General features: G+C 45.1%; 4 protein-coding genes across 4 annotated transcripts; all 4 read left to right on the forward strand.

Annotated features, from left to right (window-relative positions):
• Positions 1-19,316: 19,316 nt before the first annotated feature.
• prok2 (prokineticin 2) lies at positions 19,317-22,056 on the forward strand (the record flags this gene model as incomplete). The annotated part of the gene is made up of 3 exons (XM_080551009.1): positions 19,317-19,394; positions 21,360-21,485; positions 21,931-22,056. 3 exons carry the CDS (start codon positions 19,317-19,319, stop codon positions 22,054-22,056), a joined length of 330 nt encoding a protein of 109 aa, XP_080407135.1.
• A 3,785-nt stretch (positions 22,057-25,841) lies between these two features.
• Positions 25,842-27,317, forward strand: LOC308175330 (E3 ubiquitin-protein ligase TRIM35-like; the record flags this gene model as incomplete). Its single annotated transcript, XM_080551010.1, has 1 exon — positions 25,842-27,317. The coding sequence occupies one exon, from the start codon at positions 25,842-25,844 to the stop codon at positions 27,315-27,317; it is 1,476 nt and encodes a 491-aa protein (XP_080407136.1).
• Positions 27,318-47,030: 19,713 nt separating this feature from the next.
• Positions 47,031-54,880, forward strand: LOC308175331 (uncharacterized protein; the record flags this gene model as incomplete). Its single annotated transcript, XM_080551011.1, has 2 exons — positions 47,031-48,388; positions 53,383-54,880. 2 exons carry the CDS (start codon positions 47,031-47,033, stop codon positions 54,878-54,880), a joined length of 2,856 nt encoding a protein of 951 aa, XP_080407137.1.
• Positions 54,881-56,948: 2,068 nt separating this feature from the next.
• LOC308175332 (E3 ubiquitin-protein ligase TRIM35-like) lies at positions 56,949-65,071 on the forward strand (the record flags this gene model as incomplete). The annotated part of the gene is made up of 4 exons (XM_080551012.1): positions 56,949-56,981; positions 58,622-59,896; positions 63,583-63,907; positions 65,003-65,071. Coding segments are annotated over 4 exons (1,702 nt in total), but the record flags the coding sequence as incomplete, so codon positions are not given.
• Between the last annotated feature and the right edge of the window lie 6,521 nt (positions 65,072-71,592).

Consider the following 71,592-nt stretch of genomic DNA (forward strand, 5'->3'; position numbering starts at 1 on the left):
ACTCCCAGGCTCAGAGAGACACAGATGGAAATCCGGTGAGAGTTTGAAAACATCTGAGCTCCAAGTCCCCCCGCCTGAGCCCCCCCCCCCATCTGAGCCCCCAGGTCTCCCTGCTATTGTGTTGGGTCCCTCTGTCATGTGACCCCTGTGAACTTGAACAAGGGGAGGTCGGAGGTCAGGTAAGCAGCATTCCTGCTGCCGGGAGCATTGTGTACAACACCAACCTCCATTCTTATTATTCTCAGTCAAAAGCATTGCAAGTGGACGACCCTCAGCTCCCCCTTAGCTTGTGCTGTTATAATGACTCACATTAATGAAACCCTTGTTGTGTTATGGGACAGAATACGCTGTTAGAAACATGAGATTCTGTCACTGGCTGATAGATTAAATTATCATTTCCCTTTGTGTGATCCAACTGTGCCATCTGGTGGTTAACCAGAGTACAGGGATCCCTCCATCCTCTCTCCTCTCCCCTCTCCTCTATCCTCTCTCCTCTCTCCTCTCTCCTCTCTCCCCTCCTCTCTCCTCTCTCCTCTCCCCTCTCCTCTATCCTTTATCCTCTCTCCTCTCTCCTCTCTCCTCCATCCTCTCTCCTCTCTCCTCTCTCCTCCATCCTCTCCCCTCCATCCTCTCCCCTCTCTCCTCTCTCCTCTCTCCTCTCTCCTCTCTCCTCCCCTCTCTCCTCTCTCCTCTCTCCTCTCTCCTCTCCTCTCTCCTCTCTCCTCTCCCCTCTCCTCTATCCTCTATCCTCTCTCCTCTCCCCTCTCTCCTCTATCTCCTCCATCCTCTCTCCTCTCTCCCCTCTCCCCTCTCCTCTATCCTCTCTCCTCTCTCCTCCATCCTCTCTCCTCTCCCCTCTCCCCTCTCCCCTCTCCTCTCCCCTCTCCCCTCTCCTCTCTCCTCTCTCCTCTCTCCTCTCTCCTCCCTCCTCTCTCCTCTCTCCTCTCTCCTCTCTCCTCTCTCCTCTCTCCTCTCTCCTCTATCCTCTCTCCTCTCTCCTCTCTCCTCCTCTCTCCTCCTCTATCCTCCTCTATCCTCTCTCCTATCATTAATCATTTTAAATTTTGCAGACGCTTTTAATCCAAAGCGATTTACAATTACGAATTACAGGGACATTCCCCCTGGAGTATCTGAGGGCTAAGTGCCTTACTCAAGGGCACACTAGTAGTGGTGTGGTTTCAGGCGGGATTTGAACTCACAACCTTCCGATCACAAGTCCAACTCACTATCCACTAGACCACCACTACCCCTCTCTATCCTCTCTCCTCTCTCCTCTATCCTCTCTCCTCTCTTCTCTCCTCTCTCCTCTCTCCTCTCTCCTCTCTCCTCTCTCCTCCCTTCTCCCTGAACTCTAACTGTTTAATCTCAGTATAAATCACCCCCCCCTGCCCAAGCCCCCTCTCACAACCCCATCTCCATTCCCTCCCCACTGCGGCACTTTAAAGCCCATCGGCCTGTAGATGGCGGGGCTGTTAAGAGACGCTGTGTGTTCCTCTGCTCCTTCTCAGCTTAATGGTAAACACTTTACTATCAGGCAGGTTGGGAGACACAGCAGATGTCTAATTGGCGTGTTAATTATGATGATGGAGCCCAGGTGAGTCAGGCTTGGCAGCCTGGAACAGAGCAGGAACAGAGCTGGAACAGAGCTGGCTGACAGGAGAGCGTCTTCATTGAGATTGAGATTGAGATTGAGATTGAGATAATCTCCCCCAAACCATCACCGCCTGTCAGCTCAGATCCAAGACACAGAAACTACCAGGACATGTTGAATGTTGTTGAAGATCTCAGCAACTTTAGAAAAGTTTCTATTCATGTTGTAGATGAGAAACCCTGACTTGTACCGACTGCTGATGAAACCAGCGCCGGCCCGCTCACTGGGAGCAATGTGGGGTTCAGTGTCTTGCCCAAGGACACCTCGACATGTGGCCAGCCGGGGCTCGAACCGTCGATCTGCCGACCTTGCGATCATTAGACGCCGGCTCTACCCCCTGAGACACAGCCTCTACCTCCTGAGACACAGCCTCTACCTCCTGAGACACAGCCTCTACCTCCTGAGACACAGCCTCTACCTCCTGAGACACAGCCTCTACCTCCTGAGACACAGCCGCCCCTGATCTGAGCTGGTCACCTCAGAATGACGATGTTCTGGTTAGCTGGAATGGACTCAGATGGATCTGTGGTAGTGGTAAGTGTCTCTTCACAGAGCCCCCCCCCGCTCCCCCTCCCCCCCCCGCCCCCCCCATCAGCTGAGCGGACCGTTCTGTTGTCTCAGCCCCTCCCTTATCAAAGCCCTGAGACATGATGGATCATTTACTATAACTGTGGGGCGTTAACTTTGACACTTACTGTTTGTTTTACAGCTAGCTACTTAAGGGCTCGAGGAGATGTTTGAATCCACAGTCTCTATGGGGGTGTGGTGGAAAGTACACAGTATGTCCCATCTGATGTTTAAAATAGTGAAAATACCACCGCTCATCTGTGATCAGACTTAGGGTTAGGGCTGAGGTGCTGGAACTGAAAAGTATCAATAGAGTGCAAAATAACAGCATCCGCACACTCAAATCTGTGCAAAACACTAGGAAAAGGTCTATGACCGAAAGCTCAGGCAATAAAGTAGGTTCTTTGCACAGATCTGAGTGTGCGGATGCTGTTATGTTGCATCTGATGTTTAAACCTGTGTGTGTGTGTGTGTGTGTGTGTGTGTGTCTCGTTCACTGTAAACTGTAATAACCTGGGAAGCTACTCTGCAAATGTGGACATCATGGAAACACAACGCTGGACAAAGCTGCCAGGTTAGGATGTGTGTCAACATGTGGTTAGGTGCAAAAGGGCTCCAGCATAGAACATGTGAACATAGAACATGAGATCTCACTGTAACATTCAGGGACTCTGCCAGGACTAGAGGCTGGGGGGGGCAGACACAAGATCCACATAACCCTCAACTTCTGAGTGAAGAGTCCTGTGTGTGTGTGTGTGTGTGTGTGTGTGTGTGTGTGTGTGTGTGTGTGTGTGTGTGTGTGTGTGTGTGTGTGTGTGTGTAGAGTCAGAATCTGTTCACTTGTGCTGGTTCCTCTCCTCCTCCTCCTCTCTCTGATCCTCTCCTCCTCCTTCTCCTCCTCCTCCTCTCTCTGTTACTGAGACACACTGAACCAATACAACATGTGTCTTGGCAACGACACACACACATCTACATACAGGCAGTCATCCATTATTCATCGGAATCGCGTCGTGAATTCCAGTGCACTGCGACACGCACGTTATTATGAACCCAGTCGACATCCACAGTTGTCAGAATGCCAACAGTATGAAACAGTATGAACGTGTGAGTCCTCGTCTGGAACACAAACATAAACACTTGTCCTTCCCTCGCTGTTACACGGGTCAAACTTACCCTGGCGTTCATCTGTAATGAGCAGACACGTCAAGGTCATGTAATTGGTTAGTGAGGGACATTGTGATGAGCACCAAGCAATAGAGAAGTCATCAAATGTCACATGAATATTCAGCTGTCCCCCCCCCTGCCACCCCGCCCCCCCCAGACCACCACAGCTGGGCCCTCAGCTCTCCCTGTCTGTCCACCACATCAGTATAAATTATGGGGATATGTTAATTGGGCATCTGTTGGCTGGAGTCAGAATAGACTTAGGCTGACAGCTGGGACTGTCCCTGTGTCTCCCTGTCCCTGTGTCTCCCTGTCCCTGTCCCTTTGACAGCTCTGTGTCTGTCCCTGTGTCTCCCTGTCCCTTTGACAGCTCTGTGTCTGTCCCTGTGTCTGTCCCTGTGTCTGTCCCTGTGTCTGTCCCTGGTCATCTAACAGCTCTGTGTCTGTCCCTGTGTCTTTCCCTGTGTCTGTCCCTGGTCATCTAACAGCTCTGTGTCTATCCCTGGTTCTCTGACAGCTCTGTGTCTGTGTCTGACAGACAGGAAGGCAGACGGACAGAAAGGCAGACAGGAAGGCAGACAGGAAGGCAGACAGGCAGGCAGGCAGGCAGGCAGGCAGGCAGGCAGGCAGGCAGGCAGACAGACAGACAGGAAGGCAGACAGACAGACAGACAGACAGACAGACAGGCAGGCAGGCAGGCAGGCAGGCAGACAGGCAGACAGGCAGACAGGAAGGCAGACAGACAGGCAGGCAGACAGGCAGACAGGCAGGCAGACAGACAGACAGACAGGCAGACAGACAGACAGAGTACTGGGGGTCCTGAGTGACTCATGAACACCTCCTGGCCCACGCAGGTGAGGAGGATCATGGGAGAGAGAGGCGTCTTCCTGTGGCACCTTCAGCGCAGAGTCCTTGAGAACTACGGTACCGTCACTCAACCTCCAGGATTCCAACCTCCAGGATTCCAACCTCCAGGATTCCAACCTCAAGGATTCCAACCACAGTATTTCTACATCTTTTTCTTAAAACATATTTTCATCAAGGTCGTCCCTGAATTAGGGGTGAGTAAACCGTAGAGAAAAGAGAGTGACTATAATGTTTGATGAGGTAGACCATAGAAAACCATAGAAAACCATAGAAAACGCGATTTATAGAGCCATGATGGTTCTGTGCCTGTCCTGTGATGGTAATGTGTGTAGTGTATTCACTCACTCTTATGGCTGAATCTCATGTGTGTGTGTGTGTGTGTGTGTGTGTGTGTGTGTTTACATTCATCCTTGTTGTTGCACTTAAGATAATAATATTTTCTGTTTTGTGAAGTCACATGTTTCCAGGCGTGTGTGTGTGTGTGTGTGTGTGTGTGTGTGTGTGTGTGTGTGTGTGTGTGTGTGTGTGCGTGTGTGTGTGTGTGCGTGTGTGTGTGTGTGTGTTCTATCCCCCAGAGTCCTCAGCTGGGCTCTATTTATAGAGGAGCGCTCTGACAGCTTAGCTGAACTATGCTAGAGAGACATGCACGCCTCTATATTGTGTGTGTGTGTGTGTGTGTGTGTGTGTGTGTGTGTGTGTGTGTGTGTGTGTGTGTCTGTGTGTGTGTGGGTGTGGCTAGTACAACTTATAACACACTAACCATTCTCATGCATTACACTGAGCCTGTCCCCCCCCCCCCCATACACACACACACACACACAGACACACACACACACACACACACACACACAGACACACAGACACACACACACACACACACACACACACATCCCCTCTTCCTCTGTTGTTCATCAGCAGCATGGAAGGTTAATTAAAGGAAAGTCTTGTCGTCATGATAACTCGTTACACGCCAGGGTAATTAACCACTTCATTACCAGCAGACCACAAATCAGGCCTGCCGCCTTACGCTTGAAACTATTAATCGAAAGTCACATCAAATGAATGAATGAGTAGATTGTAAAACAGATAAGTATATTGATCCGTAGTTCCGCTACTGTAATAATGAACAGATACTGTCTGCTGGGCTTGTAGTTGTTGTTGAGACGGGGGTGTTTTAATTGTATTATTGTCGTTAGCTGGAGGAGAAATCCAAACAGTTCAATAAATACACTCCACTGTCCTCGACACCCTGCCTTTTCATTGTCATTTAGATTTATAGCACTAAAGGGTGTACACACACACACACACACACACACACACACAATGCAAAACAGCTCTCATACATTCCAGTCTGTTGTTGCTCGCGCTGCCTGTAAAACAGCCCCCCAGAGTATGAAAGCTACTCCTCAACAGTACTTAGAGGAAGAGGCTCTCCTCTGCTGGAAGTGACTGTTGACCCTAACCCTGTCACAGTGAGCCAGCCAGAGAGGATGCTGGGAGATATTTAAGCTGAGCCAGTGTCCCCGCGCGGCCGGGATAGAGCTGTCTGTCTGTCTCACCTTTACTGAGCTGTCTGTCAAACTACCTTTACTGAGCTGTCTGTCAAACTGAGCTCTACTGAGCTGTCTGTCAAACTGACCTGGCCTAGTGAGTTGGACTGGTGATCAGAAGGTCATAAGGTCAAATCCCCCCTGGGAACACCACCACTAAGTGTGCCCTTGATTGAGGCACTTAGCCCTAAGTTACTCCAGGGAGACTGTAGTCGCTAAATGGCTGAGGTGGAAGTGGAAGTGTATTTCCATACATGCTAAAGACGCCCAAGTGGCTATTAGGCAGAGGAGGCAGGCGTGAATGTGAGGTGTCTTTAGAGAGGTGTCTTTAGAGAGGTGTCTTTAGAGAGGTGTCTTTGTGGAGGAAACAGGGAGCAAGGACGTCTCTCTGAGTGATGAGCTGTATTTAGTGACCTTGCAGACTGTTGGACCATTTGCAGAAGAGAACACGTGTGTCACGACTCAAGGTCACATTTTCTGAAGGACCGGATCTAACTGTGATTGTGGGGGATACTTTGTGTAATGAATGAATGATCGCAATCTGGCAGAAAATAGAATTGTTTTGTCCCTGCTAGCATGGTGGTGTGAGGAGGGTGGGGCGGCTGTGTCTTAGGAGGTAGAGCCGGCGTCTAATGATCGCAAGGTTGGCAGATCGACGGTTTGAACCCCGGCTGACCACATGTCGAGGTGTCCTTGGGCAAGACACTAAATCCCAAATTGTTCCGAATGGACGGGCCGGCGCCTTGCATGGTAGCTTGCCGCCATTGGTGTGTGAATGTGTGAATGTGTGAATGAGAGGCCGTTGTAAAGCGCTTTGGAATAAGGAGCTGTATAAGTCAGTCTATATAAGTCAGTCTATATAAGTCAGTCCATTTACCATTTGTGGTGCACTGCATTTCATAATTCAAACAATTGACTGCCTCTAAAAATACGGTTGGAATAAAAGCTAATATTGTGGTACGGCTAACCTTCTGGTTTACATATACATTTTTTCAACAAAATGTCTTATTTCAGACCAGAATGGTTGTATATTTATATTCTTATAATTAAAATGATCAATTAATTAGACCTAAAATGATCCTGTCTATTTTCATTTCATTTCGAATTTGACTGGGGGGTGGGGGGTGGGCTTTAATAATAGCCGTATAATAATAGCTGTATAATACAGCATATGATCATCACATACTTTGTTTGTTAATGATGCAAAAAATCTCTCTTCCCTCTCCCTCTCTTCTCTCTCTCTTCTCTCTCTTCCCTCTCTTCTCTCTCTCTTCCCTCTCTCTCTCTTCCCTCTCTCTTCCCTCCCTCTCTCTCTTCTCTCTCTTCCCTCTCTCTCTCTCTTCCCTCTCCTTTCTCTCTCTCTCTTCTCTCTCCTCTCTCTTCTCTCTCTCTCTTCTCTCTCTTCTCTCTCTCTTCTCTCTCTCTTCTCTCTCTCTTCTCTCTCTCTTCTCTCTCTCTTCCTCTCTCTCTTCCCTCTCTCTGCTCTCTCTCTCTCTCTTCCCTCTCTTCCCTCTCTCTTCCCTCCCTCTCTCTTCTCTCTCTCTTCCTCTCTCTCTTCCTCTCTCTCTTCCCTCTCTCTGCTCTCTCTCTTCTCTCTCTCTCTTCTCTTCTCTCTCTTGGCTCTCTCTTCTCTCTCTCTTCTCTCTCTCTTCCCTCTCTCTCTTCTCTTCTCTCTCTTCTCTCTCTTCTCTCTCTCTTCCTCTCTCTCTTCCCTCTCTCTGCTCTCTCTCTCTCTCTCTTCCCTCCCTCTCTCTCTTCCTCTCTCTCTTCCTCTCTCTCTTCCCTCTCTCTGCTCTCTCTCTTCTCTCTTCTCTCTTTCTCTCTTCTCTTCTCTGTCACGGCCAGGCTCATGACCATGACAAAAACGGGAGACACACACACGATCTTAGTAAGTAATGATAAGAAAATGTTTATTGTAAACTAAATGAGGCCTATATAACAATAATAAGATGAGGTGTGGTAGTCAGTAAATCAGTGGTGTAATGTGAGTGTAGTGGAAAGTGGTGAGGTGAGTGTTGCATGGTGTGAAACAAGGAACAAACTAAATATAATAAAGAATAATGGTGCCTAGAAGGGGGCCTCAATACTGAGGCCTGCATAGATCTTTTATGCCCTGGATCCTGGAACCAGGTGGGGCACAATCAGCTGTCCACCAGCTGACCTGCATTCTGCTGATTAGTAACCCTGTCCAGCAGGAGTACTCTCTGCAGACAGGGAAACAGATGTTTATTACAGGCCAGGACACAATATGGGGCCAGGGCCGTCACACCCCCTCCCATAGAAACAGGGTCCCCAAGGGAACACTGAACAACAGGGAAACACACCACAGTAAAATAATATATAAACGAACAAACCCAGATCACCTGTATTCAGGACCAACCACCATTACTCCAACCTCGGCAACAGGTACCTATGAAGCCATAATTAAGAGGAGCAGGAACAGTAGAAGGGTAAAAACAGGAAATTAGTTAACACAAAAACAATTTTAACAAGGGGCCCTGGACAATGCATCTGCCACTACATTGTCCTTCCCTTTTATGTGACGTATGTCCAGAGTATACGATTGTAAAAATAATGACCAGCGAATCAGTCTCTGGTTAGGGCACTTTAAAGAATTGAGAAAGATCAACGGATTGTGATCCGTGAAGACTACCAATGGAGCGAGACCGGACATAATGTACACATCAAAATGATGGAGAGCCCAGACCAAGGCAAGGGCTTCCTTTTCAATTACTGAATAATTGAGCTGACAAGAGTTGAACTTTTTTGAAAAAAAACTAACAGGTCTGTCAATGCCAAATTCATCGGTCTGTAGAAGCACCGCCCCTGCTCCCACGTGACTGGCATCGACCTGTAACTTGAAGGGTTCATCCATAAGAGGAGCAGCCAACACTGGAGCAGCACAAAGAAGAGCTCTAACATTAACAAAGGCCTGTTGACATTCTGTACTCCAAACATACATTGCGTCACCTCTCAGGAGGTTAGTAAGTGGAGTGACTACCGTTGAAAAATTGCGACAGAAGCTGCGATAATAGCCTACTAGCCCTAAGAAACGCTGCAGCTCTTTCTTAGTGGTAGGTCTGGGGTACTGCTCTATAGCCTGCACCTTAGCCTGGACCAGAGAGACTTTACCATGACCAACCACTCGACCGAGGTACCTCACCGATGCCCTGGCAAACTCACACTTTGCCAGGTTGACGGTGAGGCACGCACCAGCCAAGCGGTCGAACAAGGCACGCACACGCTGAAGATGGGTGGACCACGAGTCAGAATAGATGACGACGTCGTCTAGATATACAGCGCACCCCTCCAAACCACCTACAACCATGTTCATCAGCCGTTGGAATGTGGCTGGAGCATTTCTAAGACCGAAGGGCATGACAGTATACTCATAAAGACCAGAGGGGGTTATAAACGCCGATATTTCACGAGCCCTCTTGGATAAAGGCACCTGCCAAAATCCTTTGAGCAAGTCAAATTTGCTAATAAACTTAGCAGAGGCTACTTGGTCAATACAATCTTCCATCCTGGGAAGAGGATACGAATCTGGCTTTGTCACACTATTCACTTTGCGGAAGTCTGTACAAAACCGCAGTGTGTGATCAGGCTTTGGAACTGTGAGACACGGGGACGCCCAGCTGGACGAGGTAGGCACTGCAATACCAGTCTCAAGCATATACCTGATCTCGGAGTCCACGTGTTTACGTTTGTCAGGACTAACTCTATAAAAACGCTGTCTGATAGGTGAAGCATCCCCTACATCTATATCGTGTTCGATTAAGGGAGTCTGCGTGGGAGTGTCACCAAAAATGGATGGATAATCCTTAACAAGATGCAGCAGTTGGGTACGTTCAACCTCTGTTAAATGCCCCAACGAGCTCCCAAGATCACGAAGGGACTCTGAATTTTTCAATCTTCCAGTCAACAACTCCTGGCCGGGACTGGATAGGCCATCCTCCTCAGGCTCTGCCACCACCTGAGGGGAATCCCCTACTGTACTGGCTACACACGCCGGACGAACAGGAACTGACGCCTGCTCCACAGAATCAGACACACGGTCATAATACGGTTTCAATAAATTAATGTGGCAGAGCTGATTAGGCTTCCTACGCAAAGGTGTAGCAATCAGGTAATTAAGATCAGACACTTGCTTTACTACAGTATGTGGACCAGTAAATTTAGCACAAAAGGGGGAATCAACCATGGGCAAGAGTGCCAGAACCTGATCACCCGGGCTAAACTTCCGTGGCTCAGTTCGGCGGTCATAAAGGCGTTTCATTTTCTTTTGTGCACTAGCTAGTTTTTCTTTTGCCAGCTCACCGGCTTCATAAAGCCTATGCTTAAAGCCGAGTACGTAACTAAGCAAGTTTTTTGGTGGTTCGGACTCTTTCCAATCATCTTGGATAACGGCCAAGGGGCCACGTACTGTGTGTCCGAACACCAGATCATTGGGACTAAAACCCGTACTTTCCTGGCTCACCTCCCTGGCGGCTAACATCATCCAAGGAAGCCCCTCCTCCCAATCTCCGTCCAGCTCAGTACAGTAGGCGCGCAACAAAGATTTCAAAGTTGCATGGAATCGCTCCAATGCGCCCTGGCTCTGCGCGTGATAGGCTGACGCCCTGTTGTGCTTAACGCGCAGCTGTTTCAGGACCTGAGCGAACAGATGGGAAGAGAAATTAGAACCCTGGTCAGACTGGATGATTTTTGGTATGCCAAAGATTGAAATGAACTGAGTCAAGGCACGGACTACAGACTTGGTGGTGATATTGCGTAAGGGATAAGCTGCAGGATACCTGGTAGCCTGGCACATAACTGTCAGCAAATACTTAGCCCCAGTACGAGACGGAGGGAGGGGACCTACACAATCAATAATGAGATGGTCAAACGGTTGACTGGTTGCCTGAATCGGACTCAATGGAGCCGGTGTAATGCTCTGATTCGGCTTTCCTGTCAACTGACATGTATGACATGTTTTTACATAGGCTGCCACATCCCTCTTAAGGCGAGGCCAAACGAAGTAACGGAGGATGCGATCATAGGTCTTAGAAACTCCTAGGTGTCCACCCTCATCATGTGACACCTGCAGAACCAAGCTGCGATACTTAGAGGGCACAACAATTTGGTAAATGGGGTCTCCCACAAACTCAACGCCATGGGGAACCCACTTCCTCACCAATACCTCATTGTGAATGAAATAGGCATGGGCGCTGTTCCTCACCCCCCCAGCAGGGAGAGCTCCCTCAAACAGCTCTTTCAGACTTGGATCTGCCCGCTGCTCTCTCACCAGTTCACTGTGAGGGACAGACAGGGGAAAATCAGACAGTGATATCACATGCTCCACATCATCCACCATTTTGTCAGGGTCAGGCGTGGCACGGCTCATGGCACGAGTTACGGCACACGCAGTGAACACCTCAGGAAACTCCCGTTCACTTTCATCAGGCTTGCTTTTAAATACTGGCACAGACGTAACCACCACAGGTGGCGCCACATCTGCCCACACTCGTGCACCAACCAAGCCATTACCCATGATCATGGTCACCCCCTCACAGGGCAACGCTGGGCGCACACCCACAGTCATCTCACCCTGAAACAAATCAGATGAAAGAATTATTCTGTGCAGAGGAACATGCAATACAGCCAAACCCATACCACGAATGGGAATGGAGTCACCTGTGTCAGAGGCATCAGAAAATGGCAAAGCAGAAGCTAAAATAAACGAATCAAATGCCCCAGTATCCCGTAAAATGTTTACTGGGACCTTCTCATCCCCACCGACGAGGGACACCAAACCATCTGTAAGGAATGGCAAGTAAGATTCAAGGTCAGAGGATTGTGGAGACTCAACATGTGTAGAGCGCACCTGGGACAGCGAATCACAGGCTTGGGCAGCAGACTTAACCCGCTGCACCACCGGCGCCGCGCAACCAGCCCCTTTAGCCCCATCCCCATGAGACACTGGAGCCCAAGGCTTACCTCTAGACTTTAAAGCATAGCATTCAGATTTAACATGCCCCTTTTTATGGCAGTGACTGCACACTTTCTCATAACTCCTTGAACTATTCTGATTCTCATAACTCCTTGAACTATTCTGATTCTCATAACTCCTTGAACTATTCTGACCTCTACGACCAAAATCAGTTGCAACTGACTGACCAGCAGGTGGCATATCAAAACCAAAGGTACTCCTCTGAAACCCAGACTCTGGCACATAAGCGCGAGACTCACCAAACATGCGCGGCTCTCCAAACTTACCCCTGCTATGAGTCAATGTAAAATCATCTGCCAACGCAGCAGCTTCAGCAGGAGTAGTCACCTGCTTTTCACTAATATAAGTGGCTATATTCTGGGGAATAGCATTTTTAAATTGCTCCAGTACAATCAGATCACACAAATCATCAAAATCATCTACATCAGACGCCTTGCACCAGCGATTGAAATGCAAAACTAATTCTCTTGCAAACTCAAGATGTGTCTGACTCTTGTTTCTCCTCCAATTCCTAAATTTCTGTCTGTAGGCCTCCGGAACCTGTTCATAAGATTTAAGCACTGCAGACTTCACTTTCTCATAAATCAGAGAATCCTCACGGCTCAGGGACGAATATGCCAACTGTGCTCGACCTGTAAAAACACATTGTAACATGAGGGTGCGTTCAGCATCTGGCCAACCACGAGTGTCAGCGACGCGCTCAAACAACGAAAAAAACAAGTCAGGATCCCTTTCATTAAATTTAGGTAAAAGTTTCAAGTTTCCTGCTATATCAAATAAGCCTCTATTTGCTCCCCTGGAAGCAAAAGAACCCCCACTACTTAAGACTTCACTACTGATTTTACCGTCTTCAATCAAATTCAACCTATGTCTCTCTAACTCCACAGTTTGCATTTGGATTTCACATTTCATTTTCTCAAGTGCAAATTCCTGGTCTAATCTCAGTTTGAGCAATTCTTTTTCCTGGTCAAATGTAAAAGGGTGCTTAGCAACAGGCGAAGATGAACCCTTGACAGGCTGTGGCAAAATTGCCATCTCGACCAGTTTCGACTCTAAACATGCCCTAAGCTCATGTTTCTTTTGTTCTACCACCGCTACATCATAATGTTTTGCAACCAATAACAATTGAGCTTTAGTAAAACGGTACAATAAGTCATAGGATGGAGCTGCTATAAACCCCTCTACTCCAGACATTTTTATTTAATTAAATCACAATATTAAGTACAGGACAATGTAGGCCTATGGACCCAAGATGACGTATACACTGACAACTCAGCGCGCATCAGAGGAAATTGACAACCTCGCAACGGAGCATGCCCCTATCTGACTGCCTACCCCAGGACCTGACTGAGTAAGCTCAACCCTAGTCTTCATGCGTTAGCGGGAGGATCTTTAAACACTAACTCGTCAGCCCGGTTAGACCCCCAGCAAGCTGGTCGCCCACCTGACAGCTAAGAATGTGTCCCCGAGACAATTGCTCTAGCCGCCGTACCGCAACACTACAGAAAAACGCTCAGCCAGACTCAAAGGAGAGAGACCGTAAGCCTACCAGGGCAGCCCCGTAGCCTACATGTGCGCAACTGACAGCCAATTGTATACACCCTCTTGCCCCAATAGAAAAAAAAACTATCTAAGCACCATTACAAACAAAACGATCGCGCAGATCAATTAACAATAGGCTATTATATACAAAAATGCGATAAGTGTGTCTCCAAAATGCTTAATATGCCACTCAAGGCTTTCAAAAAAAACACCCGCAGGCGATAATTTTGAACTGGTGGGGAATCGACTACGACACCAGTTTGCAGTTCATTCACCAAAATCTCTGCCTAGGCTACTAACAGAGACACGCGCCTATTAACTTAACAAGGCACCCCCTGCCAATCAAGGCAACAAGCCATGGGAGTCGCACCACAAGTAATGAACCACAATGTTTTAACCATCAATTAAGCAAAAAAGTACCGGGTAGAATTCAATAGAAAAAAACAATATTTACTTACCAAAAGGTGATCAAAAATAATGCTAGAAAAACGAAAACGGACGAGCCCCCAATTTGTCACGGCCAGGCTCATGACCATGACAAAAACGGGAGACACACACACGATCTTAGTAAGTAATGATAAGAAAATGTTTATTGTAAACTAAATGAGGCCTATATAACAATAATAAGATGAGGTGTGGTAGTCAGTAAATCAGTGGTGTAATGTGAGTGTAGTGGAAAGTGGTGAGGTGAGTGTTGCATGGTGTGAAACAAGGAACAAACTAAATATAATAAAGAATAATGGTGCCTAGAAGGGGGCCTCAATACTGAGGCCTGCATAGATCTTTTATGCCCTGGATCCTGGAACCAGGTGGGGCACAATCAGCTGTCCACCAGCTGACCTGCATTCTGCTGATTAGTAACCCTGTCCAGCAGGAGTACTCTCTGCAGACAGGGAAACAGATGTTTATTACAGGCCAGGACACAATATGGGGCCAGGGCCGTCACATCTCTCTCTTGGCTCTCTCTTCTCTCTCTCTTCTCTCTCTCTTCCCTCTCTCTTCTCTCTCTCTCTCTCTCTCTTCTCTCTCTCTCTTCCCTCTCTCTTCCCTCTCTCTCTTCTCTCTCTCTTCTCTCCTCGCTCTCTCTCTCTTCCCTCTCTCTCTTCCCTCCCTCTCTCTCTCTTCTCTCTCTCTCTCTCTTCTCTCTCTCTTCTTCTAACCCTAAGCCTTCATTCTTCATCTTCACGGCTGTTTCTGCAGCCTTGAGTGTGTTCGTTGTGTCCATGTTCAAGGCTCCATGTCACAGTGGACCCGCAGGCTGCATCTCTGAGAGGACCAGGAACTGATTCATCTGTGGATAGAAGGTGAAAGGTCACAATAACAAACAGTTATTACTGATGAGGATCAGCCAGGTGAGACTACACTACACACTACAATACACACACTACAATACACGCACTACACTACACACACTACAATACACACACTACACACTACAATACACACACTACAATACACACACTACACACACTACAATACACACACTACACACACTACAATACACACACTACAATACACGCACTACACACACTACAATACACACACTACAATACACACACTACGCACACTACACACACTACACTACACACACTACACACACTACAATACACTATGCGATGCAGACACATCTCCTGTCTCTCGGCCTTCGTCACATGAGAGCCTTTAGCGACTCTCACAGCCCAGCGCAAGGTTGCCAGATTTTGATCCACACACTGGGCCGGATAACGTTGTTTCCAGACAATATAGTTTGTTGGATTTCGCTGTTTTTTAGACTAGGCGGTTAGGCTGGATATTGTCAATCCCATCTGGCAACCCTTTCAGCCGACGGAGTGTCCAGCTGCATCTGTCAGGTGACAGGAAGCTCATTCAGATTATGTTCCATTCAAAGATTCTCTCTTCCCTCTCTCTTCTCTCTCTCTCCTCTCTCTTCTCTCTCTCTTCTCTCTCTCTTCTCTCTCTCTTCTCTCTCTCTTCTCTCTCTCTTCTCTCTCTCTTCTCTCTCTCTTCTCTCTCTCTCTTCTCTCTCTTCTCTCTCTCTTCTCTCTCTCTCTCTTCTCTCTATCTTCTCTCTCTTCCCTCTCTCTCTCTTCCCTCCCTCTCTCTTCTCTCTCTTCTCTTCCCTCTCTCTTCTCTCTCTTCCCTCTCTCTTCTCTCTCTTCTCTCTCTCTTCTCTCTCTCTTCTCTCTCTCTCTTCTCTCTCTTCTCTCTCTCTTCTCTCTCTCTCTCTTCTCTCTATCTTCTCTCTCTTCCCTCTCTCTCTCTTCCCTCCCTCTCTCTTCTCTCTCTTCTCTTCCCTCTCTCTTCTCTCTCTTCCCTCTCTCTTCTCTCTCTTCTCTCTCTCTTCTCTCTCTCTTCTCTCTCTCTTCTCTCTCTCTTCCCTCTCTCTTCTCTCTCACTTCCCTCTCTCTTCTCTCTCTCTTCTCTCTCTCTTCTCTCTCTCTTCCCTCTCTCTTCCCTCTCTCTTCCCTCTCTCTTCTCTCTCTCTTCTCTCTCTCTTCTCTCTCACTTCTCTCTCTTCTCTCTCTCTTCTCTCTCTTCTCTCTCTCTTCCCTCTCTCTCTCTCTTCTCTCTCTCTTCTCTCTCTCTCCCCTCTCTTCTCTCTCTCTTCCCTCTCTCTCCTCTCTCTTCTCTCTCTCTTCTCTCTCTCCTCTCTCTTCTCTCTCTCTTCTCTCTCTCTTCTCGCTCTCTTCCTTCTCTCTCTTCTCTCTCTCTTCTCTCTCTCTTCTCTCTCTCTTCCCTCCCTCTCTCTTCTCTCTCTCTTCTCTCTCTCTCTCTCTCTCTCTCTCTTCCCTCTCTCTCTCTCTCTTCCCTCTCTCTTCGCTCTCTCTTCCCTCTCTCTCTCTTCTCAAGAAGCTCATTCAGATTCTGTTCCATTCAGAGTGCCTCTGCGTCTCATGACTCTCCATCTAGTTAGCTGTCGTTCCCTCCAGACCTCGACACCTCTGCCCTGGAGCAGGGATCCGTCTTTTAGCTTCCTGTGTGATTCAGTTACCAGGGTCACCGTGGCAACAGTGTCCCACCACATAGGTGATGTAGTTGGGGGTAGGTGATGTAGCTGACACCCAACTCCTCTAGGAGTCAAGCAGGCGGGGGGTCCAAATGCTGCAGATACAGAACATCACTGGGGGAGGGGGAGGCTGTGTCTCAGGAGGTAGAGGCTGTGTCTCAGGAGGTAGAGGCTGGTGGAAGTAGAGGCTGTGTCTCAGGAGGTAGAGGTAGTGTCTCAGGAGGTAGAGGCTGTGTCTCAGGAGGTAGAGGCTGTGTCTCAGGAGGTAGAGGCTGTGTCTCAGGAGGTAGAGGCTGTGTCTCAGGAGGTAGAGCCGCCGTCTAATGATCGCAAGGTTGGCAGATCCGCGGTTCGAGTCCCGGCTGGCCACATGTCGAGGTGTCCTTGGGCAAGACACTGAACCCCAAATTGCTCCCAATGAGCGGGCAGGCGCCTTGCATGGCAGCTTGCTGCCATTGGTGTGTGAATGTATGTGTGAACGGGTGAATGAGAGGCCGTTGTAAAGAGCTTTGGAATAAGGAGCTATATACTGTAAGTGCAGTCCATAAGCTGTTAAAACGTTCAGATGATCTGGCGTCACTAGGAAAGGAAGATGGAGTAAAGGTCTTTGTCAAGGTTTTTAAAAAGAACGTAACTTAACTTTGAAAGAATTTTCTATTTTCTTGTTTCTCAGAGTTTGGCACCTCTAGGTCAAGGTTGGTTGAAGCGTGTCGTCCTCCTTTTGCGTCACAGGAATATGAAAATAATGTTTTTCTGACCTCCTGACCTCCAAGCTCAAGGACTCTTTCTTTTCTCTCTCCGCTCCCGCCTCTGAACATTGCACACTTGACGTGGTATACTATTGGTGTATTATTGCTTCTTTGTAAAATATTTTTCTATGTCGAATCCTCCTGTTTTTATTCTCATACTTTCAGTGTTAGAAAGTAGAAAGGTACAATGGTTTTTTTGTCCGATGCCTTGAGATGCTAACCCTGTCATCACAAATTCATATTTGAAGCTGTACGCACAGGACCGGCCTTGGTGCTTTAGAGAGGACAGGAACAGGAACATCATTGGATGTAAGACTCTACCATCAAATTCAAAAACATCTGTCTCATCCATAAAATTCTACACAACAAAGCTCCTCCCCCGCATAACTCTTTCATAAACCAGCGTGACCACAGCTTACGGCCCACCAGAAGCACCTCGTGGCGACCTTATAGTTCCATTCAGGAAAAGCACCTTCAGTAAGCAATCCTTCTCAGTGATAGCAATAGAAAACTGGAACTCACTACCCAACCAACTCAAAGACGTCCATACTTACTCCACCTTCACAACACACATGAAAGCCTGGCTGACACAGAACTATACTTGTCCTCATTAATCCCTCTCTGTGCTGCCTCCCCATAATGCCTTTTTTGTATGTTTTGGTTTGTTTAATGTATTGCTGTTTGTAAGTGCTTAATGTTGTGTGGCCTGTAATTGTCCTGTGGCTTCTATGTGCTTGAAATGTCGCTGCTCCCATAAGTGTGTATGTGGTGTTTGTTGTAGCCGCTTGCAATCACCTCAGCTTGCTTAATTGTGCTTTTTGTCAAGTGTGATGTTGGGGTACCTTGTCTCAGCCACGTGTGCTTAGAATATTGAAATGTTTTATTTTAACTAATGACGTTACTTTTCAGGATGCCATGTTGCAACTGGCCGGGGACTTCAGCTGAAAATTAGCCGACTAGGCTAACGCTGCCTTTTTTACTGTATTTTATATGGTTCATGTATTTGGATTGTCCTCGATATAATAAACTAATAAACTAAACTAAACTACTGCTCTCTACTGTTCTTAACATTTTAACATGTTCAAATTCAGTTGGCATTTATTTATTTATTTATTGGAAGGATCCCCATTAGCCATACCCATAGGCATGAGCTACTTTTAGTGGGGTCCACATTTAAAACATACATTACAAATAACATTTAACATATAAAACATACTTAAATCACAAATATCAAACATTAAAATATATCATACATCATACAATTTTACATTTGGCATAATATAAAACACATCTAGTTGGAGTCCACATTTAAAACATATATATTACAAATAACATTTAGCATATAAAACATACTTTAAATTACAATATCAAACATTAAAATATATCATACATTATACAATTTGACATTTGGCATAATATTAAACACTTAGATCTCTAGTTACATAAAAATACAACAAGTTACAACCATGTTAGAGAGGACTACACATTTCCATCTACGGTGCGTCACCATCTAGTGTCACAGGTTTGCTGTACCCAGGTGTGTCCTTATCTGCTTTTTGAACATACGTTTACTTGTGTTTATAATTTAGTTTATCATTTCTGTTGGTAGTAGGTTCCATGACTTCATGGCTCTTCATGGCAATAGTCATTTTCACTGAGGTAGCATCAAAGGAAGTATGGATCCTATTGATGCAAACATACATTTGATATGTGATTGCTTATTAGAAGAATAGTAATTGACATATTGGCATAGCAAACATGCTTTAATGATCACTCTGCATTAAGAGAGAGAGACAGAGTCAAAGAGTCAAGCATCACTCTGAGAAGGAGGGCAAAGGGTAATGGTGGAGGAGAAAGGCGTGGAGTGTGTGTGTGGAGTGTGTGTGTGGAGTGTGTGTGGAGTGTGTGTGTGGAGTGTGTGCGTACATGAAGCCTTTCTTCCACCGTGATCACCGTGATCTCGTCTTGTTCAGGTTTACCTTGGGATTTTCTTTTCTCTCCTGAAGCATCACTAGAGAGAGAGTGACTCATTGAGAGTCTCACACACCCGCCCTCTGCCCCTCAACACTACATTTGAGAAGCCCTTTCTCTCTCCAAGCCAACACCATCGCACACACACACACACACACTGTACACACACACTGTACACACACACACACACACACACCTCCCAGCAGAGAGTCTCTGTCAGCGTAGAGGACGGAGGTTAGGAGGATAATTCATCACCATGAGGTCCTGCGTGTTCCTGCTGTCCTGCCTGGCGCTCGGTGCCTGGTCCCTGGGGTCCGCAGCCGTCATCACCGGGGTGAGTGGAGCCCGCTGGGCAGGGGATAGACACCGGGGTCAGTGGAGCCTGATGGGCAGGGGGATAGACACCAGGGGTGAGTGGAGGCAGCAGGGGATAGACACCAGGGGGATAGACACCGGGGAGAGAGGGACCCAGCAGGGCAGGGGGATATAGACACCTGGGAGAGCCGGCAGGGCAGGGGGATAGACACTAGGGGGATAGACACTAGGGGGATAGACACTAGGGGGATAGACACCAGGGGGATAGACACTAGGGGGATAGACACCAGGGGGATAGACACCGGGGGGATAGACACCGGGGAGAGAGGGACCCAGCAGGGCAGGGGGATATAGACACCTGGGAGAGCCGGCAGGGCAGGGGGATAGACACTAGGGGGATAGACACTAGGGGGATAGACACTAGGGGGATAGACACCAGGGGGATAGACACTAGGGGGATAGACACTAGGGGGATAGACACCAGGGGGATAGACACTAGGGGGATAGACACTAGGGGGATAGACACCAGGGGGATAGACATCAGTGTGAGTACTACCAGGGTACCAACGGCAGGGGGATACTTAGTTATGGCAAGACAAGACAAGTTTGTTTGTACAGCACATTTCATACAACAACAGGGGCAATTCAAAGTGCTTTACATACATTATTAAAAATACAGCAAGAGGAGCATATGGGAAAATCAAAATGACAATGAATAAAAGCAAATATAAGAAGTAAATAGATAAACCTATCGATAAGACAATAGTTAATGGATAAAAGACATTGATAGGAGTGTTTGTGTTTAATCATAACTGCTGCAAAACATGAAGGTTTTTAGCTTAGATTTAAATGTGTGTTGGGTTTGGGCCTGTTTGATTTCTTCAGGGAGTTATGAGGGGGGGAAGATACTTATGAAAACATACTAATACTGGTAAGACTGATATGAAGCTGAAAGGTAATTAAAACATATCACAATAGAGCCACAATCAGAGGTGATAATGGAGGGAAGGTGTGGACCAGAGTCTTCTATGTGTCACGAGGAACAACTTATTTTGTTTCAACTGTTGATTTATTTCCAGGTGATATCAGTCCTGCTCCCTCTAGTGGAGATGTTAATATTGCTCTTTCTACCAGATGTATTTATTAATGAACATGCAGACAGTAGGTGGAGATGATGTGTTCCTTGATGTGTTTCCTCCTCCTCTCTCCTCCTCCTCCTCTCTCCTCTCTCCTCCTCCTCCTCCTCCTCTCCTCCTCCTCCTCCTCTCCTCCTCCTCCTCCTCCTCCTCTCTTCTCTCTCCTCCTCCTCATCCTCCTCCTCCTCCTCCTCCCTCATCCTCCTCCTCCTCTCTCCTCCTTCTCCTCCTCTCTCCTCCTCCTTCTCCTCCTCTCTCCTCCTCCTCTCTCCTCTCTCCTCCTTCTCTTCTCTCCTCCTCCTCCTCCTCCCCCTCCTCCTCCTCTCTCCTCCTCCTCCTCTCTCCTCCTCCTCCTCCTCCTTCTCCTCTCTCCTCTCTCCTCCTTCTCTTCTCTCCTCTCTCCTCCTCCTCCCCCTCCTCCTCCTCCTCCTCCTCCTCCTCTCTCCTCCTCCTCCTCTCTCCTCCTCCTCTCCTCCTCCTCCTCCTCCTCCTCTCTCCTCCTCCTCCTCATCCCCCTCCTCATCCTCCTCCTCCTCCTCCTCCTCTCTCCAGTCTAATCCAGTGTGTCTCAGTGTCTCAGGTCATACAGGACAGGAGTGTTTCTGAGATACAGAAATATAAAAATACAAAACTACTTTCATCTCTCTGGCATCTTTCAGCTTTTTTTTATTCTTTCAATACCTCAACACCAATATTGAACAAAGTAATTATGTAAAGAACAACTACTGCACTTTGCCTGAATGTGTGTATATCTCTCTCTCTCTCTCTGTATGTGTGTGTGTGTGTGTGTGTGTGTGTGTGTGTGTGTGTGTGTGTGTGTGTGTGTGTGTGTGTGTGTGTGTGTGCAGGCCTGTCTCAGGGACTCTCAGTGTGGAGGAGGGATGTGCTGCGCCGTCAGCCTGTGGATCCGCAGCCTGAACATGTGTGCCATGATGGGCCTGGAGGGGGAGGCCTGCCACCCGCTCAGCCACAAGGTGGGTCAGAACCAGAACCAGAGCCTGGGTCAGGGTCAGTGTGGGGTCAGTGTGGGGTAGTGGTGGTCTATAGTGGATAGTGAGTTGGACTGGTGATTGGAAGGTTGTGAGTTCGAATCCTGCCTTAAACAATAGTGTGTCCTTGAGTAAGACCTGGGAACACCACAGAACAGAGAGAGACTGGGAGAGAGACTGAGAGAGAGAGACTGAGAGAGAGAGACTGAGAGAGAGAGACTGAGAGAGAGAGAGAGAGAGAGAGAGAGAGAGACAGAGAGAGAGAGAGACTGAGAGAGAGAGAGAGAGAGAGACTGGAAGAGAGAGACAGACAGAGAGAGACAGAGAGAGAGAGACACTGGGAGACACTGGGAGGGACTGAGAGAGACTGGGACAGACTGGGAGACACTGGGAGGGTCTGGACAGAAAACCAGCCTGTTTGTGTTTGCAGGTCCCGTTCTTCGGCCGTAGACAGCACCACACCTGCCCCTGCCTGCCCAACCTGGCCTGCGTCCCCACGGCGGACGGGAGAGCCAAATGTCTGTCCCCGTACAAGTACCAAGACTACTACCTCTGAAGGACGCTTATACTGGTTCAATACGTCTGAAGTTACTGAACAGTTTGGTATACTGTACATGTATACCAGTCCTGTTTTTAAGTCCTGTTTCCATTCTATTCATTTATATTTAAGATGAATTATGTCATAATATGTGACAGCTGCTGGTGAAATGTGCAACCAGTAGCTAAAGTAATTTTTCAGTATAATTTGTAATACTTTATTTTAAAATACAGATTGTAAGCTTTCAAATGATGTGTCAACCATTGAAATCGGAGAAGAATTGAACACGACAGGTGTATTTGAATGTTGGTGCACCTCAAACACTGAATGGGAGAAAAGTGACTATGTACTATTCACGATGAATTTAGCTACATTTGAAAAGCCCAATGTTTCTCTCCTGTTTAGAATTCAGAATAAACCCAATGAAACAACCCATGACCGTGTGACAGCAGATATTGCCATCCTTGTAGAGCACTGACATTCTATTAATTACAACAATTAAATTAATGTTTGGATCTGTATATCATTTTAATGTTCAAGCATTAATACGTTAGTGTATCAAAATAACAGCCACCCAAGTCATTTTCAAGAGATGATCTGCAGAATTTTGTGACTTTGTACGTTGTTTATACATATAAGATCCTGGATGTTATTTTCCACAGACTATTTTGAACATAGCTGTTTTGCTTAAAGACAAAGAAGACCATATAACTGCTTGGACATTATTTGCACACAACAGATTTATCACTGGTGCCATTCAAGCACTGGACCTGTTTTTTTACATCAAAATAAAACAAGACAGTGTAAAATAAAAACGTATTTTACTGCTCCTGTGCAGTGACTATACTTCGATATTAAGAAAGATTGATTATTCAATTTGACTTTCACCTTACTTTGTTGAACAGCTGTTTGGCTTCTGGGTTTTTTGATTCCGTCTTAACTATCATGGTATATTGTACTATACAAATAAAGGTTATTATTATTATTATTATTATTATTATTATTATTATTATTATTATTATTATTATTGTTATTATTGGTGGTTCAGTGTCCCAGGGGGATGATACAGTCAGAGTGTGCTGCCCTCTAGGGACACCAGGGAGAACTGCAGCGATGATGGTCATCTTACTCAAACTGAGCCACATAGAAATGTCTTCTCTGTACGAGGCTGTATGGTTATGTCAGCGCAGTCCGTCTGGAACACACATCCACCAACTGTGGTTCTCTAGTGCCCCCTGCTGGCAAAATATAGTGCTGCAGAGAGAGAGAGAGCGAGAGAGAGAGAGAGAGAGAGAGAGAGAGAGAGAGAGAGAGAGAGAGAGAGAGGCTCTTCTCAGTTTGTCTATCTCATGTTTTAACAAGCAACGAAGCACCTTCACATAATATTTATATAATACGGCAAATCTTAAGTTCTGACAGAAATGAAAAAGAAAAAAAAAGACTTGTCCTTGCATGTTGCACCCCGTAGGGAGGAGAGTTTCTGTGCTTCAGAGAGAGAGAGAGAGAGAGAGAGAGAGAGAGAGAGACAGAGAGAGAGAGAGAGACAGAGAGACAGAGAGACAGAGAGACACAGAGAGAGAGAGAGAGAGAGAGAGAGAGAGAGAGAGAGAGAGAGAGAGAGAGAGAGTACATCCTATGTTCCTCAGAGGAGTCTAATTATAGGCCTCCTGCACCTATGGGCTGCACACAGAGGACATGAGATGTATTTAAGGACATGTGTTTACATATCACTGCATTGTTATTTTTTTGCAATTAGTCCAAAATGCAGCGGCGAGAAGTAGAAGAGCTCATATAACTCCTATTTTAGAGACTCTACACTGGCTTCCTGTTGAGTTCAGAATATATTTCAAGATCCTTCTGCTTGTTTATAAAGCTGCTGCCGTTCACTAGCAACAACATTACATATGTGTGACTCTCTGAAGGACTTTACACTCGTTTACTGTTAGAAAGGTTCCAATATTCTAAGTTCATGATTATTATATTTGGTTATCATTTCCACCTTAAGAGCTAAGCTGTGCGTAATATCACCGGCCACCTTAAGTGCGCAGTGCATTCTGGGCCGCATTGATTCGTTGCAAGCTTCCGGTCAAGTTTCTCATGTTCCAACTCCAACCAGTGAGCATCGTCGTGCAGCATTACAGCGTCAATGTGCGTCTCTGAACTACTGTAAGTACAATGTGTAATAATACGACTCATTATATGAGTTTTGGATGGATAGGGAATACAATAGCATTTAATTTATGTAATATATAGTATGGATATCACTGTTTGCTTTGTTTGGGTTCCTGCTCATGTAGGGGTAGAAGGAAATGAAGATGCAGATATATTAGCTAAGCAATCAATTAAGTCACAAACAATAGAAATGGATATTCCACTTAGTAAAGCTTGAGGTAAAATCAATCATTAAAATACACATGCAGGAACTATGGCAAGAAAACGGGAACAGAAATGAAACAGGAAGGCATTTGTTTAACATTCAAAAGAAAGTCGGAATAGGAAGTAGGATGGGCAGGAACCGGAAAGAAGAGACAGTGATATCCCGGCTCAGGATAGGTCATACTGGGTTGAATGACACACTTTACAGAATAGGAAAAACACCCAAACGGCATTTGTGCACACTGCAATAACCCGGAATCTGTTCAGCATGTGCTGCTGGAATGTGGAAAATATGAAGAACAGAGAAAGCTCCTGAAAACAGCAATTCAGAAGGTTAAGTTAAGGTTTACTGTAGGGAACTTACTTGGAAACACAGTTAAAGTAAATAACCAGTTAATTAAATATTTGAAAGAAACAGGATTGATAGGTAGGATTTAACTCTACCCCTCCCCACCATTTTGTTTATTTCTTTCATTTACATTTCCCCCCCTGTCAAGCTAACGTTCCACACAGTCCGGTAGGGGGTGGTAATGCGCCACACAGTCCAGTAGGTGGCGGTAATGCACCTTAAGCTGGTTGCCAACCGCCAATCAAATAAAAAGAAGAAGAAGAAGGATACTGCCGTTTTCTGCACTCTATATTAGCACTAGCAATGAGTCTGGCCATGTGCTTTCTATGGGCGCCGCCATTGCTGCTCTTCAATGAAGCTCGTCTGGCGCAGTTCACCTGCAGAGATTGTTATTTGAGTACTGTCTTAAGTTGGTGTTATAATTCAGATTGTATGGCAAAGTGTACTGTTACGTAGCCTAATGCAGTGTTTCCCAACCCTCTCCTCGGGAAACCATAAACCATATTAATTGCTTTGTACTTGATTAGTTGAATCAGGTGTGCTGGTGGTGGAACAGATCAAATATGTGGTGCGGCTGGGGTGCCCCGAGGAGAGGGTTGGGAAACACTGAATGTGTATGGTTAAGTTACATGTACTTTTGTATTGTAGAATGCATTTTGATATTGTAGATCAGTACTGTATTATTAGTAACAACATGTGTACTGTAATACCTCTTTCTGTTTATTGCAGAACCACACATACACCCATTGTAGTGTTTGCAATCATCCTACCCATGCCTGAACTGTACCCTGCCTGAACCCACGAAAGACACCTGAACACAAAGTCAATCTCCTGTCATGTGTGTCCTGATCGACGCCCCAGGGGCGAATGGAGCATACTCTCATTGAACTATTCACCTTATACAGTCCTTTCCCATAACCTCACTAACATTTACCATCAACATTCAAAACAACCACAAAGGAAGAAGCAACACCGTCAAAATCTGGATTTTACTTCCTACTGACGTCAACGCGGTGAGTTTTCAGAAGTGAACTTTCACCTCAGAAGCCATTACAGGGGAGACGGAGGTGGTGAGAGAATGGCGTCTAAACCCTCTCTCTTTGAGGAGAATCTCTCCTGTCCTGTGTGCTGTGACATCTTCAAGGATCCTGTCGTCCTCCATTGTAGCCACAGCTTCTGTAAAACCTGTCTGCAGGAATTCTGGAAACATAAAGACACTCAGGAATGTCCAATGTGCAGGAGGAAATCATCCCTGGATATTCCTCCTCGTAACCTGGCGTTAAAGAACCTGTGTGAGGACTTCTTACAGGAGAGAAGTCAGAGAGCTGCAGCAGGGTCTGAGGTGCTCTGCAGTCTGCACAGTAAGAAACTTAAGCTCTTCTGTCTGGAGCATAAACAGCCCATCTGTGTGATTTGTCAGACTTCAAAACAGCATAAAAAACATGACTGTTGCCCAGTAGATGAAGCTGTACTGGATCATAAGAGTGAACTCCAGACTGCACTGGAACCCTTAAAGGAGAAGCTGAATACCTTCCTAGAGGTTAAACTGACTTGTGATAAAACAGCTAAACATATTGAGAGTCAGGCCCAGCACACAGAGAGGCAGATGAAGGAGGAATTTGAGAAGCTTCACCAGTTTCTACGAGATGAAGAGAGAGTCAGGATCGCTGCACTGAGGAAGGAAGAGGAGCAGAAGAGTCAGGTGATGAAGAGGAAGATTGAGGGGCTGAGCGGAGAGATATCATCCCTTTCAGACACAATCAGAGCCACGGAGGAGGAGCTAAAAGCTGATGACATCAGATTCCTGCTGAACTTCAAGGCCTCCATGGACAGAGCCCAGAGCACACTGCCGGATCCAGAGAAGGTTTCAGGAGCGCTGATAGACGTGGCAAAGCACCTGGGCAACCTGCAGTTCAGAGTCTGGGAGAAGATGCAGGGAATAGTGGAATACACTCCTGTGATTCTGGACCCCAACACTGCCCACCCACATCTCTTCCTGTCTGAGGATCTGATCAGTGTGACATGCAGAGAAGAGAAACAGCAGCTTCCTGACAACCCAGAGAGGATTAACTACCATGCAGTGGTCCTGGGCTCTGAGGGCTTTGACTCAGGGACACACAGCTGGGATGTTGAGGTGGGGGGGAGTACAGGCTATGGCCTGGGTGTGATGACAGAGTCTGCAGACAGGAAGGGCTTAGGCTTTTTGTCTGGATCCTGGTGGCTTAGGTTTTATAATGGGAGGTTTCATACACGTGTTCCAGGTGTTCCAGCCACTCCCCTCACACTGAGCCAGAACCCCCAGAGGGTCAGAGTGCAGCTGGACTGGGACAGAGGAGAGCTGTCATTCTCTGACCCTGACACTAACACACACCTACACACACTCACACACACTTTCACTGAGAAAGTCTTTCCATTTATCTGGATTTATTGTAAACGTCATCCTCTGAGGGTGTTACCAGCGAAGGTGTCTGTATCCATGGTGGTGCGGGGGGCGGGGAAGGGGGCGGGGAGGAGGCGGGGGAGGGGGGGGAGGGGGGGAGGGGCAATACCGTGAAGCAATTCCCTCAGAGTCTTAACTGCCATTGCTCTTTCTAAACATACACATGATCTTTGTAACCTTCCTCCTCTGAGGGTGTTACCAGCGAAGGTGTCTGTATCAATAATAAATTAGTTAACAATCTACCACCCCACTCAGGGCGTTATGGTGTAGAGCACATCCGTGCGTTCTACAATAAACTGGGTGTACGCAAAGATGATTTTAAACTCTCCATGGTGTCAAACGATGAGGTGTTTAAAAAACTGGGCGCTCTACACTCAGAAAAGGCCACGGGCCATGACAATATTCCAGCCAGATTTCTAAAAGACTCAGCTGCCTCCATTACCCCAATCATCACCCACATAATAAACCTCTCCATCAAACAGGGACACGTCCCCCTTGACTTTAAAATAGCAAGGGTAACCCCCACTGTATAAAAAAGGAAGCAAATTAGACCCAGGCAACTACCGACCTGTTTCTATTCTTAATTCCATCTTGAAACTTATGGAAAAAATAGTTTATGAACAGGTTGATAGGTACCTTACCGAAAAAAATCTGATGTATGAATTTCAATCAGGATTCAGAACATCCCATTCCACTGACACATGCCTTCTCTATTTGAACGACCACATCAACCATGAGGTGGACTCGGGCAAGTACTGCGGCATGGTCATGCTGGACCTCCAGAAGGCCTTCGACACAGTAGATCACCACATATTGTTAGATAAACTGAAAGCAATTGGGTTCGATAGAACATCGGTGAGCTGGATGCAATCCTACTTAGAGGGGAGGGAACAGGTGGTTAGTGTGAACGGAACACTGTCCCCCCCCCTCCCAGTGACCTGCGGCGTTCCACAAGGAAGCATATTGGGACCTTTACTGTTCCTAATATATGTGAATGACATGTCATCAGCATGTGATTGCAATTTGTTCCTGTTCGCGGATGACTCGGCTCTGCTGGTCTCTGACAGGGACATATTGCAGGTGGAAAAAGCGCTAAGCACTGAACTGAGTAGAATCTGCATCTGGCTAGCTGACAATAAACTATCAATACACCTAGGTAAAACTGAAACCATCCTATACGGATCCCCATCTAAACTCAGAAAGGCTGTACATTTCAAAATAAAAGTGGGTAACATTAATATCACAAGAAAAAAGGATATTACATACCTGGGCTCCATCTTAGAGGCAAATCTTTCCGGAGATAAAATGGCAGCAAAAGTAATCAAAAAAGTGAACCATAGAACTAGATTCTTGTACAGGATATCCTCACTTGTCAGTAAAAACACACTGAGGACCCTATCAGGAGCTCTCATTCAATGTCACTTCGACTATGCCGTAACATCATGGTACTATAGAACCACAAAGGCCCAAAAAACAAGACTCCAGACAGCCCAAAATAAACTGGTTAGGCTTCTGCTAGGCCTCAACCCTAGGACACATCTAACCGCTGCTAATTTTTTGAGCCTTGATTGGCTACGAGTAGTTGACAGAGTGCAGCAGCTTGCACTGGGCCTGGTCTTCAAGATACGCTACACCACAAAGACACCCAAGTACCTGTCAACATACTTCCAAAAAGTGAACAACGTCCACACATACAATACCAGAGGAAGCTCCACGAACCACGTTCAACCGCGTTGCACCACAAACAAGGGGTTAAACTCGTTTGCAAACTATGCAGTAAAAATGTGGAACGCCCTTCCTATAATCTTAAAGGAGTGCAAAACACTGCCCACCTTCAAAACCACTCTCAAAAAACATTTACAGGAGGCTGCAATCCGTAACTGGACCCTCTAAATCAAAAATCAGATTAAAAGACCCGAACTACCCACTGTACATACTTTGTGTTTTGTCCCCCGCCCCCACCTGTGGTGTATGTCCCCACCTGTCCTACCCGCTGTACATACCTTATGTTTTGTTGTATTGTTCTTCCCATGATGGATGTATGTTTATCTTGTAGATAGTACTAGTTATTTGTCTGTATTATCTTGTAGATAGTACTAGTTTTTTTGTCTGTCTTACATGTAACGATGAATTGAGAATCAAGGACCCCAATTGAAATAAGCCAGTGGCTTTCTTGGGTTTTTATCCTGTTAGTTGACCTTGTATGTAATATGTACTTTCATGTACCTACTTCTGCAAATCTTCTAATAAAGTTTTCAATCAATCAATCAATCAATCCATGGTTACGCCCTCTGTCTGAATCAATGATTAACTAACTTACAGTATGTACTTAGACCTTTGTGTTCCTCTGATAGGGCTTTCACACCGGCAAAGAACCGTGCCGGTTCGCGTTCGCGAACCAAGTCTGGAACCGGCCGGCGCGTTCAGACCGAAGCTCAATTGGTTCGGAACCTGAAAAGTTGGTTCGCAGCGGGCACCAAAAAATAGTGGTTCTCAAGCGCGAACCAAAACGTAGAACAGTCACGTCGTCAGTGGGTGTGTCATATTCTAGGCTGCAGAGACCAGCAAGGAGGAAGTAGACAAAATGTAATCTAATCTAAATCTAATCATTAGTGATTGTCGAATATTTCTCTGTTTCAGTGATAAAAGAAGAGGTGAAAACTCCTGGCCCAGGTTTAAAAGTATTTATTCAAAAAAGGTCGGGTCCTCAGATTACAGGCACACTAAACAGTCACAACGAGATTCAAGGTAGTCAAGAGATCAGAAACCGCTCTTCCTTGAGCACAGAGTTTTATAGCCTTCCTTCTAGGCCTCTGATTGGCCTAGACCCTCGGGGGCGTGCATATGCGTGTATGTGTGACTGCGCATGTGCGTCAATTCGTGTGTGTGTGTCAGCACATGTGCGACAACTCGTGTGTGTGTGTCAGCACATGTGCGACAATTGAGATCGTTTGTAAATGAAATAATAAAAGTATTTAATAAAGTGTATTTGAAGTAATAAAAATATACGTGTAATATATGTGTAAAATATACGTGAATATAAGAAGGCTATTAATGTGTAAAAATATACTACACATCCCCCCTCGGACCACCCAGAGGGTGTTCCGAAACTAAATGATCACAAAAACCAAAACAAAAACACAAACCCCACATATCACAGCTAAGAAAATATAAAAAAATAAAAAAACAAAAAATAACTATTAAGAACCCAAAGACATCATGCAAAAAATAGAAACCAACCAATAACAAAAAGAATCTTGAAAATAACAACCACAATTAAACTAAACACAGTCCATCATGCACAAATTAATATAGAAACTTCCAACGACCGATGTTTTCTTTGTCCTTGAAGCGCCAGGGACAGAGGTTACTAGCACATGAACCCAGTTGGAGAACAGCCTTTACCGCTGTCTCAGATTGATATCCTTTCCCAGTCAAGAGCGTTTTCTTCGTTGTGCTAGGAACAGAACCGCTTTCCTATCTTTGCATAACCACCACACCACTTCTCAACTGACATCAATCACATGATATAGAAAGAAACAAACAGTAATCGAAGCAAATAATCATAAAACATCACTTAATAAACAAATCATCAAAAGAGGAAACAAAATCAGAAAGCAAAACAGAATCCAGCTTTTGCTCATCAGCTACGTTGGTCAACATTAAAGCATTAATAGGAACATCCGAAATACACTTTCCAAAACATTTGATCAAAATACCAAGTAACATAATACAGATGATAATGACAACAAAAATAATAGCGACGGACCTGATCATATTACCAATACCTGAAAAAGCAGAATCAAAGAAATCTAACATATTCCAACCGTGTTCTTTATGTAAATCCTCTACACCCTTCTTGTTAGATTCATGAAAATCATGCAAAGCGTTACCAGAATCCGAAATATAACTGCAGCATTCACCGCCTATCAAAGCACAAGTACCACCCTGACTGGCCAAAATAATGTCCAAAGCCATTCTATTTTGGAGAGCTACATTCTTAGTTTCAGTCAATTCAGTGGCCAGGGCAGACACTACAGCATCCGAAGCATTAATGTGTTTTTCAAGAACGGATGATAAGGCACTTAATTCAGTCTGAGTGTTGTAGACACCATAACTTGGGAATATTAGGCCAAAAAACTTCTGAGCAGTAGACAACGCCCTACGACTACGATGGGTTGCTTGTTTGTGAAGTACAGACATCTCCTCCCAAGTAACTTTCCTAATCAAAGGTATCAGATGAGCCAAATAACAACCACCCTCAATCAAAGCAGGAAGCTTAGAGAATGCATCATTATCACACACCAGAAACACATGTTCCGGGAGTTGAAGCTCCGTACCAGGATACGAGAAAATGGTTCCACCTATACAAGACGCAGCCCCTAACTGACGAACCGAGCTGATCTTGGGCCGTACTTGAATGTTAATACAGGTTGTAACATTTACGAGAGGCATGACTTTAAGCTGCGTGGTGCCTCTCTGCCGTCTGGTAGTATTGGTATCATGTAATTTCATTTGAGGCACCATAGCACAATCAACAACTTTACATTTTAATCCAGAAATAACAACTGAACCCCTCCACCGTGTAGAAGTCACACTCCCAGAACATGACAGATGAGGACTCAATGCAGTACCATTTAATTGAGCGAACATAGCTTGGATAATATATATCTTCTTCGGACCTGTTGGTTGTGACAAATGTGTAAGCCTATCAATAATAACCTTCCCCACACCGCTAGGCCTATGGTGTTTGTTAACCGCTGCTGTCAGACGTTCCAACACACCAATATCCACACCTGCATAGGAAGAATTTAAAGGAACCAGAATCGTGCTGGGCTGACAAGAAGAGCTCTGGTTCTTGCCCTGTAAAACAAATGGGGCTAAACCCTGCCAATTATAATGAAGCCATTCTGCTTTAGTTAACGGTATGGGGAAAAACATAGGAGCAGACGCACTTACAGGGACCTGTTGACAAATCCAGCAATCAGAATAATTCATTTTTGAAGCAAAATCTTTCATGATACTAGTGGCAGAATTAGGGTGGGACCGTGTCCCCAGGTGATTAGAATCATACAACAAATAATCGTCAGTAGCGACTACAATCGCCTTCGTAGGAGCCTTCACAGCAACATTTTCAACCTTTCCTGGTAACTCATCGTGAACATATTTATGCACCAATGTCTCACAGTCCAACCTATAGTGGTGTGGATAGTCAGGCCTGGTCCTACAAATTTTGTCCTTGAAATTGTTGGATTTACTAGACACCGGTTCACCGATATCACGTCTAGCACACCAATACGAGCTCTCTTCCTGGTCAACATTAGTTAATGTCACACGAGTTTCTTGCATGTTGCTTGAGTACTGATCAAGTGTAATATATGTAGTATCCAATAAATACCACTCGCTCTCTTCGGCGGTATAGATCAAACAATCATCAATAGTACAACGTGAATGTGGGCAAGTAAAAGCTCTACTTGCTATGATCATTCTTCTCTGACGTCCAGGCATAACAGTGTGTGAGTAAAGTGTAACATTGTCCAAAGAAGTCAATGGGGTAGGAACACTAAGGGGTATATTAGTCTCTGAAACGGCATGGCTTGAGTTTCCTCCTAATTGGCCTTGGTGTTTTACGGGGTCTGTCTGGTTGAGGTGTATCACTGACAGGTCTGTGTCTCTCAATGGTACCTCGGTCCGGGCAGCCGCCCGGGTTGCTGACATCTCCGTCTGGAGCATTGTCAGGGTCGGAAGGGGTGACAACAGGGGCAACACCAGGCTCGGTAGAACCCCCAAGAGGGGTGTCGTAGTCACTGGATCCTTCACGGTCTCCGTTGGCCCACTCATCAGTGGGCTGGACAGGGTCTGGGACGAGGCCCCCGGCATCATCTGCATCATGGCGCAGATACTCACCAACATCTTCGTCAGCCTGGATGTCCAAGCTGTGGACTTCCTCGTCCCCAGGGGCCTCCTCACCATCCTGCTGAGGTTCTCCCTCATCGTCCTCATTGGGTGCCTTGATGCAGTGATGAACGTGATACCAGGTGGGGGACCCCTTGATTTGGAGGGCAGTCCCAGTGCACCGAACGACCTCGTATGGTCCTTCCCGTCGAGCCTCATGCCACTTCCGTCTGTAGACCTTCACGTATACTTTGTCACCCGGTTGCAACGCGTCCTTCCTCTCCTGTGCGTTCACCCCCTCTTCACGTTCCTGTTTGTGGAGCACATAAGAAGAGATACTCTTTTGCCGGTTAGTCATGTACTGTACATAGGCTTTCATGTCACTCTCCAGGAGAGCCAAACTTGGCCCTTTCCCACTGGTTCGTACACAGGGAGCTGTCATTATCCTCCCCATTACCAGTTCATGGGGAGTCAAGTGCAGCCCTCGAATCTCACTGGAACGACAGGCCATCAATGCAAGAGGGAGTCCTTCCAACCAATTAAGACCTGTATGCTTACAGACCTTAGAAAGACGGTTCTTAAGGACCCCGTTCATCCTCTCTACTATCCCCTGGCTTTGAGGTGAGTAAATACACCCAAGTCTCTGCTTGATTCCCAACTTTTGTAGTATAAGCTTTACCGTCTTATCCACAAATTCCTTACCATTGTCTGACGATATCCTATCTGGAATTCCAAACCTAGGCATGACTTCCCTGCATAGGAACTTTGCTACAGACTGAGCATCCTTTCTTCGAGTGGGGCAAGCTTCTACCCATCTACTGAACCTGTCTACTACAACCAGCATGTACCTGTATCCTGCAATAGGTTGAATCATGTCCACATAATCAATCACTAAATGTTTCATTGGCCCGTTTGGGGTAGGGATATGCCCAGTTCCCACTGGTATTCCAGGTCTGATATTGTTCTTCAAACAGACCACACATTGACCAAGGACATGGTCTATTTGTTCCAACAAATATGGAGCCCAAAAACCATATTCCTTGGTGATCTTGCGTCTTACCTCCCCCCTGGACACATGTGCTAATCCATGGGCTTCCTGTATCAGTACGCCTAATAAATCTGGGGGTGCCACAACCAGCCCCTCATGATTTCTCCATAGACCTGTGTCATCCTGACTAGCTCCTCTTGTTAACCATAAGTTTTTGTCTAGCGCATTTGCCTCACTCTGTAACATCAACAAATCCTCAAGCGTGACCATGCCCTGTAACTGTACTTCATGTGTGACCAGCAGAACTTTACCTGCTTTGTCTGCTCCTGTAATAGCTTTGGCTGCATCATCTGCAGCCCTGTTACCTTGTGTGACATGTGATGAGTCAGATCTGTGTGCGGCACACTTCACTATGGCTAATTCCCTTGGTTTCATCATGGCTTGTAACAGCTTCATGATTTGAGCGTGGTGCTGAATAGGCGAACCATCAGTTTTCTTAAAACCCCGTCCCTTCCATACAGCTCCATGTAAATGACACACATTGTGGGCATAGGCAGAGTCGGTGTATACTGTCACTCTTTGTCCGGTTCCCAAATTGCATGCTTCTGTGAGGGCAATCAATTCAGCCAACTGAGCTGAACAAGGCTGAGGAACAGCCTCGGCTTGTTCCACAATGAACTCCGAATTTTGGGATCGGACTATGGCATACCCGGCACGTAAATGTTCTCCTACCCGGTAACAAGATCCATCAGTCCAATACTCAACGTCAGCTTCCTTTAAAGGCAAAGCTAGTAGATCTGCTCTAAGCTTAGAGTACCTCGTAGCTTCCTTCACACAATCATGTGGTTCCCCATCTTCTGGGGTTGGCAAGGTCTCTGCTGGGTTAAGTGTGTTACATCTTAGTAAGGTTACATCTTCCCTTTCCAACATCCTGTAATAATCCCTAATCCTAGGCATCGTCAAAGTGTACTTGCCTTGATTCAAGAGGTTCCTTAGACTGTGGTGGCAGAGAATGGTAATTGGGTACCCCATTGTTAAGGCTGTTGCCTTCTCGTACATAAGATAAGCCCCGGCCATTGCTCTGTAACATGGCGCGAAACCCATTTCTACCTCTGAATATGCGACAGAGTAATAGGCTATGGGCTGTGGACTAGGTCCAATGCCTGTTGGTTGCGTAAGAACAGCGCAGGCATACTTCCCCTCGGCTGAAGAAGAAACATACAATCCAAATTCTTTGGAATAATCTGGAAGCGCTAAAGCTGGCGCTTCTTGCAATTTGTGTTTAATTGTCTCAAACGCCAAATCAGCTTCCCTTGTCCAAGTAATGCAAGATTGGAGGTTATCGCTACCTGTTTCCTTAATCATCCCCCTCAATGGAGCGACTAGTCTAGAGTAATCCTCCACCCATGCTGAACTATACCCAGTAATGCCCAAAAACATCATCATTTCCCTAACCGTTCGTGGTTTTGGAGCCTTCTGAATAGCTTCCAAATGTTCATTTGTGACGCTGCGATGTCCCTGTGTAATGGATTGTCCTAAGTAAGTTACCTTTTCCTGACAATACTGTAGCTTCTTTTTAGACACCTTGTGTCCCTTCTCCGCCAAAACCTTTAACAGTTTAACGGAATCCCTGTGACATGTTTCTTCATCTGGGGCACAAAGGAGTATGTCATCCATGTACTGAATGGCAGTACTACTTATCATCTGTCCTAACCCGTCTAAGTCCTCCCTTAAGACCTGATTAAAAACATGAGGACTGTGTTTGTACCCCTGTGGCATTCTGGTATATTGATAATGCTGACCTTTGTAGGTAAACCCAAATAACCCTTGACTTTCTACACTAAGAGGTATAGAAAAGAAAGCCCCGCATAAATCAATCACTGTAAATACTTTGGCTGTAGATGGAATCTGAGTCAACAGCACATGAGGATCAGGAACTTCAGCTGGATAGCTGACGACTACCTCATTCACAGCCCGTAGGTCATGTACCAGACGATATGAACCATCAGGTTTCGTCACTGGCAGAAGAGGTGTATTGCTTAACGGATATTGAGTTATCTTCAGGACTCCTGCCTCTAACAGTCCTTTGATCTGTGGCTCAATTCCATCAATTGCTTCCTGTTTCAATGGGTATTGGTTTTTCCAAGGGGGTTCTGCACCCGGTATGAGTTCAACTCTCAATGGACGAGCTGATTTCACAAATCCAATATCTGTACTGTTCTTTGCCCACAGGTCGGCTGGCACGTTCTGCATCATTTCTTCTCTGAGGTCTCTGTCAGCTTGTACAGGAAGGATTAGCTGGTTCATTAGCTTCACAGTCTGCGGATGTCCTATTCCTTGAGCTGAGATCATCAGTTTTGTGAACTGTCCATCAATGCTCCTCCAGATAGCAGGGTTTTCTTTTGTCGTTACAAATCTGGCTTTTTCTGAGTCTGCCATCATTGCCCCTAAATGCTTCTGCTTATAGTGTTCAGATATCATAAGTGTCACATGAGGGATGCTACCCTCAATCTTATGCTCCTGATCTAGATAAGTGTCACTGTTTATCTTCATAGCCACTCCCTGAGGGCCTAGGATTATACAACTTGCACTAAGCTGTACCTGTTTTGGCTGATGCTTCAGCCACTCATCTGGGGTTGCATCTGCAACTTCTCTAAAATACTGGAGTGTACAATGCAATGGATCAGTAGGCCTTCTGGCCTCTGCCATGTGTGCCAGGATATAATTGTCCCACATCCTTGCTGGTTCCATTAGGTCTGGGCTAAGCCCTCCCACCCAATATACCATAGATGCGTTGTTGTCCATCATGACAGACAGTTGTCTGTTCTCTTGTGGCACTGTCACCTGACAGCCGTCCGGTGTGCATTTCACGGTACAATTTAACTGGCATAGTGCATCTCTCCCTAGTAGCCCTATTGGCGTGTGTTCTGATACAAGTATTGACAGATTTGCTCTCTGTCCTTTGTACTCTAAGCTTACAAGCTCAGTGGTAGGGATCAGCTGTTTAATTCCCTCGAATCCGATTGTCTTCACATATCTCCCAGACATAGGAAGGTGCGTGGCGTCTTCAGGCTTCAGACAGGTGTAGGCTGCTCCACTGTCCACCATCAATTCTAATGGACGTTGGTTGACCGACACCCATATTGTAGGTTCATCTTCAGGCCTGTTTGTCACCACCAGCTGGCACCCCCTTTTCGGATCTTCTGGGCACCCCTATAGCGCAGCTGCTGGGCCTCCATAGGGGTTCACCACTCCTGGAGCCGGTGCAGCAGGGGGCTTATATCCTCCTTTCTGTTTCCCCCCTGCGCCCCCCTGGTTCTTCTTAAAGCAGGTACGTTTTAAGTGTCCATACTGGCCGCATACGAAACATGGTCCTAGTACCCTCCTCGGTGCTGCGGTCCACCCCTCTTGTGGTGGTCCTTGGCCAGGCTGGTTGTATGGAACCACTTGCACCCCTGGTGGCCCCTGTGGGTATGGATTCCCCCCTTGTGGCCCCTGTGGGTATGACTGGGGAGGGACAATTTGCAGTTGCTGTGGCTGAGATGGGACTTGTAGGGCTATAGTCTGCTCTCTCTCTCTGGTTTTCTTGCCTTCTGTCAATTGCACTTGAGTTAGTTTTCTGAGTGAGTCCTCGTCTTGTGCCTTCTGTGCCTGAATCTTCTTTCTAAATAATTCTACTTGGTGTGCTATGTTGTCTATATAAACAGCCTTGCTCATGTGTCGTAGCCCCACCACTTCTGCTAACTTGTTCTTAACTGGGGTAGGGAGACCTTGTTGAATCTTTTCCCTGATTATGGCTTTTTCTAACGGGTTATCTTCGGCATCCTTCCCTGTCACACTTCTCCATTGAGAGTGCACACGGGCAACGAACCCCCGGGGATTTTCATCTCCCCCCAGTGGCTTCACAATGACATTGTCTGGGTGAATGTGAGTAGGGTATGTTTCTCTGATTGCCTTCCACAGCTTGCCTCTGTTTGCTGCGAAGAGTTCTGGATCATAAACGGATGTATCGATATATCTATGAAGTCCCGCCTTCATCAATATTTCCTGCATGGTGTCCAATCCTGTAATGGTAGCTAAGAGTCTTTTCAAATCCCCCATAGCAGCGTGCGTTCCTGTCAATCTCACGTCGACTTGCGTCGTCCAAGGGTGGCCTCCATCTTCCAGGACTGGGAGTTTTTCGATCACTTCTGACAGATCCGTATGATTCCAAGGACGATATTCCATCTGGTTACCTCGAATCAGCACTGGGAAGTTCCCCTGAGTTTCCTCTTCTTCCGATGCTGTTTCATAATCGCTTACTTGTGGCTCTTGTGGCTCCGTTTTTACTTCCCGCCTTGGTGTCGCTCCGGACCTTGGGGAGTTCAACCGGGATGCAGGTGATGCTGCCGCTTGAGATTGACGACACGTTTCTCTCTCTATGTCTAGGTCCTGCAGCTGTTGTCTGTAGTCCTCTTCGTTTCTTAGGATTTTCGCACGGAGTTTTCTTGCCCTCCTTTCTCCCTCCTCTTCATCCCTGTCTTCCTGCAGCTTCTTCTTCTTTTGCTTTAAGCTCTCTCTTCTCTTCCCTGCCTTCAGAGACTTCTGCTCATCTTCAGAACTATTTTCTTCTTTTCCCTTCTTATAGCGTATTTTCCCTCCCTGCTTTTCGGCCCTGGCTAGTAGTTTTCTTATCGGAGCACTGTAGCCTCCTTGTGCATTGCTGTCATCACTGGAATCTTTGTTATCTCCTCCACTGCCATCTTCACCGTCATCCGTCTTGTCCCTCCTGTCGTCCCCTTTTCCCCTCGGCTCCTCCTTCTTTTTCTGTTTGGCACCTGACCTGTTCTCTGGTTCGAAGTCCACGGTCACTCTCGCTCTTCCCCTCTCTAGTACATTTTCATCCTTATCTTTGATAGTGAAGGTTCCACTCGTACTTAGGACAGGGACCTGAGGGTAGATCCGCTGAGAATTGTCCTCCAGTCTCTTGGCATAGGGAGGAGGACTGGAGATTGGAGCTGTGTGTGAGAATGGAATGTTCACTTTCTCTTCCATTGCTTTGGCCAATTCATCTCTTTTTTCTGGATCCATGTGAGCTGTTTTCTCATTCCAAGCTAATGCTACTTTCTGCCCCTCTACCTTGAAGAGGTCTAAAATAGCTAACTCTAACCTGCGTTTCTCTGATCTAATCTTTCCTTTTTGATGCGCCTTATGTGCATTGATAAGTATCTCCAATGTTGCAATTAATTGTAAATCAAAGGTGCCCTCTGCTGGCCATGGTTGTTCAATGTCTGCCCAACGAATATTCCATTTCGTTGATATCTCCCTAATCTCCTTAACAAGAGGATTCATTTTTTCCACTATAGCCACAGGAGATGAATTTGCTAATATTCCCTTGTCTGTATTAACAGCCCTCACAATGTTACTGGGTTTGGCTCCCATGTCTGAAATATTTATACTGCTTAATATGCTGAAAATATGCTATAAGGTGTACTTTCCTTACAACCCACCTTCTGTTGCTGTATCTGCTAAACAGATGCTAGTCCAACTCTTAACTGTGTCAACTGTCCACACAGAACACTACAACTCCGGAACAACGGATTGTTTCAGTGGTATTGTGTATTATTGACTTAAATGTAATCTATGTGTATGCGTTTTAATCTAAATGGTTTTTTTTCCCTTATTATGTATGAATGTGTCACTTAATTGCTCAATCAATACTAATTATAGTTCAGGTCAACTTAATTATTAAACTACAAAGGCTGTTCAACACAATTATCAAATTACAAAAAGCAGGTCACGCTTTAAGTCTTTCTGATCCACAACCCCTTGCTTGATCAATCCTCAGATAGAAACTGTTCTGCTATTCTTTAATCAAGAACTGTGAAAAAAGAACTTAACTTCAAATAAAAAGATGTAAAACACGAATATTAATCACAACCTGTAAAGAAATCGACTTGTCATTGGGAAGGAATAAAATGATTAATTATTCATTACAATCTGTAAGGAAATCGACTTGTTATTTGAAAGGAACAAAATGATCAATTATCAATTACAATCTGTAAGGAAATCGACCTGCTACTCGGAAGGAATGCACAATCAACTAGACTTAGTCATTTACACTTCATTGATGTAATCCTGTGGAAGAAAACGTCATCCCTAGACCACTATAAACCAATTGATCAAAGTTTTGTGAAAACTGAAAATGAAATAATCTGAATAATTAATTAAATCAATTTGTAATTACTTAAATTAATTGAAGTAACCATCCATTTATCATTGTAAAAGACTATGTCGTCGACCTCAGGCGGATGCACTGATGGAGAACCAGTGTTCCAAAGTGTCTTATCGTATTCTGTCCACTGGAGAGCAGCAAACAATTAAAAATGTCTTATATTGTTTCATCCACTAGAGGGCAGTAAATAATTAAAAACGTCTTATCTTGTTTCAACCGCCAGCCCGCAGGCCTCCGCCGCATGGGAGCCACAGCACGTCTCGCCTGCCGGGCCGTGGAGCTTAATAACCATCTGCTCCATGATAGGCTCACTATAACAGCGGAGCCCTCCCGGCGTCTCAAGTCGAGACACCCATTTGTGCCTGCCGCACAGGATCTCAGGCAGCAATGCAGAGATCTCAACATCAGTGCGGCAGGATGGGCGGATTATATGTGGCGCGCGGAGTGGGAGGCTAACACCTCCAAACTCCGCGACCACATCCCAGTCGCCGGCGCTGAGCCCCTCGGGATGGACTTGCCAAGGCTATCCTGGGTGAGGCTCAATCGTCTCCGGACCGGCGTCGGGCGTTTCCGCTCATCAATGCACAGATGGGGCTTGGCCCCAAATGCGTCGTGCGAGTGTGGCGCAGAGGACCAAACCGCAGACCATATTATCCTGGATTGCCCGGTGTACCACCCACCCAACGGGATGCATGGTCTGTCGGTATTAGATGACGAGACGATGACGTGGCTTCTGGAGGGGTGTCCAGAAATATAGCCCGGGTGAGCCCCTCAACCAGGTCTCGGGGTGGTAAAAGGGTAGCCCCTCGGCCCCGAGCCTGGTGGAGTGGAGAGGAAAAACAACTACCCATACGCCGAAGAACCACCAGAGGGCAGTAAATAATTAAAAACGTCTTATCTTGTTTCAACCACTAGATGGCAGTCAATAATTAAAAACATCCCATCGTGTTTCGACCAGTAGAGGCCGCCACACCGAAGATGTCTCACAGAATGCCTATATCTTACCTAAAACTCTCAATCTATCTTTTTTACTTTTACAATCTATACCTAAATCAATTGTTAAGTGAAAGGAATGAATGATTAGTTAGAATTATTCACTATATCATCATATACATTGATTTAAAACTTATGGAATCAATCAATTGTTTTGGGAAACAGAAAATGAATGATCTGAATAATTAATTCAACTGATAAGTAATTAGTTAAATCAATGTGATACTGAAAAGTCATTCACAACATCAATATATACATTAACCTTTTAGATTCTTTCACCAATATTCTGTAAAGCGGGCCTATTGGCTCCGCATGCTCTCTGTGTTTAAAATGTGCTGGCCCCTGTTCCCTCCTGTTTTCCGAGTAACCGTACCTTTAAACTTATTTGAAATACCCCGAGATCAATTCACTCTATCTCTATTTTTATCAATCCCAGTCTATGTGTATGGTTTTATCGTTATCTTTTAAGAGATGAGTACTGAAATTTATCAAAACCCGCGCGTGTGTATTTGAAAAAAATGGATGTCAGGGGGAAAGAAGCCAAGACTGTAAGATTAATCTTCACAACACTGCTTTTCCACAATAATTATTATTCTCCACGACACAGCAATTTTCAAGAATATCTTTCGATGCAGTTCAACGTATTATTTGCCAAGATAATCTTATTCAAATACTTCTAAAATGGCATATCCTTTCTACTAGGCCCTGTGTGTCTACTGAGTCTGCATCCATTCACACAAAGGAAAAAATTGGCGCCAATTCAGGCATGCATTCACACAAAGAAAAAATATGGCGCCCTTTTCAACTAGCGGCCTTCTCTGACATGCGTTTCACACAAAGAAAAAATATGGCGCCCTTTTCAACTAGCGGCCTTCTCTGACATGCGTTTCACACAAAGAAAAAATAGCGCCCTTTCTATTCAAACCACGTTTTTCCTCCGTGCTTCTCAAGTAAATTCCCTTTAAAATAGCGCTATTTTCTGCTCACTAGCACGGACTCTGCTCTTTCAAACTAGGAATTCCAATTCCATACCATTTGAATAGAGCTATCTCCTGAGCTTTTACACTCCACCAGACTATTGCCTGATACAAACCACAGTTATTAGCCCGCTAGAAAAACGTCTCCCCCTAGCTTGTGCTAATACCTTGTTCTCAAAACAAGACTACAGCAGCTTCTTCTCTGCTATACCACAATAACCACACACACGATAAAAATCGTACAATTAAAACACTTTTCACAATACAGGTTTTACAACCCGGCTCTCTCTGACTAATCTCGACCCAGTTATATATTAAAGATTCGGTTTAAATATAGCTCATTCGATTTACACAGTCTATTTTGCGCAGCTCCGCCTTGTCCTCGCGAATTCAGCAGAAACTTACCCTTGTTGCCTTGAAGAATTGCAAAACGACCGATCATCCAGAGCTATGGAAATGTCCCTTCGTGGTCGCCACTTATGTCGAATATTTCTCTGTTTCAGTGATAAAAGAAGAGGTGAAAACTCCTGGCCCAGGTTTAAAAGTATTTATTCAAAAAAGGTCGGGTCCTCAGATTACAGGCACACTAAACAGTCACAACGAGATTCAAGGTAGTCAAGAGATCAGAAACCGCTCTTCCTTGAGCACAGAGTTTTATAGCCTTCCTTCTAGGCCTCTGATTGGCCTAGACCCTCGGGGGCGTGCATATGCGTGTATGTGTGACTGCGCATGTGCGTCAATTCGTGTGTGTGTGTCAGCACATGTGCGACAACTCGTGTGTGTGTGTCAGCACATGTGCGACAATTGAGATCGTTTGTAAATGAAATAATAAAAGTATTTAATAAAGTGTATTTGAAGTAATAAAAATATACGTGTAATATATGTGTAAAATATACGTGAATATAAGAAGGCTATTAATGTGTAAAAATATACTACATGATCAAAAACAATATCAAAAGTGTCATTATTCTCTCTATCTTCCTCACATGCTCAGCAAACGCACACGCGCGCGGACATGCGCGAACGCGAATTTCGTAAGCCATTTCTATTCCAGTAATGGAGCAGCTGATTAGTAAAAGAACGCATAATAGAAAGTGTCTTTTGTTTTGTTTCACAGAAAATTGTGTTTATTTCAGATACTGTAGTAGTGGAAGATATTATCCTCTTTTCCAGTGAAGTAGCTGCCATCTAGTTGTGAATTGTTTTGTTTATCCCGCCCCTTCATCACCCAGCGTTGATGACGCGGATGGTTCAGGTTACACTGGTATGAACGCGGGCTCGTTCGCCAGACAGCACCAAGGTTCAGAGGTTTCCGAACGCGAACCGGCACGGTTCTTTGCCGGTGTGAAAGCCCTACCAGACAATCAAAGATAAATAACACTTACAGACCATTCATTCATTCACTTACTAATCAGTCAGCAATGTTTCCAGAAATATAAAAGATGAATAAACCCTTTGATTATGATGTTCAACTGTCTGACCTTTATCACGACACAAACTAGATGATCGAGGCTAGTTCCCATATGTTGTTGCTTAGAGGATGTTACCTGGAAACATAAAACATCTAAAAACAGACATTGTTACTTGTTCTTATTTTCACTTGTTTGCCTATTTTAACCTGCTATAACTGTTGCTCTTGTATTACGTTCTTATATATGTAAAGTTAAACCAAGTTAGGCTTAAGGAAGGGACAGTAGGTCCTGGATACTAGATTTCAGGGGTAACCAGGCCCGCCGAGATCCAAGTTAGGCTTAAGAATCAGAATCAGAATCAGAAGACTTTTATTGCCATGACATGTAAACATGTTAGGAATTTGGTTTGGTACCATGGAGCACGGTTTACAGAAGGACAGGTGCAAGACAGGACAAGACAGTGCAAACCAACATCAAAGTGCAAGAGTCATAATTAATATAAATATAAAGTGCAGAGATCAAGTGTTCATATCCAGACAGTGCAAAGCTCTCTGGGTGGGGGTGGAGGGAGGGTAGATAGATAGGGGTCAGGTCAGGGGGGGGGGGGGGGGGGGGGGGCAGCGGCATTTAGGAGGGTCAGTAGGTCCTGGATACTAGATTTCAGGGGTAACCAGGCCCGCCGAGATCCAAGTTAGGCTTAAGGAAGGGACAGTAGGTCCTGGATATTAAGGGGTAACCAGGCCCCGGTTGAAATACCCTGCAACCAAGTGAGAGGGCAGTACATTGCGGGTGGGGTAGCGTGTACCACAGGTGCAGGTCCCATACTAGCGTGACTACACTCACTGAGGGGGCTAAAATAATATATAGTAGTGTATGAATGTATGACATGTATCACATAGTGTGTAAGAGATGTAAATCTTTACCTTTTATTTTGACTGTTTTCCCCTGCTTTTATATTCATTCTATGCTTGTATATGTTTTTATATTCACTTTATGTTCTTATTCCTGTTGTAAAGCACTTTGAGCTGCATTTCTTGTATGAAAGGTGCTATAAATAAAGCTTTACTAAAGCACTCTGTGAGCCCTGGTCTGGGATAGGGGCTATAGAAATACATTTTAGGACTGATAACAGCAACTGAATGACAGGGAGGCTAGGCAAGGCCGGCCAGTGTGTCTGTCTACCCTCTCTCTCTCCAAACACTTATATTTATATTGATATTTTCACCTTTTAAAGAAGAGCTTTTTATTCAGGCCTAAAACTTTTTATTTTTTATCAAAACAAGCTGTGTCGCTATCTACCCTTTTCCTGCTGAGATGTCTAAGAAAGTCCTGAAACCTGCAATTAACGTGACGACATATCTCCACAACCCCTTCTCACACACACACACACACACACACACACACACACACCACACAGAAGGCTAACATTCACCTCTCTGGTGCTGCCGTTTACTAGCAACAACATTACATATGTGTGACTCTCTGAAGGACTTTACACTCATTTACTGTTAGAAAGGTTCCAATATTCTAAGTTCATGATTATTATATTTGGTTATCATTTCCACCTTAAGAGCTAAGCTGTGCGTAATATCACCGGCCACCTTAAGTGCGCAGTGCATTCTGGGCCGCATTGATTCGTTGCAAGCTTCCGGTCAAGTTTCTCATGTTCCAACTCCAACCAGTGAGCATCGTTGTGCAGCATTACAGCGTCAATGTGCGTCTCTGAACTACTGTAAGTATAATGTGTAATAATAAGACTCATTATATGAGTTTTGGATGGATAGGGAATACAATAGCATTTAATTTATGTAATATATAGTATGGATATCACTGTTTGCTTTGTTTGGGTTCCTGCTCATGTCAGGGTAGAAGGAAATGAAGATGCGGATATATTAGCTAAGCAATCAATTAAGTCACAAACAATAGAAATGGATATTCCACTTAGTAAAGCTTGAGGTAAAATCAATCATTAAAATACACATGCAGGAACTATGGCAAGAAAACTGGAACAGAAATGAAACAGGAAGGCATTTGTTTAACATTCAAAAGAAAGTCGGAATAGGAAGTAGGATGGGCAGGAACCGGAAAGAAGAGACAGTGATATCCCGGCTCAGGATAGGTCATACTGGGTTGAATGACACACTTTACAGAATAGGAAAACACCCAAACGGCATTTGTGCACACTGCAATAACCCGGAATCTGTTCAGCATGTGCTGCTGGAATGTGGAAAATATGAAGAACAGAGAAAGCTCCTGAAAACAGCAATTCAGAAGCTTAAGTTAAGGTTTACTGTAGGGAACTTACTTGGAAACACAGTTAAAGTAAATAACCAGTTAATTAAATATTTGAAAGAAACAGGATTGATAGGTAGGATTTAACTCTACCCCTCCCCACCATTTTGTTTATTTCTTTCATTTACATTTTCCCCCCTGTCAAGCTAACGTTCCACACAGTCCGGTAGGGGGTGGTAATGCGCCACACAATCCAGTAGGTGGCGGTAATGCACCTTAAGCTGGTTGCCAACTGCCAATCAAATAAAAAGAAGAAGAAGAAGGATACTGCCGTTTTCTGCACTCTATATTAGCACTAGCAATGAGTCTGGCCATGTGCTTTCTATGGGCGCCGCCATTGCTGCTCTTCAATGAAGCTCGTCTGGCGCAGTTCACCTGCAGAGATTGTTATTTGAGTACTGTCTTAAGTTGGTGTTATAATTCAGATTGTATGGCAAAGTGTACTGTTAAGTAGCCTAATGCAGTGTTTCCCAACCCTCTCCTCGGGAAACCATAAACCATATTAATTGCTTTGTACTTGATTAGTTGAATCACGTGTGCTGGTGGTTGAACAGATCAAATATGTGGTGCGGCTGGGGTGCCCCGAGGAGAGGGTTGGGAAACACTGAATGTGTATGGTTAAGTTACATGTACTTTTGTATTGTAGAATGCATTTTGATATTGTAGATCAGTACTGTATTATTAGTAACAACATGTGTACTTAATACCTCTTTCTGTTTATTGCAGAACCACACATACACCCATTGTAGTGTTTGCAATCATCCTACCCTGCCTGAACCCACGAAAGAAACCTGAACACAAAGTCAATCTCCTGTCGTGTGTCCTGATCGACGCCCCAGGGGCGAATGGAGCATACTCTCATTGAACTATTCACCTTATACAGTCCTTTCCCATAACCTCACTAACATTTACCATCAACATTCAAAACAACCACAAAGGAAGAAGCAACACCGTCAAGATCTGGATTTTACTTCCTACTGACGTCAACGCGGTGAGTTTTCAGACGTGAACTTTCACCTCAGAAGCCATTACAGAGGAGACGGAGGTGGTGAGAGAATGGCGTCTAAACCCTCTCTCTCTGAGGAGAATCTCTCCTGTCCTGTGTGCTGTGACGTCTTCAAGGATCCTGTCGTCCTCCATTGTGGCCACAGCTTCTGTAAAACCTGTCTGCAGGATTTCTGGAAACATAAAGACACTCAGGAATGTCCAATGTGCAGGAGAAAATCATCCATGGACTTCCCTCCTCGTAACCTGGCGTTAAAGAACCTGTGTGAGGACTTCTTACAGGAGAGAAGTCAGAGAGCTGCAGCAGGGTCTGAGGTGCTCTGCAGTCTGCACAGTGAGAAACTTAAGCCCATCTGTGAAGCTGTACTGGAACATAAGAGTGAACTCCAGACTGCACTGGAACCCTTAAAGGAGAAGCTGAAGACCTTTGAAGAGGTTAAACTGACTTGTGATGAAACAGCTAAACATATTGAGAGCCAGGCCCAGCGCACAGAGAGGCAGATGAAGGAGCAGTTTGAGAAGCTTCACCAGTTTCTACAAGATGAAGAGAGAGTCAGGATCGCTGCACTGAGGGAGGAAGAGGAGCAGAAGAGTCAGGTGATGAAGAGGAAGATTGAGGGGCTGAGCGGAGAGATATCATCACTTTCAGACACAATCAGAGCCACGGAGGAGGAGCTAAAAGCTGATGACATCACATTCCTGCTGAACTTCAAGGCCTCCATGGACAGAGCCCAGAGCACACTGCCGGATCCAGAGAAGGTTTCAGGAGCGCTGATAGACGTGGCAAAGCACCTGGGCAACCTGCAGTTCAGAGTCTGGGAGAAGATGCAGGGAATAGTGGAATACACTCCTGTGATTCTGGACCCCAACACTGCAGACCCACATCTCATCCTGTCTGAGGATCTGATTAGTGTGACACGCAGAGAAGAGGAACAGCAGCTTCCTGACAACCCAGAGAGGTTTGACTCCTGTGCTGTGGTCCTGGGCTCTGAGGGCTTTGACTCAGGGACACACAGCTGGGACGCTGAGGTGAAGGGGAGTATAGGCTATGGCCTGGGTGTGATGACAGAGTCTGCAGACAGGAAGGGCTTAGGCTTTTTGAATGGATCCTGGTGGCTTAGGTTTTATAAGGGGAGTTTTCATACACGTGTTCCAGGTGTTCCAGTCACTCCCCTCACAGAGAGCCAGAACCCCCAGAGGGTCAGAGTGCAGCTGGACTGGGACAGAGGAAAGGTGTCATTCTCTGACCCTGACACTAACACACACCTACACACACTCACACACACCTTCACTGAGAAAGTCTTTCCATTTATCTGGATTTATTGTAAACGTCATCCTCTGAGGGTGTTACCAGCGAAGGTGTCTGTATCCATGGTGGTGCAGGGGGCGGGGAAGGGGGCGGGGAGGAGGCGGGGGAGGGGGGGGAGGGGGGGAGGGGCAATACCGTGAAGCAATTCCCTCAGAGTCTTAACTTCCATTGCTCTTTCTAAACATACTGTTAAAAAGGCTTTGGAGGACTGAGTGGTCAAAGCGGCCAATCACTGGCCAGCAGAGGGCGGGACCAGGAAGTACGAGCGGAGAAAGAATACTGGCAGTTTGAGCAGGAATTACGAGCGGAGAAAGTTGCGAATACCTATTAGTTTAGTTAACCCATTTAGAGTTTAGTTAAGATTGTTATGTATCGTGAGTTGTGCGTCCACGATAAAGTGAGTAATCCTCTGTGTTTCCTCAGCATTGGGAGTAGTTCATGTGTATTAGATGTTGAATGTTTGTCGGTTGGGGAGATTGCATGATGTTATGACTGGCGCGTGCGCACTACTGCCCATATGCTGTACGTATGCTAGGTGTATGTTTGATGTGCTGTGTATATGTATATGTGTTATAGGGTAGATAGCATGTGGCATAAGTATATGTGTATATATGTATGTTCAGTGGAGTCTGTGTAATGTTCTTACAGTTGTATTCTGTTGTCTTTGCAGAACCACAAGTTCACGCATTCATTAAAACCTTTGATGGTAACCTGGCCTGGTTATTGTATCTACGCATAATGGGACATCATAGTTCTAACTGGACTACCCACAGTGATTTGGACTATCCACCAGTCAAGTTTATCTCTATATTTTTCACATACACATGATCTTTGTAACCTTCCTCCTCTGAGGGTGTTACCAGCGAAGGTGTCTGTATCCATGGTTACGCCCTCTGTCTGACTCAATGATTAACTAACTTACAGTACGTACTGAGACCTTAGTGTTCCTCTGAGACAATCAAAGATAAATAACACTTACTAATCAGTCAGCAATATACATGTATTTCCAGAAATATAAAAGATGAATAAACCCTTTGATTATGATGTTCAACTGTCTGACTTTATCACAACACAAACTAGATGATCGAGGCTAGTTCCCATATGTTGTTCCTTAGAGGATGTTACCTGGAAACATAAAACATCTAAAAACAGACTGTTACTTGTTCTTATTTTCACTTGTTTGCCTATTTTAACCTGCTATTACTTTTGCTCTTGTATTACATTCTTATATATGTAAAGTTAAACCAAGTTAGGCTTAAGGAAGGGACAGTAGGTCCTGGATACTAGATTTCAGGGGTAACTAGGCCCGCCGAGATCCAAGTTAGGCTTAAGGATGGGACAGTAGGTCCTGGATACTAGATTTCAGGGGTAACCAGGCCCGGCGAGATCCAAGTTAGGCTTAAGGAAGGGACAGTAGGTCCTGGATACTAGATTTCAGGGGTAACCAGGCTCGCCGAGATCCAAGTTAGGCTTAAGGAAGGGACAGTAGGTCCTGGATATTAAGGGGTAACCAGGCCCCGGTTGAAATACCCTGCAACCAAGTGAGAGGGCAGTACATTGCGGGTGGGGTAGCGTGTACCACAGGTGCAGGTCCCATACTAGCGTGACTACACTCACTGAGGGGGCTAAAATAATATATAGTAGTGTGTGAATGTATCACATGTATCACATAGTGTGTAAGAGATGTAAATCTTTACCTTTTATTTTGACTGTTTTCCCCTGCTTTTATATTCATTCTATGCTTGTATATGTTTTTATATTCACTTTATGTTTTTATTCCTGTTGTAAAGCACTTTGAGCTGCATTTCTTGTATGAAAGGTGCTATATAAATAAAGCTTTACTAAAGCACTCTGTGAGCCCTGGTCTGGGATAGGGGCTATAGAAATACATTTTAGTACTTATAATAGGAAATGACTGACAGGGAGGCTAGGCAAGGCAGGCCAGCGTGTCTGTCTACCCTCTCTCTCTCCAACCACTTATATTTATATAGATATCTTCACATTTTAAAGAAGAGCTTTTTATTCAGGCCTAAAACTTTTAATTTTTTAGCAAAACAAGCTGTGTCGCTATCTACCCTTTTCCTGCTGAGATGTCTAAGAAAGTCCTGAAACCTGCAATTAACGTGACGACATATCTCCACAACCCCTTCACACACACACACACACACACACACACACACACACACACACACACACACACACACACACACACACACACACATTCAGCTCTCTGGTGCTGCCGTTCACTAGCAACAACATTACGTATGTACGTATGTAGGACTCTCTGAAGGACTTTACACACATTTACTGTTAGAAAGGTTCCAATATTCTAAGTTCATGATTATTATATTTGGTTATCATTTCCACCTTAAGAGCTAAGCTGTGCGTAATATCACCGGCCACCTTAAGTGCGCAGTGCATTCTGGGCCGCATTGATTCAGATCGGGAGAATAAGTTGCAAGCTTCCGTCAACAAGTTTCTCATGTTCCAACTCCAACCAGTGAGCATCGCTGTGCAGCATTACAGCGTCAATGTGCGTCACTGAACTACTGTAAGTACAATGTGTCACCCAGTGTTTAGGTTGGACATAGTTGCTGTGTTGATTTGGATACTGCCGTTTTCTGCACTCTATATTATTAGCACTAGTGATGAGTCTGAGTCAGTCCATCCTCTCCATGGGCGTGGGTTAGATGTGGCTACAGGCCCCAAACATTTCCCAAATAAGATATATATTCTGGGCCCAGGACAAGTCCGGACGGATTGTAATGGCAGCTAGTGCTGAGGCACAAACATGTACATTTTCAAGCCTGCAAACTGTGACACAATGTGAAAAAATACTTTCTTGTGCAATATGACAACCCTAGTTGACTATCTGTGCAGTATAGTACAGTGGATTGTGTACATAGCCTCTATTGATGTAAACCAGCTCTTTATCTTCTTGTGATTTTATGCATCTATGCTTTTTTCCAAAATGTGTTTCTTTTTCCTTTCTTAAACACCAGGGGAGCCTCCCCTCCTAAATTTCGTTGTTTGGTACCTGTACTGTAACAATGACAAATAAAGTCTATCTATCTATCTATCTATCTATATATGTATGTTATGTTAAAACTGTATAGGCATAAACCGTTAATATGTTGAAGGTTGTTACCTGGTTCAGAATCCTCACTGGAATCCTATTGTTGTGAATGGTTTAGTCTAGTTTGATGCCAAATTAAGATTCAAAAAAGTACATTTTTGAGAGAATTACATGACATCGACCTGTTTACTGTACCTATTCTCTGTACCTGTTCTCTGTACCTGTTCACTGTCCACCTATAATGTTTTTACTTGATTCCAGCTAATTTGTGAATGAATACGTTTTTGTTTGTGTATGGTCAATCCATTTTTATGTAAATATGGTTTCATGCTGTATTGATTTACAATAACTTCATTGCATTTCATTAAATCGTGTTGCTTTACTACAAAAAACACATCTGATTGAGGAAGACTACAAAACATTGAGAAAGGATTTGGTAAACCAAGTATTTCATGCGTCATATGGTAAGAAGAGGGGTGTGGCCATAGTAATTAATATGAATGAATGAATGAATGAATGGTCTTTATTGTCATTGATATAGTACAGGTACCAAACAACGAAATTTAGGAGGGGGGGCTCCCCTGGTGTTAGGAAAGAAAAAAAAAAAAGAAAAAAACACAAGAAGGGAAGGAGCTGGTTTCCATAAATAAAGGCTATGTACACTATACTATACTGTACAGAGACGACTAGGGTTGTCATATCTCTACCATTCTCTGAAGAGAAAGTGATAAAAGATAATAGGAGAAGATATGTAATGGTTGACCCTATTACATTAACCATAGCTAAAGGTAAATAATCTTTTTTTCATTTCATACCTATTAGTTTACTCTAACGAATTAAAATGATTAACAAGCATAATGGCACAGAGAATGCAGAGATGTGTATATATACAAAGGGTTGAAATATATGTTATTATTATTATTATTACTTTATTATCACATAACAGCTATTTGAAGCAAACTATGGAAAATGTATAACTGAGTAGTGAAATACTCAGAAATAGTGAAATACATTCTTAGAAATGTCTACCGTGTCATGATTACAAAGATACCACTTGAGCACACACACTGTGACACTAACGGGTCTTCGTTGTCATCGTTGTCATAGCGAATCATACTGGTAGGGTCGGGAAAACCTCGCGGGTCGGAAACTCCGGTACTTACACCGCCATGTGCTTTCTATGGGCGTGCTCTTCAATGAAGCTCGTCTGGCGCAGTTCACCTGCAGAGATTGTTATTTGAGTACTAGTGTCTTAAGTTGGTGTTATAATTCAGATTGTATGGCAAAGTGTACTGTTAAGTAGCCTAATGCAGTGTTTCCCAACCCTCTCCTCGGGAAACCATAAACCATATTAATTGCTTTGTACTTGATTAGTTGAATCACGTGTGCTGGTGGTGGAACAGATCAAATATGTGGTGCGGCTGGGGTGCCCCGAGGAGAGGGTTGGGAAACACTGAGGGCCGGTTTCACAGACAAGGCTTAAGCCTAATCCTGGACTAAAAAGCATCTTCAATGGAGATTTTACATTGAAAGTGTGATTTAGTCCAGGACTAGGCTTAAGCCGTGTCTGTGAAACCGGCCCTGAATGTGTATGGTTAAGTTACATGTACTTTTGTATTGTAGAATGCATTTTGATATTGTAGATCAGTACTGTATTATTAGTAACAACATGTGTACTTAATACCTCTTTCTGTTTATTGCAGAACCACACATACACCCATTGTAGTGTTTGCAATCATCCTACCCATGCCTGAACTGTACCCTGCCTGAACCCACGAAAGAAACCTGAACACAAAGTCAATCTCCTGTCATGTGTGTCCTGATCGACGCCCCGGGGGCGAATGGAGCATACTCTCATTGAACTATTCACCTTACACAGTCCTTTCCCATAACCTCACTAACATTTACCATCAACATTCAAAACAACCACAAAGGAAGAAGCAACACCGTCAAAATCTGGATTTTACTTCCTACTGACTTCAACTCGGTGAGTTTTCAGAAGTGAACTTTCACCTCAGAAGCCATTACAGGGGAGACGGAGGTGGTGAGAGAATGGCGTCTAAACCCTCTCTCTCTGAGGAGAATCTCTCCTGTCCTGTGTGCCGTGACATCTTCAAGGATCCTGTCGTCCTCCATTGTAGCCACAGCTTCTGTAAAACCTGTCTGCAGGAATTCTGGAAACAGAAAGACACTCAGGAATGTCCAATGTGCAGGAGGAAATCATCCCTGGATATTCCTCCTCGTAACCTGGCGTTAAAGAACCTGTGTGAGGACTTCTTACAGGAGAGAAGTCAGAGAGCTGCAGCAGGGTCTGAGGTGCTCTGCAGTCTGCACAGTGAGAAACTCAAGCTCTTCTGTCTGGAGCATAAACAGCCCATCTGTGTGATTTGTCAGACTTCAAAACAGCATAAAAAACATGACTGTTGCCCGGTAGATGAAGCTGTACTGGATCATAAGAGTGAACTCCAGACTGCACTGGAACCCTTAAAGGAGAAGCTGAAGACCTTTCTAGAGGTTAAACTGACTTGTGATGAAACAGCTAAACATATTGAGAGCCAGGCCCAGCGCACAGAGAGGCAGATGAAGGAGCAGTTTAAGAAGCTTCACCAGTTTCTACGAGATGAAGAGAGAGTCAGGATCGCTGCAGTGAGGAAGGAAGAGGAGCAGAAGAGTCAGGTGATGAAGAGGAAGATTGAGGGGCTAAGCAGAGGGATATCATCACTTTCAGACACAATCAGAGCCATGGAGGAGGAGCTAAAAGCTGATGACATCACATTCCTGCTGAACTTCAAGGCCTCCATGGACAGAGCCCAGAGCACACTGCCGGATCCGGAGAAGGTTTCAGGAGCGCTGATAGACGTGGCAAAGCACCTGGGCAACCTGCAGTTCAGAGTCTGGGAGAAGATGCAGGGAATAGTGGAATACACTCCTGTGATTCTGGACCCCAACACTGCCCACCCACATCTCATCCTGTCTGAGGATCTGACCAGTGTGACATTCAGAGCAGAGAAACAGCAGCTTCCTGACAACCCAGAGAGGTTTGACCTCTGGCCAGTGGTCCTGGGCTCTGAGGGCTTTGACTCTGGGACACACAGCTGGGACGTTGAGGTGGGGGGGAATACATTCTATGGCCTGGGTGTGATGACAGAGTCTGCAGACAGGAAGGGCTTAGGCCTTTGGTCTGGATCCTGGCAGCTTGAGTTTTATAATGGGAGTTTTCAAACACGTGTTCCAGGTGGTATAGTCACTCCCCTCACAGTGAGCCAGAAGCCCCAGAGGGTCAGAGTGCAGCTGGACTGGGACAGAGGAAAGCTGTCATTCTCTGACCCTGACACTAACACACACCTACGCACACTCACACACACCTTCACTGAGAAAGTCTTTCCATTAATCTGGATTTATTGTAAACGTCATCCTCTGAGGGTGTTACCAGCGAAGGTGTCTGTATACATGGTGGCGCGGGGGGCGGGGAGGAGGCGGGGGAGGGGGGGGAGGGGGGGAGGGGCAATACTGTGAAGCAATTCCCTCAGAGTCTTAACTTCCATTGCTCTGCCTCTTTCTAAACATACACATGATCTTTGTAACCTTCCTCCTCTGAGGGTGTTACCAGCGAAGGTGTCTGTATCCATGGTTACGCCCTCTGTCTGACTCAATGATTAACTAACTTACAGTACCTACTGAGACCTTAGTGTTCCTCTGAGACAATCAAACATCAATAACACTTACTAATCAGTCAGCAATATTTCCAGAAATATACAAGATGAATAAACCTTTTGATTATGATGTTCAACTGTCTGACCTTATCACAACACAAACTAGATGATCGAGGCTAGTTCCCATATGTTGTTGCTTAGAGGATGTTACCTGGAAACATAAAACATCTAAAAACATACATTGTTACTTGTTCTTATTTTCACTTGTTTGCCTATTTTAACCTGCTATAACTTTTGCTCTTGTATTACGTTCTTATATATGTAAAGTTAAACCAAGTTAGGCTTAAGGAAGGGACAGTAGGTCCTGGATACTAGATTTCAGGGGTAACCAGGCCCGGCGAGATCCAAGTTAGGCTTAAGGAAGGGACAGTAGGTCCTGGATACTAGATTTCAGGGGTAACCAGGCCCGCCGAGATCCAAGTTAGGCTTAAGGAAGGGACAGTAGGTCCTGGATACTAGATTTCAGGGGTAACCAGGCCCGGCGAGATCCAAGTTAGGCTTAAGGAAGGGACAGTAGGTCCTGGATACTAGATTTCAGGGGTAACCAGGCTCGCCGAGATCCAAGTTAGGCTTAAGGAAGGGACAGTAGGTCCTGGATACTAGATTTCAGGGGTAACCAGGCCCGGCGAGATCCAAGTTAGGCTTAAGGAAGGGACAGTAGGTCCTGGATATTAAGGGGTAACCAGGCCCCGGTTGAAATACCCTGCAACCAAGTGAGAGGGCAGTACATTGCGGGTGGGGTAGCGTGTACCACAGGTGCAGGTCCCATACTAGCGTGACTACACTCACTGAGGGGGCTTCACTGAGGGGGCTAAAATAATATATAGTAGTGTATGACATGTATCACATAGTGTGTAAGAGATGTAAATCTTTACCTTTTATTTTGACTGTTTTCCCCTGCTTTTATATTCATTCTATGCTTGTATATGTTTTTATATTCACTTTATGTTCTTATTCCTGTTGTAAAGCACTTTGAGCTGCATTTCTTGTATGAAAGGTGCTATATAAATAAAGCTTTACTAAAGCACTCTGTGAGCCCTGGTCTGGGATAGGGGCTATAGAAATACATTTTAGGACTGATAACAGCAACTGACTGACAGGGAGGCTAGGCAAGGCAGGCCAGTGTGTCTGACTACCCTCTCTCTCTCTCTCTCTCTCTCTCTCTCTCTCTCTCTCTCTCTCTCTCTCTCTCTCTCTCTCTCTCTCTCCAAACACTTATATTTATATAGATATCTTCACATTTTAAAGAAGAGCTTTTTATTCAGGCCTAAAACTTTTTATTTTTTAGCAAAACAAGCTGTGTCGCTATCTACCCTTTTCCTGCTGAGATGTCTAAGAAAGTCCTGAAACCTGCAATTAACGTGACGACATTATCTCCACCACCCCTTCTCACACACACACACACACACACACACACACACACACACACACACACACACACACACACACACATTCAGCTCTCTGGTGCTGCCGTTCACTAGCAACAACATTACGTATGTAGGACTCTCTGAAGGACTTTACACACATTTACTGTTAGAAAGGTTCCAATATTCTAAGTTCATGATTATTATATTTGGTTATCATTTCCACCTTAAGAGCTAAGCTGTGCGTAATATCACCGGCCACCTTAAGTGCGCAGTGCATTCTGGGCCGCATTGATTCAGATCGGGAGAATAAGTTGCAAGCTTCCGTCAACAAGTTTCTCATGTTCCAACTCCAACCAGTGAGCATCGCTGTGCAGCATTACAGCGTCAATGTGCGTCACTGAACTACTGTAAGTACAATGTGTCACCCAGTGTTTAGGTTGGACATAGTTGCTGTGTTGATTTGGATACTGACGTTTTCTGCACTCTATATTATTAGCACTAGTGATGAGTCTGAGTCAGTCCATCCTCTCCATGGGCGTGGGTTAGATGTGGCTACAGGCCCCAAACATTTCCCAAATAAGATATATATGTATGTTATGTTAAAACTGTATTGGCATAAACCGTTAATATGTTGAAGGTTGTTACCTGGTTCAGAATCCTCACTGGAATCCTATTGTTGTGAATGGTTTAGTCTAGTTTGATGCCAAATTAAGATTCAAAAAAGTACATTTTTGAGAGAATTACATGACATCGACCTGTTTACTGTACCTATTTACTGTACCTGTTCTCTGTACCTGTTCTCTGTACCTGTTCACTGTCCACCTATAATGTTTTTACTTGATTCCAGCTAATTTGTGAATGAATACGTTTTTGTTTGTGTATGGTCAATCCATTTTTATGTAAATATGGTTTCATGCTGTATTGATTTACAATAACTTCATTGCATTTCATTAAATCGTGTTGCTTTACTACAAAAAACACATCTGATTGAGGAAGACTACAAAACATTGAGAAAGGATTTGGTAAACCAAGTATTTCATGCGTCATATGGTAAGAAGAGGGGTGTGGCCATAGTAATTAATATGAATGAATGAATGAATGGTCTTTATTGTCATTGCTACAGTACAGGTACCAAACAACGACATTTAGGAGGGGGGGCTCCCCTGGTGCTAGGAAAGAAGAAAAAAAACTGAAAAAAACACAAGGGAAGGAGCTGGTTTACATAAATAAAGGCTATGTACACTATCCACTATACTATACTGTACAGATAGACGACTAGGGTTGTCATATCTCTACCATTCTCTGAAGAGAAAGTGATAAAAGATAATAGGAGAAGATATGTAATGGTTGACCCTATTACATTAACCATAGCTAAAGGTAATGAATCTTTTTTTCATTTCATACCTATTAGTTTACTCTAACGAATTAAAATGAGTAACAAGCATAATGGCACAGAGAATGCAGAGATGTGTATATATACAAAGGGTTGACATATATGTTATTATTATTATTATTACTTTATTATCACATAACAGCTATTTGAAGCAAACTATGGAACATGTATAACTGAGCAGTGAAATACTCAGAAATAGTGAAATACATTCTTAGAAATGTCTACCGTGTCATGATTACAAAGATACCACTTGAACACACACACACTGTGACACTAACGGGTCTTCATTGTCATCGTTGTCATCGCGAATCATAGCGAATCATACTGGTAGGGTCGGGAAAACCTCGCGGGTCGGAAACTCCGGTACTTACACCGCCATGTGCTTTCTATGGGCGTGCTCTTCAATGAAGCTCGTCTGGCGCAGTTCACCTGCAGAGATTGGTATTTGAGTACTAGTGTCTTAAGTTGGTGTTATAATTCAGATTGTATGGCAAAGTGTACTGTTAAGTAGCCTAATGCAGTGTTTCCCAACCCTCTCCTCGGGAAACCATAAACCATATTAATTGCTTTGTACTTGATTAGTTGAATCACGTGTGCTGGTGGTGGTACAGATCAAATATGTGGTGCGGCTGGGGTGCCCCGAGGAGAGGGTTGGGAAACACTGAATGTGTATGGTTAAGTTACATGTACTTTTGTATTGTAGAATGCATTTTGATATTGTAGATCAGTACTGTATTATTAGTAACAACATGCGTACTGTAATACCTCTTTCTGTTTATTGCAGAACCACACATACACCCATTGTAGTGTTTGCAATCATCCTACCCATTCCTGTCTGCAGGAATTCTGGAAACAGAAAGACACTCAGGAATGTCCAATGTGCAGGGGAAAGTCATCCATGGACTTCCCTTCTAACCTGGCGTTAAAGAACCTGTGTGAGGACTTCTTACAGGAGAGAAGTCAGAGAGCTGCAGCAGGGTCTGAGGTGCTCTGCAGTCTGCACAGTGAGAAACTTAAGCTCTTCTGTCTGGAGGATAAACAGCCCATCTGTGTGATTTGTCAGACTTCAAAAGCTGTACTGGATCATAAGAGTGAACTCCAGACTGCACTGGAACCCTTAAAGGAGAAGCTGAAGACCTTTGAAGAGGTTAAACTGACTTGTGATAAAACAGCTAAACATATTGAGAGCCAGGCCCAGCACACAGAGAGGCAGATGAAGGAGGAATTTGAGAAGCTTCACCAGTTTCTACGAGATGAAGAGAGAGTCAGGATCGCTGCACTGAGGGAGGAAGAGGAGCAGAAGAGTCAGGTGATGAAGAGGAAGATTGAGGAGATATCATCACTTTCAGACACAATCAGAGCCACGGAGGAGGAGCTAAAAGCTGATGACATCAGATTCCTGCTGAACTTCAAGGCCTCCATGGACAGAGCCCAGAGCACACTGCCGGATCCAGAGACGGTTTCAGGAGCGCTGATAGACGTGGCAAAGCACCTGGGCAACCTGCAGTTCAGAGTCTGGGAGAAGATGCAGGGAATAGTGGAATACACTCCTGTGATTCTGGACCCCAACACTGCCCACCCATGGCTCATCCTGTCTGAGGATCTGACCAGTGTGACAGACAGTGAAGAAGAACAGCAGCTTCCTGACAACCCAGAGAGGTTTGACTACCATCCTGTGGTCCTGGGCTCTGAGGGCTTTGACTCAGGGACACACAGCTGGGACGTTGAGGTGGGGGGGAGTACATACTATAGGCTGGGTGTGATGACAGAGTCTGTATGCAGGCAGGGCGAAGGCTATTCGACTGGATCAGGGTGGCATATGTTTTATAATGGGAGTTTTTATACAGGTGTTCCAGGTGTTCTATACACTCCCCTCACAGTGAGCCAGAAGCCCCAGAGGGTCAGAGTGCAGCTGGACTGGGACAGAGGAGAGCTGTCATTCTCTGACCCTGACACTAACACACACCTACGCACACTCACACACACCTTCATTGAGAAAGTCTTTCCATTAATCTGGAATAATTGTACTCTTCATCCTCTGAGGGTGTTACCAGCGAAGGTGTCTGTATTAGGGATGCACGATATTAATGGATAATGGGAAATTAATGTTATTAAATATTTATCGGTTTTATTAAATTTTTGCCGATATAGAGCCGATAATAATGAAGCCGGAAATATTTCTGCTTCCGGTTTCCGCGCTCATGATGCTGCGCCTGCGTACAGACGAGAGCGAAACATGACTTCCCCGGTGTGGACATTCTTCAGAGTTTCTGAGGCAGATAGTGCAGGTTCAGCGTTTGCAATTTGCAAATTGCATTGTTCGACAAAAGTTCGGAGAGGAGGGCAAAGGTCTACGAGTTACAACACAACGAATCTCATAAGTCACCTTAAGATTCACCATTGCAAGCACGCTGTATGGAAGGAATATGATTTTGGCATTGAATACAGCGATGAGGGAACGAAAACAGCTAACAGAAATGCTTCACGCGTGTCGTATATGCACATAATATGTGCACAATGCATATATGGGCTACACACCACTCGCATACGAGAGCCCAGCCCTTTTCAGTTGCTTTATTAAGCATACTAGTGTAGCCTACTATGTGCCTTGTGTCATTCTGTTTATCTGCAGACTAAGCAGCCATTTGGCACTAGTTTCTGTAAAAGTTCTATAAAACGTTTGGTTCTTTAAAAGTCTTTATTTTTGTATTGACTGATGCACTTTATTTATTTATTTTTTGATATTTTATTTATGCATTTTCAATTTACAGGGATAGACAAAATGCACTTTATTTTTGACACTTTTTTTGATCTAATTACTCTTAGGTGAGCCTTTTTTGTTTTCATAAAAGGAGGCCAGATCTTGGCTTAAAAAAAAGCATTGTGCACTGTCTATAACAGATTATGTTTGTTAGAGGAAATAATAAATGAACATTTGAAGAGTCAGAAGTGTTCTCTTTGTTGTGTTAACAATAGTGATGTAAGTTAGATTTGGTGAGATCACTATGGAATATTAAATCATCAATCTTTGCTCACTACATAGCCTTTCTTACCTTCAGGTGTGCATGAACTACAGGTTATCAACTGTGAAATTATATCTGTTCTCATATCGGTTATCATATCGGTTATCGGCCACGAGAAGCGGGTAAACATCGGTATCGGTTGGGGGAAAATGCATATCATGCATCCCTAGTCTGTATCCATGGTTACGCCCTCTGTCTGAACCAATGATTAACTAACTTACAGTACTTAGACCTTAGTGTTCCTCTGAGACAATCAAACATCAATAACACTTACTAATCAGTCAGCAATATTTCCAGAAATATAAAAGATGAATAAACCCTTTGATTATGATGTTCAACTGTCTGACCTTATCACAACACAAACTAGATGATCGAGGCTAGTTCCCTATTATCTGTTGTTAACTCTGTGTTCTATGTGTCTCATGTTATCTGTTGTTAACTCTGTGTTCTATGTGTCATGTTATCTGTTGTTAACTCTGTGTTCTATGTGTCATGTTATCTGTTGTTAACTCTGTGTTCTATGTGTCTCATGTTATCTGTTGTTAACTCTATGTTCTATGTGTCATGTTATCTGTTGTTAACTCTGTGTTCTATGTGTCATGTTATCTGTTGTTAACTCCGTGTTCTATGTGTCATGTTATCTGTTGTTAACTCTGTGTTCTATGTGTCTCATGTTATCTGTTGTTAACTCTGTGTTCTATGTGTCATGTTATCTGTTGTTAACTCTGTGTTCTATGTGTCATGTTATCTGTTGTTAACTCTGTGTTCTATGTGTCATGTTATCTGTTGTTAACTCTGTGTTCTATGTGTCATGTTATCTGTTGTTAACTCTGTGTTCTATGTGTCATGTTATCTGTTGTTAACTCTGTGTTCTATGTGTCATGTTATCTGTTGTTAACTCTGTGTTCTATGTGTCATGTTATCTGTTGTTAACTCTGTGTTCTATGTGCTCATGTTATCTGTTGCTTGTTGTTTCTGTGTTTTCTGTTTTTCCCATATTGTCAGCGTCTTTGAGCCCCGGAAAAGCGCTATATAAATACAATGAATTATTATTATTATTATTATTATTATTAAAATCTTGAATTTGGGGGAATAATACTATGTTGCTTACTTGTGTGAGTTCTGATACTGTAAAGTCCCTTGTGTCTCATTAGCGCCACCTGCTGGTCACTTGTTGTCAGGTCATCAGCTCCATCTGGTGGTCAGTGTTACAGGAGCTGATCAACTTCCTAATAACGAGTTAACGACCATATTGGTTAACTATTAGTAAACAAGCTAATAAGCGGACCATTTTCATCACCCTCCTGTCCCAGATTGACAGATGGACAGACAGACAGACAGACAGACAGACAGACAGATCCTCAGACGTCCTCACAAGTCATTATCTCTCAACCCTGAGGAAGAGACACCCCCCCCCCCCCACACACATCCCCCCCCCCACACAGACACACACACACACACGCACACACACATACACCCCCCCCCCACACACACACGCACACACACACACCCCCCCCCACACAGACACACGCACGCACACACACACACACACACACACAACGGGTATGAAAGCCGTCCCCTTTGGAAAGGCAGAGTCGATTATTTTCATTTGCTTAATTACCTAATTAATAGAAAGCTAATTACTTTGTTGTGTGCATGAGTGCCTATGGAGAGGCTGTGTGACATAACTGATAGTAATCCTCAATTAATCTGTTGTAAAGCAGCACTCTATCAAGTCAACTCTGATCCAGCGCCTATCACCACATCAAACCAACAATCATGTCAAAACTATTCAGACAAAAACACTTTGATGTTCGACTCCATTGAGCCTACGAGACCTGATATGATATGTCTATTACTCGCTGTGGTAAATCAGAAATCAGCCAACTCCCACCGCCATTGTAAGTCATTGAATGTCAGTCAGTCACGGTCGGTCAGTCAGTCACTGTCAGTGAAGCGTTGTTTGTTTGTTTGTTTGTTTGTCCGAGTTTTCAAAGGGGGCGTGGCTTAGCGATAGGTCCGTTGACATTCCGCCCCCATCCTCTCCACCGGCAGTCCTGCAGCGCTCTCTGCAGGCCAGACGCGGCATTGCTCCCCACACCTCCTTCACCCTTCATGTGCATATCGTGGGCTTAAATTACCCTTTGTTGCTGTTAAGACTCTTTTTACTCATATTTGGATCTTGCATGTAATATGCAATATGTATCCTACTTATCAATCCAAATAAAGCATTAAACTGTGTGTGTGTGTGTGTGTGTGTGTGTGTGTGTGTGTGTGTGTCTGTGTGTCTGTGTGTCTGTGTGTCTGTGTCTGTGTCTGTGTCTGTGTCTGTGTCTGTGTGTGTGTGTGCGTGTGTGTGTGTGTGTGTGTGTGTAGAGGCCTGAGATGGTACTACACTCCCTGTTCCTCTCCTCGTTTGGACTAATACATGTCACCTGTGTATTTATGTCCTCCCTTCCTGGCACTCTGCTGGTCAATCTCCCTGTTTGTTCTGTGTAAGTGTGTGTTCCGTGTAAGTGTGTGTTCCTTGTAAGTGTGTGAGAACGGAGAGTTGAACCAGTTTAACCAGAGAGTTGAACCAGTTTGTAAGGAGTGATCTTTGTGTCGATCAGGTCAGTGAGATCTCTGACTTGGTATAAGTGTGATAGTTGTAGTTGTGTTGCTGTGGTGTTATAGTTTAGTATGACCCCCTGTCATAATACTGCTGGTTTCTGGGCCTCAGATTGGTCGGCAGGTGAGGGTGCATGACAGGGTGATGGTGTATGACAGGGTGAGGGTGTATGACAGGGTGAGGGTGTATGACAGGGTGAGGGTGTATGACAGGGTGAGGGTGTATGACAGGGTGAGGGTGTATGACAGGGTGAGGGTGTATGACAGGGTGAGGGTGTATGACAGGGTGAGGGTGAGGGTGTATGACAGGGTGAGGGTGTATGACAGGGTGAGGGTGTATGACAGGGTGAGGGTGTATGACAGGGTGAGGGTGTATGACAGGGTGAGGGTGTATGACAGGGTGAGGGTGTATGACAGGGTGAGGGTGAGGGTGCATGGTAGGGTGAGGGTTAACCCTTAAACTTGTAAACTTGTGTATATAGAATAAAATGCTGAAAAGGGCTCCTCAAACTCTTACAGTTGAGTTTTTTTTAAGTTAAGTTAAGTTTGATATTCTGTATCCAGGCGCTGTCGTTGTCAATAGCTTCAATCTTTTATTATGGTGTTCAGTACCATATGTGAAATGCACACTTTGCAGTGGTCGTCACAAACTCCCTTCTTATTAAATATGACTCACTGTCTGACTTGTGTCTCAGAGCAGCAAGGCACCAGACTGAGCTGACCCAGGGAGTGTTCTCCAGCAGATGGCGCCAAACTATCATTAAAAATATGTGTTGTGAAATGTAGGGATGTTTCTTTATGTCCACAACTTCTATCTGGATGACAGTAAAGTGTGTGACTGTAAAATACTTCATTCTTTGAAAAACTTTTACTGGTCACACACTGAGTCCATTGATAACCCTCTCTGATAACCCTCTCTGATAACCCTCTCTGATAACTCTCTCTGATAACCCTGTCTGATAACCCTCTCTGATAACCCTCTCAGAGTTACATACATACATGTAACAGAGTTATCATACTTACATGTAACATACATGTAACAGAGTTAATATACATGTAACAGAGTTACATACATGTAACATACATGTAACATAGTTACATACATACATGTAGCAGAGTTATCATACATTCATGTAACATACATGTAGCAGAGTTACATACATGTAACATAGTTATCATACATTCATGTAACATACATGTAGCAGAGTTACATACATACATACATGTAACATACATGTAACATAGTTATCATACATTCATGTAACATACATGTAGCAGAGTTACATACATACATACATGTAACATACATGTAACATAGTTATCATACATTCATGTAACATACATGTAGCAGAGTTACATACATACATACATGTAACATACATGTAACATAGTTATCATACATTCATGTAACATACATGTAGTAGAGTTACATACATGTAACACAGATTCACAGCCAAAGTGTTTGTCTCATCAGTTAGGTGTCAACATTCCCTGAGTCTAACGTGTCCACCCCCCCTATGCCCCTGTCCTAGGCTGCATCCCTGGTGCGCTGACACAAGGATCTGGGAAGATTATGAACACCTCCACGGCCGGTCTAACAGGTGAGTGAGGATTCTGTTACAGCATCTCTGCCTTAACTTCAACAAGGAGGATGTCTTCCTTTAATCTCTGTATTTAGCACAAGCGGAGTCAAGTGAAGTTTAGGAGGCAGTGGATGTGTCTCCACTACACTACTGTGTCTCTACCTGAATACAGTAGCATGACAGTATAGTGTAGCACACCTGAATACAGTAGCATGACAGTATAGTGTAGCACACCTGAATACAGCAGCATGACAGTATAGTGTAGCACACCTGAATACAGCAGCATGACAGTATAGTGTAGCACACCTGAATACAGTAGCATGACAGTATAGTGTAGCACACCTGAATACAGCAGCATGACAGTATAGTGTAGCACACCTGAATACAGTAGCATGACAGTATAGTGTAGCACACCTGAATACAGTAGCATGACAGTATAGTGTAGCACACCTGAATACAGCAGCATGACAGTATAGTGTAGCACACCTGAATACAGTAGCATGACAGTATAGTGTAGCACACCTGAATACAGTAGCATGACAGTATAGTGTAGCACACCTGAATACAGCAGCATGACAGTATAGTGTAGCACACCTGAATACAGTAGCATGACAGTATAGTGTAGCACACCTGAATACAGTAGCATGACAGTATAGTGTAGCACACCTGAATACAGTAGCATGACAGTATAGTGTAGCACACCTGAATACAGCAGCATGACAGTATAGTGTAGCACACCTGTATAATAGTCATAATAATTCATTGTATTTATATAGCGCTTTTCCGGGGCTCAAAGACGCTGACAATATGGGAAAAACAGAAAACACCAAGCAACAGATAACATGAGCACATAGAACACAGAGTTAACAACAGGCACAGAGAACAATTAACACAGCAATGTCCGGGGGGGGGGGGGGGGAGGGAGGGTGGCAGGGTTAGGGGAGATGGGTAGGGGTAGGGGAGGTTGTATGCGTGGGAGAACAGGTAGGTTTTGAGGTGGGATTTAAAAGTGGAGAGTGAGGGTGAGTCTCTGATAGGGCTTTCACACCGGCAAAGAACCGTGCCGGTTCGCGTTCGCGTTCGGAAACCTCTGAACCTTGGTGCTGTCTGGCGAACGAGCCCGCGTTCATACCAGTGTAACCTAAACCATCCGCGTTATCAACGCTGGGTGATGAAGGGGCGGGATAAACAAACATTTCACAACTAGATGGCAGCTACTTCACTGGAAATGAAGATAATATCTTCCACTACAGTATCTGAAATAAACAACATTTTCTGTGAAACAAAACAAAAGACACTTTCTACACGCGTTCTTTTACTAATCAGCTGCTCCGTTACTGGAATAGAAATGGCTTACGAAATTCGCGTTCGCGCATGTCCGCGCGCGTGTGCGTGTGTGTGTTTGCTGAGCATGTGAGGAAGATAGAGAGAATAATGACACTTTTGATATTGTTTTGGATCACTAATGATTAGATTTACATTAGATTACATTTTGTCTACTTCCTCCTTGCTGGTCTCTGCAGCCTAGAATAGGACACACCCACTGACGACGTCACGGTTCGCGTTTTTGGTTCACCTGAGAACTACTATTTTTTGGTGCCCGCTGCGAACCAACTTTTCAGGTTCCGAACCAATTGAGCTTCGGTCTGAACGCGCCGGCCGGTTCCAGACTTGGTTTGCGAACGCGAACCGGCACGGTTCTTTGCCGGTGTGAAAGCCCTATGAGTGGTTGAGGGAGAGAGTTCCAGAGGCGGGGTGCAGCTGGTGAAAAAGCACGGTGACCGAAGCCTTTGAGTTTCGAAGGTGGCACAGTGAGGGGAACAGTGGATGAGGATGGGAGGGTACGGGGAGGGCGGTGGGGGACAAGGAGGTCAGTCAGGTAAGGGGGGGCCAGGCTATGGAGGGCTTTGTATGTGAGGATGAGGACTTTGAATTTGATACGTTCTTTGATGGGTAGCCAGTGGAGAGAGTGGAGGACAGGAGTGATGTGGTCACGGGACCGGGTGTTTGAACCATCTGGGGCCTCATTTATAAAGCGTTGCGTGCCTACGCACCTTTGCAAAGCAAGAACATTTACGTCACCAACATTCGGATTTATAAAACGGTGCGCACGCCAGTGGAATTTGCAAGTTCCACGCCTGCTTCCCTTTATGAATCACAATCAACTCTAATGTTGCACATGTGAACGAGCGTCTTGTCCCACCCTTTTTGACGCCCATAGTTGCCTATAATAATAATAATAACTTTGTATTTGTATAGCACTTTTCCTGCAAACGTTGCATATAAATGGTTAGTCAAACGCCTGACAGAACGCCGGAAAAAATACTTTTCACCCAATCAGTCAATTTCCGATATTTTCACCTTAAATCACCTTAGTGGGCGTACGCAAGCTTTATAAATGAGGCCCCCAGTCTGTGGAGGGAGCGGGAGGTGATGCCGGTGAGTAGGGAGTTGCAGTAGTCAAGGCGGGAGGAGATAAAGGCGTGGATGAGGGATTCAGCAGAGAGGCAGTGTCTAATTTTGGCAATGTTTCAGAGGTGGAAGTAGGAGGTGTTGACGATGGAGCTGACGTGGGGATGAAATGAGAGGGTGGGGACCAGGATGAAGCCAAGGTTGAGAGCCAGGGGGGAGGGGGGGTGATGGTAGTGAGCCAGGGGGGAGGGGGTGATGGTAGTGAGCCAGGGGGGAGGGGGTGATGGTAGTGAGCCAGGGGGGAGGGGGTGATGGTAGTGAGCCAGGGGGGAGGGGGTGATGGTAGTGAGCCAGGGGGGAGGGGGTGATGGTAGTGAGCCAGGGGGGAGGGGGGTGATGGTAGTGAGCCAGGGGGGAGGGGGGTGATGGTAGTGAGCCAGGGGGGAGGGGGTGATGGTAGTGAGCCAGGGGGGAGGGGGGTGATGGTAGTGTCCTCAATGGTGAGTGTGATGGGTCCGGTTTTATTGAGTGTGGATTTGGTGCCGATGAGAATGAGTTCTGTCTTGTCACTGTTGAGTTTGAGGAAGTTAGCCAGGTTAGCCAGGTTTTTATTGCAGATATGCAGTTTTCAATGTGACTGAGGGGTGGGTTCTGAGGGTTCTGGGTGGATTTTGTGCTGATGTAGATCGGGGTGTCGTCAGCGTAACAGTGGAAGTCCAGGTTGAATTGGCGGATGATGTGACCGAGGGGGAGTATGTAGCAGAGGAAGAGCAGGGGGCCGAGGACTGAGCCTTGGGGGACCCCCTGTGTGACAGAGGTATACAGACCATGACAGTATAATGTAGTACACCTGTATACAGACCATGACAGTGCTGTGACATCTTTGGAGTAAATTCTGATCATTGATGGAAGATTTCTAACCTTTATTCTGATCATTGATGGAGAGTTTTAACCTTTATTCTGATCATTGATGGAGGGTTTTAACCTTTATTCTGATCATTGATGGAGAGTTTTAACCTTTATTCTGATCATTGATGGAGGGTTTCTAACCTTTATTCTGATCATTGATGGAGGGTTTCTAACCTTTATTCTGATCATTGATGGAGGGTTTCTAACCCGGCAACAACATTATAAACAAAGCTCACAGCTCACCCTCCCATGGACTCCTAAACTACAAACACTGTGTGTTGGGATTGCTTCCCGCCCAGCCAGTTTTGCATCATAATAAATATAACAAACATCCCGACTGAGGAGCTCTGGGGAGGATGTGAGAGGCAACCTGGACTGCTCTTATATAGGGGGGGTTGTAGGGAAGAGGGGGGGGGGGGGTTGTAGGGAAGAGGGGGGGTTGTAGGGACCCCTCTTCCCTGCAGACGGCCGTGTTCAAGCAGCAGGAAGGTGTTTTTTGGTTTCTCTGAGCAGATAAAAAACAGTCTGTAGACCAGTCTGTAGGACAGTCTGTTGCACAGGGCCATGCTGGTAAATAAAGAGGCCAGCAGCGTAAAAAAAAAAAGGTGATCAATTACTCCCATTACGGTCGGTCCTTTAGGACGCAGCTCTCCTGGTCTGGACATCTGTTATAATATTGTCATAATGTGTAATCAGATGGGAGATGCTCCAGCCAAGTGGTGTACCAAAAAAAGCAGCAGTGAATGTTGCAATTAAAACGCACAATGACAGCTTTCTGTCCATCTGCTGAATAAAACGCTCTTCTCCCCTCACCTCTCTCTCTCCCCATCTCAGGAGAACGATGGTAGGAACGATTATTTTTTTACACACAGAAGGGCCAGCATTAAATCTCTGTTTTTATACGATAAAAAAAATAAATGCTAGTAGATATTATTATAGTCCTATTCTTCACGCTGTTGTGTGGTGGTGTTTTTGGAGAGATGACGTGTTTGACCTGACGGAGGAGGATAGAGGGGAGGGACATTCAAACACCAACAGATCAGTTCTGCATGCTAATTTAACTTTGTAACAGATTCTCTCTTTTTCTTTAATAAGAGACGAAGCACATCATCTGAACTCCCTCCCTGTCTGTCCCGAGGACGTCAGGATGTATAGCCGCGCCTGGTAAAGAGCATGTTTCCCTCCTCTCTTGAAGTAGGAAGTAAAGCAGCAGGGTGAATGTTAAGGAGGGCTTTAGAGAGCGCTCTCCTCCAGCTCCCCTTTCCCTCTCCGAGGATTACTGCTCTTAAAGACGGAGGAACATCAATGCAGGTTTATTTGAGGGATGAAGGCGTTTCTCTGAACGGTGTTTTGGAGCCCTATCATTAGGTCTTCAGCCAGGATTAGTGCTGTTAGGCTTTTAGAAGCTGTGTTTCCTGTCCTGATAAGTCGGATTTTCACCTTCAATCTGGGTGTAAGCCCTGGGCTCCTCCACTCCTCCTGGACCCTCCCTACCCCTGGGGCCTGTGCCTCCTCTCCTCTCCTCTCTCTCTCTCTCTCTCTCTCTCTCTCTCTGTCTGTCTCTCTGTCTCTCTCTCTCTCTGTCTGTCTCTCTGTCTCTCTCTCTCTCTCTCTCTCTCTTGGTCTCTCTCTCTCTGTCTCTGTCTCTCTCTCTCTATCTCTGTCTCTGTCTCTCTCTGTCTCTCTCTCTGTCGGTCTCTCTCTGTCTGTCTGTCTCTCTCTCTCTCTCTGTCTCTGTCTCTCTCTCTCTGTCTCTCTCTCTCTCTCTCTCTCTCTCTCTCTCTCTCTGTCTCTCTCTGTCTCTCTCTGTCTCGCTCTGTCTCTCTCTGTCTCTATCTCTGTCTCTCTCTCTCTCTCTCTCTCTCTCTCTGTGTCTCTCTCTCCTCAGTCTCCTCCCCACTTTATCAACCACTGCCTCCTCTATCCCCCTCCTCCTCCCCCTCCTCCTCCTCCTCCCCCTCCCCCTCCTCCTCCTCCTCCTACTCCCCCTCCTCCTCCTACTCCCCCTCCTCCCCCTCCTCCTCCTCCCCCTCCTCCTCCCCCTCCCCCTCCTCCTCCCCCTCCCCCTCCTCCTCCTCCTCCTCCCCCTCCTCCTCCCCCTCCCCCTATTCCTCCTCCTCCCCCTCCCCCTCCTCCACATCAGCGCTTTTCCCTTTAAACAAACGAGGGTCCTGATGCTCCGGCCCTGTCTCCCCAGGACGGCCCCTGCCTCTCTGCAGCTGTGCCGTATTCATCATCTCCGTACCGAGCAGGGCCGTTTGGCAGCGAGGCGGCGGGGTGACCGGGGTTAACTACTAAAGTTGTATGTAACTTGGAGGCTTCCTTGTGATGATTAATCAACCAGCCCCTCTCCCAGCGTCCCATGCAGCGGGAGCATCTGTGACGGTCAAGCCAAACAAATGGTGGTTCGCCTTTGTTGCCGAAGACGGCCGCTCACCCGACGCTACCGGACATTACAAGCTATTAATTTGACACGGCTGCAGCCACAGGGCCCCCAGCAGCTAATGGAGGTGTTCTCGTGTAGCATCCAGCAGAAACACAGGGAGATGAGTTATGATTGAGCTGAAACACAACATGCTCAACTCCTCTCCCAAAACTTAACCTGCGCTAATGTGGGTTTGGGGGTTAATAAAGGGCAATTGTTTTGTGTGATAAACTGTGTGGTGGCTTCAGACAATAAAGGCAAACGGTCCAGGCAAGGCAGGGGTTTTGACGCACATCCAAATTCAAATTCAAACCGACAAAGTTGTAATCCAGTCCAGGGAGAATTGCGACAAAAAAAATCGGGATTTATTCTCCTTTAAATATAAACATCAAATTCACAGTTCCAATCATAGCATCTTTAGAAAACAGAACAATAAGAAAATAACAAGATATCATTCCAATGCAGTCTCACTTTATAGTGTCTTTTTTTAGTGTCTTTTTTTCTTTGTGTTTCCTTAAATTGTTTCCTTGAGTTCTCCTTCAGTGTGTCAGACTCTCTCCTTGTGTGTGTGAGTCGTGTGTGGTCAAAAAGGGCCCGGCCCAGACCCAGACTAAAGCTACCCTGTCCATTCACACAGCTTCATAAGAAACATTACAACTGATTAACATGACAACATATTAGCCACTGTAACATTCTCGTTATTCAAACATACACACAAGCACCTTCACACACACACACACACACACACACACACACATACACACACACACACACACACACACACACACAAGCA

This window comes from Nansenia antarctica (genome assembly GCF_963989245.1).
Source record: "Nansenia antarctica genome assembly, contig: SCAFFOLD_248, whole genome shotgun sequence".
NCBI classification, from domain to species: domain Eukaryota; kingdom Metazoa; phylum Chordata; class Actinopteri; order Argentiniformes; family Microstomatidae; genus Nansenia; species Nansenia antarctica.